This window comes from Prionailurus bengalensis, chromosome B3 (genome assembly GCF_016509475.1).
Source record: "Prionailurus bengalensis isolate Pbe53 chromosome B3, Fcat_Pben_1.1_paternal_pri, whole genome shotgun sequence".
Lineage (NCBI taxonomy): Eukaryota > Metazoa > Chordata > Mammalia > Carnivora > Felidae > Prionailurus > Prionailurus bengalensis.
Genome location: NC_057355.1, coordinates 147,109,597 through 147,178,841, shown reverse-complemented (window position 1 = coordinate 147,178,841; position 69,245 = coordinate 147,109,597). Strand labels below are relative to the sequence as shown.

Genomic DNA, 69,245 nt, shown 5'->3' with positions numbered 1-69,245 from the left:
TGCCGCAAGTCCCGGTGCCGCCAGGGCAGCCCCGGCGGCTTCAGACACGACAGCAGAGCACAAGCCGTAGAGGAGAGGACGGATAAATAGGGCTTCATCAAAATGAAACACTTTGGGGTTTCAAAGGACGCCCTCAACACGGTGAAAAGACAAACCCGGGAATGGGATAAAACAGTTGCAAACCGTATGTTTGCTGAGGGGCTCGGACTAGAATATATAAAGAACTCTTGCGATTCAATAATGAAGAGACAAAGCGCGGCTGAAAAATGGGCATCTGAGCCGACGTTTCCCCACCGAAGACGCACAGCTGGTGGCAAGCACGTGACAGGCTCCTCGTCACATCCCTCACCCTCAGGAAATGCAAATCCCGACCACGACGGGACCGGGCTCACACGCATCAGGACGCCTGGGACAGACAGACAGACAGTAAGTGTTGATGAGGAAGTAGACAGGCGGAACCCTACTTTGTCGCTGGAAGGAGCAAGAAACGGAGCAGCCACTTGGGAAAACAGTCCGGCGCCTCTAAGGCTGAACACGGAGATACCATGTGACCTGGCGGTCCCAACCCTGGGCGTCTACGCAGGAGAGATAAAAACGTGGGTGCGAACCAAAAGCTTGTCGATAAATGCTTATGGCAGCGCTGCGCGTAATCGCCCGACCCTGAAAACCATCCAAACACCCGTCAGCTGATGATGTGGTCTCGGGACACGGGGGAGCCCCAACGAGGTGCCCAGTGCAGGAAAGTCCGGACAAAGGCAGCGTGTCCTACGGTTCTCTTCACATGATGCGTCCACACGAGGCCGGTCCCCAGAGACAGGACGCAGAGCGGTGGCCTCCGGGGGCCGGAGGAGGGGGAGACGGGGTGTGACTGCGGACGGACGCGGGATTTCTTTTCGGGGTGAAGAAGGTGACTGACACCGGTTGTGGAGATGGCCGCACAGCTCTGTGTCTACCAAAAGCCCATCCGTTGTGCAGTTTATTTATTTATTCGCTGTCTTTTTAAATTTTGTTTACATTTTAATTTATTTATTTTGAGAGAGAGGGAGAGAATCGCAAGCCGGCTCCAAACACAACTCGCGAACCGTGAGACTGTGAGCTGGGCCGAAATCAGGAGTCGGAGGCTTAACCGACGGAGCCCCCAGGCGCCCTCACACCGCCCCCTCCCAACCAAGTGGTTCGGTGTGTTTTTCACACAGGAGCCCCTGGGCGCTCTTGCACCGGACGCGCTCGCAGAGGGAAGTGGAAGACTTTGGGATTCCTTGTGGAGACATCTGGAAGGCCGCGTCTCTCCGGTGCTGAGCGGACTCTTCTGCCTGGATGGCCGGAGGATAGTTGGGATGGTGTCTCGGGGTGGGACGCGGGCCCCCGGCCCCTATTGCGGTCCCCTGTGGCACAGGGACTAGAGGCCGCCGTGCAGGCAGGCCCTGGCTGGGCTCTCTCAGTGGCCGCTGCGGTCCCCCCTGGTCGTGTGCACATCCTCCGTACGAAATCCTTCCTGTCTGAAACGCACGGAGCACAGCAGAGGGCTCACAGTGGACGCACCAGGAGTCCTTCCAAGAGAGGACTCCCAGCGCCGGCTCAGCGGTGGGGGCTGAGGATGCACGCACCCCCCGAGGGGTGCGGGGAGGGGAGGAGGCAGTGCGGGTCCCGATGGCTTGAGCGAAGGTGGTGCTGGCAGCTTTGTTGATTATCGGGGTTGGGGCAGGGACCGGGGGGGGGGGGGGGGGTGGTGCGCAGGCTGGAGCGCGCGGTTGGAAGTGGTTGCTGGCGCCTAGGGATGGAGCACTCGGGGTTTGCTCAGATGCAGGGCCGGTGGGGGGGGGGGGGGGAGGGGACGGCCGGAAGCCACCAAACACCGAAGATGGAGTGAGCGACTCTTGTGAACCCGATCGGTTCTCCCGCCCGCCTGGGGCCTGGGTGCCGCCCTAGGAACGACCTCGTGCCAGGGGCAACTGGGGTGGGACAGGCCTGCCCGCAGCACGGTTACCAGACCCGTCACCTGCGGCTGTCGGCGAGAAAGCGCCGCGAGCAGAGGTCACGGCGGTGTGCGGCCAGCGACGGCGTGTAACCAAGCGCCGCCCACGGTGGCCTCAACCGTCGAGTGTGTGTTACTGCTCGCGAAGGCAGCAGCCACCTGAAGGGCCCCCAAGGGGGGCTGGCTGGGATGGTCCCACACACATCTGGGAGGGGCCCCCCGTCGGCCGAGGCATTGGGCCCACTGGGCCCGGTCCGGCCAGCCAGCAGGCGACCTCGGGTGAGTGGGCGGAACAGAGCAGAAATTCTTTCTGGTCCTTCCTGTTTAACAGCTTCGTTGAGGTATGTTTTCTATGCTGCAAAATCCACTTGCTTGAAGTGTGCGGTTCAATCATCTTTCACAGATTTAGAGGCTTGCAGGGGTCCCCCCAGTCTCATTTTAGAACATCTCCATCTCCCCAGAAAGAGCAGGGCGGCCGGGGCAGGGCCCGGCCGAGTCCCGGAGGCCATGACCTCCCTCGACGGCAGACCCGCCTCCTCTGCACCACCTGTGGTCTTTCTCCCGCGTGTCGGGACCTAGTTCTTTCTTGTCGCCAAGCTGTATTCCGTGGCCCGGACACGTCACGTCTCGTGTGTCCAGGCACCGTGGGTAGGTGTTTGGGTCGTTTCCAGCCGTGGGAGTCAGGCTGCCGTGAACACTCACGCTCGAGGTTCTGTGCGGACACGTTTTCCTTTCTCTTGGGTGGATTCCTGGGAGCGGAATTTCTGGGCCATATGGTAAATTTGAGTTTAATATTTTAAGAAACAGCCAAACTGCACCATTTTTCATCCCTCTAGCAACGTGCAAGGAGCCCAGTTTCCCACGTCCTTGCCCACCCCTCGCCCTTCCCCCTTGCAGGCACAGAAGTCCCCGAAGCACCAGTCAGAGCCCCGGCCGGTTGCACACGTGCACGCCAGCCTGGGCCGGGGGTTGGGTGGGAGCATTCGCTGGGCTTGAATGAATCTGACCACCCTGAGCCCGGCCCCCTCCAGGCTCCTGGCCAGGCCATGCGGCCCCCACCCCTGCCCGCGTGGACCCGCCTTCCTTCCCCTGACAGGCGCGTAGTGTAGGACTCTGCGTGGCCCAAGGGGTGGGGGGGGGGGTCTGGCCTCGCCCTCGGCCCCTGGTCTCTAGGTCCTTGGAATGTGCTGCCTGACGAGATGGTCTCTGTTTACCCGGGGGTCTGGGCCACACCGGCTCGTCCCGCAGCGGGATCAGGGTGGGGGCCCTGGGTCAGGCGGTACCAGTTTGACCTCCAGAGGTTCGGTCGACCGCGGAACGCCAGCAGGGACCCTGGACGCCAGCGCTGGGTGGGCGCCCCCGGCTGGCAGTCCTGTGTGCGAGCGCTCCCACCTCCCAGTCGGGAAAGTCGTGCTGTTCTGACTGCAGGGGAGAGGATGGCAGAGGCCTGGCATGCGGACCCAGGGAGCGGGGGGTGGGGGGGGTGGGGGGGTGACCGCCCTGCACCTCCTCCCCAGTCCGTTCACAGGACGAACACATTCCTGAGTGTATCGGCTCTCGTGAGTTCGGCCAGCACCTGCAGTGAGGTCCAAACCCGAGCGTGGTCTCGGGGGCCCCCGAGGGGTGTCACCGGGGGTGTCAGAGTGCGCTGGCCCTCTGCCCTCACAGCGGCCCTGTGCTGACCTCTCCTGAGGCCCCCAGCCCCCCACGGTCATCTAGACTCAGAACTAAGACCCGGCGTGCCCGGGGGACACAAGTCCCCTGGAACGCCCAGGGTGGTCATCCAAGAAGTGGGGGCACGGGCGGGTCAGGTCGCGGTCATTGACGGAGGTGGGCGGCAGCTGGGACGACCCGAGGTCGCCAGTGGAGAGGAGGGCTGGGGGACCCTTCCTGCCCCCTGGCTGCCCCCTCAGGGCCTCAGGGCCTCCTCTGGGCAGGGCCGACTCGGAGACCACCACTCGAGAAGGGGTAACAGGGCCTTGGTCCGAGTCTTCCCAGGGTAACTCGGGTCCTCGTGGCCCACCTGCACGACGGCTGCGCTGGGGGTACAGTGACCGTTCCCTTCGCGCAGTAAGAAACCAAGGCGGAGAGAGAGGTCATGGAAGCGGCCGAGGGCCCAAGGCCAGGGCAGCACTGACAGGCGTCCCCGGCCTCCCGCCTGCCTCACGGGAAGACGGCCCCAGGATGGCGCTTCTGTCCTCAGCATGGGTTTGGTCTCTGAATGCGGCGTGAGCCGGCCGCGGACAACGGGTGCACAAGCTGCCAGGAGCACACGGCGTTCTCAGGGACGCTGTGCCAGCTTGGAAGGACCCCCCCCCTTCCCGCTTGGCACCTGTGACCTTTGACCCCTTCCTGAGGGGAAGAACCTCACGAGCGGGCTTTGGGCAGGAACTCAGCTCCAGCCCCAGGTGGACGCGGGGCCCGATGGCCCTGTCCCCACGGGCTCCAGGTGGCCGTTCACGCTGTCATCCCTCCTAGCCATGCATTTTGCTACTATTTTATTCAAAAATATCTGCACTTCGGGGCACCTGGGCGGCTCAGCTGGTTGAGCGTCCAACTTCGGCTCCGGGCATGATCGCGTGGTTTGCGAGTTTGAGCCGCGCATCGTGTCCGGTGCGGACAGCTCAGAGCCTGGAGCTGCTTCGGATTCTGGGTCCCCCTCTCTCTGCCCCTCCCTGCTCGTGCTCTGTCTCTCTGTCTCTCAAAAATAAATAAACATTAAAAAAAAATGAAACATGACAGATTAACATATTATAAGACTAAATTTATATATTTAAGTGCTAATCAAAAGCATATATGTGGAATAGTTTTCTTTCCTAACTAAAGAAAGGCAATTAAAATATTTGTGGGGGGGTGGTGCCTGGGAGGCTGGGTCGGTTAAGCGTCTGATTCTTGGTTTCGGCTCAGGCCATGATCTCACGGTTCATGGGTTCGAGCCCCACATCAGACTCTGTGCTGACAGCGTGGAGCCTGCTTGGGATTCTCTCTCTCCCTCTCCCCCCGCCTCTCTGCCCTTCCTAAGCTCACGTGCTCGCTCTCTCTCAGAAACGAATCAACATTAAGAAAACTCATCGCTGCTGCGTGCTGGGGCTATAAACAGAACCCCAGCCCTTCTCGCCTGAGTGCACCCGGCGTGGCCAGTCCCCTCGGAGCAGGATGGCGCGGGCTCAGGCTGTGCCCTCGCGGTGCCCCAGCTCTGCTGCCGCTGAACCGCTTCTGAGGGCGGCTGTGTCGCCCTGGGGGCACCAGGGCAAGAGTGGGCACGTTGGAGACGTGGGCCGGGCGGAGGCCGTGCCCCGGGGAAAAGTGGCCGCGGGGCGGAGAGGTCCCAGCCGCGTGAGTGGGCGGGGCTTCGACGAAGGACAAAGCTTGTGACCTTGTTTGCTCACCGCGGCCCGCGAACTGACCGGCTCTGTCTGTCCGGGAAGCTTTGCTGTGAGGCGTTTCTCACGTGCACATGCTCAGACCTGCCCACTCTCCCACCGTGTGTGTTGCAGACATTTCCGCAAGTTCAGGGTCAACTGCGGCTTCCTCCTCTGAACGGAAGTGTTAGACGAGTGTGGTCAGACCGTTGCTTCGCTGTGTGCTGCACGCTGTTTCCCGGCTGGTGCCTGTGGCTCTTGGCTGATCCGAAGTGGTCAGGTCTGTGGCCCCTCTCTGTGGCTCCGGGGGCCATTCACTTCATGATGGTTCTTCCCCCCCCGCCCCAGCCGGGACCAAACGAGGCCCTCGAGTGAAGTCGGCAGACGGTCCAGTGCGCGTCTGGTCCCTCTCCGGTGGACGGTGGGTGTGGTTGGTACCTGGCCCCCGTGGGCACCCAGGCACTCAACCTTCGCTGGAAAGGGAAGCAAGGTGGGACAGCCCTCCCGCGGCTGCCACCGTTTCCCGCGTGAGCCCGAGCGGGGACACTCTTCTGTGGCCGCGGGAACAGGCCCGAGTCTCACCCCGACAGTCCAGGTCATGGGGCCTCCATCTAGCGGCCTTTGGTCCTGTCTCAGCAGGGTCCCGGAGCTGAACGTGGGGCTGCGTCTTCTGGTTCCCCAAATTCCCAAGTGCAGCAGAAACCGCAGCCTCCTTGAGGGGCCCCAATCACCCCGCATGTGTAATAGGCCCCCCGAAACCCGTGGGTTAAAACAACAGCCGTTCACGTGTTCATGTCCTGGGGTGATGCTTCTGGCTCCGGGAGCGGTTCTCCCCGAGTTGTGGCCAGGCCGCCCCTGCCTCTGCCGTCCGTGTCCCGGAGGGCGTCTGAGGGGACTGGGGGCCTGCCGGGGTCTGGCCCGTTCCTGGCGGCCTCACACACGGGCCGGGTGGCTGACCGGCCCGGGGCTGGAGCACGGCCGTCCTTCCCCAGGCTCCAGCCAGGGCTTGCACTCCGGGGGCAGCTCCCCAGTAATGGGAGCAACAGTGGCAGTCCCCTCGGACGCGTTCTCCTGTCAAGCGAGCCGCGAGGCTGGTCTCTATAGGAGCAGCGCGGCCTCGCCTGAGGGGGGCCTCGGGTGTCTGCGGTCACGTGAACTCCAGCACGGGGCCAAGCCGGCCGTGGGTCCTGAAAGCCACTTCTGAGACTCAGCCGAGGTCCCTCCGAGCTTCCACGGTCTGCACACTCCATGCCAGGAGAGCTCTGTCCCCGAGACTGACTCCTGGCCCCGACAGCACGGGCGGCGGAAGGGACTTGGGCCTTGGGTGGCCGCCCGTGCTCACCGGGAGCGAAGTACCCAGAAACGTGTGTTTCAGCGGTGCGAGCGGCCCGGGCCTGCACTGCGGTCTAAGACGTAATGTGATGTGATCGGGGGTTTTGGATTCTGAGCTCAAGGACCGGTCAGAGAACAGGAGTCCAGAGGCACCGCAAGGGTCTCTGGTCTCTCGTGGCCGCTGCGTCGATGCACTCCCAAGGAAGACGAGCATCATCGGGGCTGGGGGCTGCCGGTTCCCACACGCGGGATTGATGTCCCTCCCCAGGCCCCTCTGTGAAGGCTGGAGCCCTGACGGGACAGAGCAGAACCTCAGAACTGGGAGGGAAGAAGATTCGGATCGCCAGGACGGCAGGATAGTCGTGCTGAGTGGGAACAGTGCCCCGGGTCCCTCGAAGGGCCTGGTCCCGCCGTGCTGGCCGCGTCCACCCCACCTGGGGGGGGCTGCTCTGCGGGCCACCCTCTCGCTCCCTAGTCTGCAATCCGAGCCGATCCCGGCAGGCCCCGGGGGACAAGCACAAACCTAACTGGGGAAAAGATGGCTTACACATCAAAAGATTTGCAAGATCTGTCACCTAACGGTCGGGTGACTAGGGCCGAGGTTTCTGCAAGTCCCAGGCCAGTGAGCGTGTGGACCCGATGGCTTCTTTCGAGATGCGTGCGGTTACAAGGGATTTAGAATTCCACGTTTTAGCTCAGAAGCTGGGGGTGCCCTCACCTTCTAGGGTGGTTGACGGACACCTGAGCCCACGGGCACCCGCTGGCTGAGGCCGGGGGACTGGTGGGGCCGGGCACGACTCAGAGGGAGGCAGGAATCCACAGTAAGGGACGAAGGGGTCCCCGGTCTCCCGATGCTGCTCCCACGAGGACCCCCCGCGGCGTGCCTGCGGTCAGCGAGGCCCCGAGGGCCCTGGCGAGGAAGGCGCGGGGGGCTGGGGACAGCTCGGGGCGTCCTCTCCAGGTGGCGGGTGGAGGGGCGCGCTGACTGCCATGCCGACGGATGGGGGGCAAACCTTTGGGGAGGGCCAGGCGGCAAAGACAAAAGCAAATATGAATGGATCTGAAAACCAGAAGAGCTAACCCTTTGGGGGCAAAAATCACAGAGAAGCAGAGCAACAGTTAGAAGGCCTAGTCAAGAAAAGGAGAGGGGCGTCTGGGGGGCTCAGTCGGTTGATCCTCCGACTCCGGCTCAGGCCGTGATCTCCACGGTCTGTACGTTCGAGCCCCGCGTCGGGCTCTGTGCTGACAGTGGGGAGCCCACTGCAGATCCTCTCCCTCCCTCTCTCTGCCCCTTGGCTGCTCGATCGCTCTCAAAAATAAACGAATATTGAAAAAAAGTAAAGTTGTGGGCTGCAGAATCTGGTCACCTGAGACTCTGTTTCTATCAACTTTGTCCCCCTTGATCACGAGTCGCCTTCTCACACTTCTTCTCCATCTGGTCGTTGTTTACTGTGTTCCAGACACGGTGGTTGTTATGTCGAAAGGTGTCTCGACGATGGGACCATCTTTTAAAAGATGTTGTTTTGCTCTGGACGGCAGTTAAAGTCCCAGAGGACTGTCTGGTCACATCAGGCTTGGCTGGATGCTTTGAAGGGTGGGGCTGTTCCGCGTTTGTTCTTGGTCATATGTTGTGGCCTTTACTGTGGAGTGTGTTTCTTATTCCTAAACCCTGGCCTTGCTGGGGTCTCACCTGATCTCCCCAGGTGCCCAGCGGGGACGCTTCCCTCCTGCTGGGCAAGAACACAGTGTCGCCCAGCCCTGTGTCCCCGGCTCGGCCCACAGCCCTGCGCCGCCCCCCCTCCCCACCTCTCAGCCCACAGCCCTGTGTCCCCGCTTCCCTGCACGGTACAGCCTGGACCCCAGGCAGGCGGCTGAGGAGAACCCCCACGCACGCGCAGGCGCTGTGTGTTGTGATTTACAAAATGAGAAATCTGCATTTGGCTTTGTCCGCATTCCCGGCACCTGCTCCAGAAGTCCTAGAATCCCTGTGAAGGGGACCAGGGAGGTGCCTTCTGTGATGTTAATGAGGTGGCTCTGGAAACCACTTTGGGTGGGGGCTGGTTGCCTAGGGGCTGTAGGCTTCCTCCCGCCCTGATCTCTGGGGAGGGGACAGCGGCTGAATCTGTCACCCAGCGATTTAACCAGGCCAGCCTATGGAAGGAAAGCTCCAGGAAACCTAAGAGGACGGGGTTCCGAGAGCTTCCAGGTGGGTGAACCCTGCCAGCCAAGTGCCCCGGGGTGCCGCGCGCACGGGACGCTGCTGGGTCCCTACACATCTCTTCATCTGGCTGTTGCTCCATGTGCTTCGGTGCCTGTTGTAATAAACTGGTTTCCTGAGTTCTCTGAGCCACTTAGCAAGTTAACCGAACCCAAGGAAGGGGCACGAGAACCTCTGATGTACAGCCAGTCGGCCGGAAGCACAGGTGACAACCCGCACGTGGAACGGGCATAGGAAGTGAGGGCCAGGGGACGACCCTCGGGGCCTCTCCAGGTGGTCTGAACTGAGCTGGGTGCAGGACATCCAGCTACTGGGGGGGGGGCGTCGCTGGGTGTGGGGAAAAGGCCCCCCCACCGCCCCGCAAGGGAACTGGCATCAGGCTCCCACCACACGCCCTCATGGCGCGAAGCTGCCTCCTGTCCTCTGCCTGCTGCCCTGCACTCTGATGTCGCTTCCTCAGCCCGTGAGGCTGCCGGCCTGTGGTTTGGTTCCAACCCTCTGTACCTTGGAAGGAACTCAAGACAAAAAACAGGGAAGGGGTGCCCGGGTGGCTCAGCGTGTTAAGCGTCCGACTTCAGCTCAGGTCATGATCTCGCCATTCGTGGGGCTGAGCCCCACGTCGTCGGGCTCTGTGCCGACAGCTCGGAGCCTGGAGCCTGCTTCGGATTCTGTGTCTCCCTCTCTCTGCCCCTCCCCCACTCATGCTCCCACTCTGTTTCTGTCAAAAATAAATAAACTTTTAAATAAATAAATAAATAAATAAATAAAATAATCTTTAAAAAAATAAAAAATAAAATCCTTTTAAAAACTGCAAAGAAGGAAATACAATATTAGTTTTTGCAGACGATACGATTAAATATCTGGAAAATCCAGAAGGATCGATTTAGATTTTTTTTTTTTTTTTTTAGTGTTTATTTATTTTTGAGAGAGAGAGAGACAGAGCATGAGCGGGGGAGAGGCAGAGAGAGAGGGAGACACAGAATCCAAAGCAGGCTCCGGGCCCCGAGCTGTCAGCCCAGAGCCCGACGTGGGGCTAGAACTCGGGACCAGCGATATCCTGACCCAGGCCGAAGTCGGACGCCCAGCCGACCGAGCCACCCAGGCGCCCCTCGACTTAGATTCTATCACCAACTCTATTTCGGTGCTGTGGCTGCGACAAAAGCAACGTGATTATTGGCCTGGTCTCTACAAAACCAGCTTGTTTGCAGGAAGGGTCCTGAGAGGGAAGATCCCGGTGGCCAGAGTGCTACCTGGTGACAGTGCCCAGGAATAAGGTTAACAAGAAACTCCCAAGATCCAAAGTAAGAGGACTCATGCCGCACTGAGGGACACACACGGGGATGTAGCACGGTCCGGGTCAGGAGACCGGGCGTCCTAAAGATAACCGTCTCCATGCCCGGGAATGTATCTCACGGATGTGACTTCACAGGTGTGGAATGAAGCACGTGTGCGATCCATTCGGTGGAGGCTTGTCTGCAATCGCAGAAGGCCGGACACGTCTCCGAAGGCCAGCGGGCCGGCTCAGCGAACCGTGGTGCACGTATAGCGGCTGATGTCGCCACCGCGAACAAGGCTGCCTTCTAGGGACTGATAGAGGGCCGTCTCCCAGACTGACGGACACGTGAAGGAAACCAGTGTGCTGAAGGTACGATACGCGATCATCTGTGAGGTGTGTGTGTGTTGGAAATTTATAAATGGTTTGGCTTCAAGCAAAAGAAAACCGAACTTAGCGTGATGTCAACAAATAGCGGTTTATTTCCCCCCAAGAGGCCCAGAGGAAGTGGTCTCCCGGCAGCCCGGCGTTTCCCCTCGGCCTTGTTGCCTCGTTGTCACAAGACGGCTGCCTCTTCTCCCCAAGTCGTGGCCGTGCTCAAGGAGGGAAAGGAGAAGGGAAAGGCAGTTTCAGTCACACCTGTCCCACGCGTTACGGAAAAGCGAATGTTTTCTCTGTCCTCTCCCGGGCCCAGCAGCAGCTCCTGGCTGCAGGGAAGCCTGGGCGGTACAGCCACCAACCAAGGCTGGGGACTGTGTGACAGACAAGGGCAGGGAGACAAGGCAGAGAAAGTGTTGCCGTGTTGGTCATACCGAGGGTGTCTTCTGAAGAAGGCATTAGAGGTTGTGGGGTTGGTCGGCTCTGGGAGGGGACAAGTTGTCTGGAGCAGGGCAGCGGGGGCCGGCTCTATCCCATGGATCTAACACCGGGCGCATTTACTACCTAGGCAAGAACCCAAGAACAATATAATTTTCAAAACAAGAGACCAGTAACCAAACCATGGCTTTCAAAACGGCACATTCAAGGGGCGCTCGGGTGGCTCCGTCAGTTAAGTGTCTGACTTCGGCTCAGCTCATGATCTCACGGTTCATGGGTTCAAGCCCTGCGTCGGGCTCTGTGCTGACAGCTCAGACCCTGGAGCCTGCTTTAGACTCTGCGTCTCCCTCTCTCTCTGCCCCTCCCCTGCTCACGCTCTGTCTCTGTCTCTGAACTATTAATAAACCTTAAAAAATTTTTTTAAAAAGCCACATTCAGAAACTTTTTTTTAAAGTACTCGGTAGTGATTGGGTTGAAGAGAAATTCATAAAGTAAATCCCCGAATGCATAGAATTTAAGAATAAAGGAGCTTCAATGTAAAATTTGTGAGACACGTTTAAATAGTATTAGAGACAACTGTATAGCTTTGTTAGAAATAAAGAAGAAAGGAAATAATAAAGGTACAGACTACGATGGAACAAAGACAAAAACAGAAAAGAAATCGTGAGGAAGTCAAAGCTGGCTTCAAGACTGATGGCAAATAACAAAAGAAACAACAAAACGTAGGACAAAAGGGAGAATTAACTATAGCTGTATGAGAGTTATTGTTTTTTATTTTTTTTAACATTTATTTATTTTTTGAGAGACAGAGACAGGGTGTGAGTGGATGAGTGTAGAGAGAGAGGGAGACACAGAATGTGAAGCAGGCTCCAGACTCTGACCTGTCCACACAGAGCCCGACGTGGACACGATCCCATGAACCGTGAGACCATGACCTGTGCCAAAATCAGGAGTCAGTCCCCCAGGCACCCCCGTAAGAATCATTTTGTAAAAAGTACGCACCAATAAATCTGAAAACCCGGAGTTATAGAAAATTTAAAATACTGAAATTGGGACCAGAAGAAATAGAAAGCCACAAGAGTCTAATAATCATTTGACAATCACAATAATAGCCAAACCTCCCCACCAGCACGCACACGCCTCCCAAAGCCCCCACCCTGCGGGTGACACAGATGAAATCCACCAAATCCTTGGGGACAGATAACCCATATGACATATAAGTGTTCCAGAAAAAGAGAAAGAGAGAAGAGTGGTCCAACCTATGTTATGAAGCTAGTATAGAGATAGTCTAGGAAGCACCCGATCAGTGAATTCTACACCAGTTTTAAAAATCCTAAAGTATTGGGGCACCTGGGTGGCTCAGTCGGTTAAGGGTCTGTCTTTGGCCCAAGTCGTGATCTTGCCATTTGTGAGTTGGACCCTTGCATTGAACTCTCTGCTGTCGGTGCAGAGCCCACTTTGGATCCTCTGTCTCCCTCTCTTTGTCCCTCCCCTACTCGTGCGTGCTCTCTCTCTCTCAAAGTAAACATTTAAAAAATCTCAAAGAAACCCTTAAAGTATTAGCTAACTAAAATCCAACGGTGTGTTACGGTCACACAAACTTTATATCAGGAATGTAGGTGTAGTTCAAATGAGAAGACTTAACACAGCAATTCACCAGGTTAAAGATGGAAAGTCAGATCATTCTTACATTGATGCAGATTAAAGTATTTGACAAAGTTTAATGCATACTCATTATTAAAAAACAACAACAACAACAAGAAACTCAGAAAATAAGAACCAGAGGGAATTTCCCTAATGTAAGTGCTGTCACAGCCAAACCTGGCAAATGTAACAGAAACACATAACATAAGAGCGTTTATTCTTACAATTTCTGTTCAGTGTTATTCTGTATGTCCAACGTGATAAGACAAGAAAAAGAAATCAGCAATTTAGGGACTAGATGGAGGGAGACCAAATTATAACATCATGTATTTTCAGATAACGTGATAACTCACACTGAAATGCCAAAATAATCAACAGATTAACTACTAGTATTATTCTGAGTTCAACAGGGCTGCTTTGATAAAAAACAACAAGCAGTGTTCCCCTAAGTCACTGGAAAAAAAGAAACAGGAAAAATGTTACTTAAAAAATATATGTATCGGGGTACCTGGCTGGCTCGGTCAGTAGAGCACGAGACTCTTGATCTCGGGGTTATGAGTTCAAGCCCTGAGTTGGATGTGGAGATTACTTAAAATAAAATCTAAAAAAAACCCATACATACATATATATATATATATATATATATATATATATATGATATTCCGGAATTAATTGGGAACCCACGAGTCCTTTATGGAGGAAATCCCCCTAAAAGCCCCCAAAACTTGAACCATCCTTCAAGGCCTTAACAGGAGACTGGAATAAACGCCATTTTTCTGCCACGTGTGTGGGTGGGGCCAGGCTGTGAGGCCCATGCTTGCCAGGTCTAGCACCCGCACTCTTGTGGGTCTGGAGGCCTGCGGAGGCTCTGAGCAGTGGAGCAGGTCTCTGCTCTGCTAGCGTCATGGTCCCTCTGGGTCTGTCTTTGATCCCCGCTGGCCCACGGCTGGATTGAATTGCCCTGGACCCCAGCACCAGCCTCCATGGGTGCTGGGACCTGGCCTTTCCTAAGGATGCCACTCCCATACTGGCCTCTCCAGGAACGAGAGGCCCTGGCCCCTCTACCCCACATGGCTGGTCACGGGTCAGGGGGCTGTGTTGGCATTCTCTGCTCAGCTCTTCATGGCTTGAACTCCTGAGAGAGACATCCGGGTGGTGACCAGGCCTGCCTGGGTTCTTCTCAGCCTGTGAGGAATGCCAGGGCGTGCTGGAGCATGCCCACCCACGGCCTGGCTCAGCCGAGCTTCTGTGTGTGTGTGTGTGTGTGTGTGTGTGTGTGTGCGGTGGGTTTGGGGGACCTGAGGCTGACCCTGCAGAAGAACCGGAGTCAGCTCCTCCCTGAGCCTAAAGAGCGGGGGTGGGGTGGGGGCTTGAACTCCCAGGGGCATTTGGAGCAGGCAGGCCAGGGGGTGGTCCCTTCTGCTCAGCAACGTGGACCCTGGAGTTGCTGCATGACACCCAGCCAGTCACGAAAACTCTCTGGGGTGCTGCGCCCAGCCAAGGGCCCGGCCCTGGCCAAGGGTCCCGTTCTGTGGACTTTGGTGAAGGCTCTCCCTCTGCCCTGGGCTCAGACATGGGACGTGCAGACGCGGCAGGCCCTGGGGCAGCCAGAGGGTTTCTCAGTGATTCGGATGCAGCCTGGGCCCCGGGGCAGGGAGAAGGTGTGGGGCTGTGGGGGGAGCATGCCAGGGATGTGTGAGCATGGAAGGAGGCAGAGGAGGGCAGCGGCAGGACGGGCTTTGCACAAGAGGCCACGCCTGAGCTCTGGCAGGGGAAGGGAAGGGTGGGCACCGGAGGGGGCGCTGCTGAGCAGGGGCTCCATGGGAACTCGAGTTTGATCCGGGGGCTCTGGGGATCTACTGCCAGCTTTAAAGCAGACTGTCAGATGTCTCTTGGCGGGTAGCCAAAATGGAGGCGGTTTCGGGGAGCAGAAAGGGGAGGGGGCAGGTGAGGAGGTGGACTGGAGTGCAGGAGGTTGAGGTCAGAGGACGGAGTGAAGGGGGTGCTGAGTGATGGGGCCTGTGGGTAGGATCCTGAGAGAGTCCCGAGGCTGGCTGGTGCTCTCATTGGGGGTCAGGAGTCCCGGCACATACTGGGGGCTCCACGAGGTCACCCAGGAGGGTGCCAGGTCCCAGCGACAGAAGAGGCTGGGGAGAGGCCAGAGGAAGCTGTGTGCCTCCAGGGGTCCTGTTAGTAGGGTGTCAGGCTGGCACAGCTTTGTCAGCCGCTGCGGAAGATCACTGAGTCCTCACTCACCTCTAGAAATCTGTCTTGATGACTCAAAATTCAAACAGTGATGGACAGTGCTTTTCACTGCAGAATTATCTGGAAGCCACCTTAATACCCAACAATAGGAGATTTATTCAGTAAAAACTGGTCCAACCTGAAAGATGGATTATTGTACGACCCTGTACACCACACCCTCTCCATGTCTGTTGGGCTGGTCTTCCTAAAACTCACACTTGAGGATGTCAGTCCCCCCTGCTCAAACACCTCTGTGGCTCTCCACCTCCCTCAGGACCGTGTTGGAGCCCAGCCTCCTCCATGCTGACGTCCACAGTTACATTCTGCGGGGGGGGGGGGGGGGGGGGGGGGAGCACCTTTCCTGCTGATCTGTTTGCTCCTGGGAGCCCTGTCCTGTGCCTTTTAAGACCCACCGGACTCCCCCTGCCCTCGGAGCACTTCCTGCCCAGGTGAGCCGGGCCTAGGAGTGAGGGCCCGCCTGGGGCCGGGAGGACGCGGCCTGCGGCCCAGCCGGCCCTCCAGCCCACCCCCAGGCCCAGCCATCCCTGGGGGGCCCCTCACTTTCCCCCAGGGCCCCGATCCGTCCCGGTCTCCCCAGTCCTCCACGACCTCCGCGAGAGTCACGGCCCTCGAAGGCAGGAGGGGTGCGGCTCCCAGCGGATGGGGCGCCGGCAGCTAGGTGTTATATGAATTAACAGGGGCCCGAAGGCGGGGCTGAGCGGTGAAGGTCAGCCGGTCCGTCACAGCGTCTCGAGCCCCCGGCCCCGCTCTCACCTCCCGCCCCAGGCCCCGCGGCGCCCCGCGCCAACCTGCTGCCCTGACCACGCGGGCCGCCTCACCCCCGCCTCCGCGCTCCGGCCCTCCCCGCTCACCCCACCTCCTCCCTCCTCGAGCCCGCCCCCGCAGGTCCCACCCCCCAGCGCGCCCGGGCCACTGCCCTGGGGGGGTGTGTGTGCCAGGGGGAGGGGGGGGGGGTTGGGTTGGGGACGTGCTCCGGGACGGCTTCCGTCTGTCGGCCCGCCCCCGGCCCGCAGACCCCTCCCGCAGCTCCCTGCCCCGCCAGGAATGCAGGAATGCGCGCGGGGCCGGGGCGGGGCGCGGGCCGGGGGTGGCCGCCGGGCCCGCAGCGACACGCTCGGGAAGCCGGGCACGGAGGCGCGTCAGGCCGCCCGCCCCGCCCCGGGCGCGTGGAAGGCTCCGGACACCTCGTGGGTCCTGCCACACTCCATTCTTCCACTTGGGCGGAGGCTTTGCCAAGAACGCGCGCCTGCACCCAGGGGACCGTGCCTTGCCCCCTCCTCCAGGCAGCACTCCCCGTTTGTAGACCTGAGGACCTGGCCCGGCTCCGCCCCTCTCCCACATCCCCAGGGGAAGGCACCCCGTTGGGAAAGGACACCCCAGGTCTCTGGCAGGGCCTGGGAGCCAGACCTGACCAGGTGGGCAGTAGAACAGAGCCTGAGTCCCGCTGAGACACACGCAGGGCCCAGACGTGGGCGGGAAGGTTCCCCAAGGGCCAGGCTGCTCCGGCTCAGGGCGCCTGGGCGCCCCCCTTTCTGCAGGTGGTGCCCTGCTGGGGTCCCTTCTCCCGGCAGCAAGGGGTGGATGGAGCAGGTCCCAGACAGGCCTCTGGGGGAGGGGGGATGACAGCTGGCGACGTCCATCCGGCAGGTGAGCAGACCTAGGACGGAGCCTGGCCATCCTGCTGGGGCCTCTGCCCCTCAGGAGCCCCTGATGAGACCTGACCTGCTTGGGGCTTTGAGCCTCCACTCTCTCACCCGGGCTCAGAGGGCGGCCCCTCGTTCCAGAGTCAGGGGTGCTCAGTGGCAGTGACGCGGGATGCACGGAGTGAATGGGCCGTTGTCACAGGCTCAGGGAGGCTATTCCAGTCAGGAAGCAAGCACAGCAGAGGGGAGGCCTGTGGTCTCCTGCGGGGCTGGCTCCCCTGCCATCAGGGATGAGGCCCCTCCTGGTACTGGGTGGTCCAAAGCCCTGACCAACACGAGGCGCCCCAAGGGTCTCAAGAGGGGACGTGGACGTGGGAGGTGATCAGAGGGCGGCCTGGAAGATAGGGAAGAGTCAAGGCCAGGTTCCCCCCCCCCCCCCGGGGTGGGGGCAGGCTGGGGGAGGGGCAGAGCGCTGCGGCACTGACAGGCTGCAGGTGGGGAACAGATCCGGGCCCACAGGTGAGGGGCCAGGACCGCCACCCAGCTGGGAAGAGGGGAGTCAGGAAAGTCCCGGGGCACCCGCCTGCCCCCCCCCCCCCCCGCTTCCCCTGTGGCCTGGCTGGCAAGGCCTGGCGCGCCCGGCTCCCTGGAGCTGGCAGGGATCAAAGGGCGGAAAGCCGTCCTCCGCCCTCGCCCACTGAGACAGGAATCCGTGGCCCCAGGGGACGGAATCCACAGCCACATGCCAGGTGCCCTGGTGGCCACGAGGCAAGGGCGGGGCAGGGCAAGAGCGCCAAGACTGGCACCACAGAGCGTGGGAACCAGGCCTCCGCCGGCTCCCAGGTAGGCGGCGCCCTCCGCCGCCTGGCTGTGGCCTTTGCCCCTTGCGCCCTCCCTCGAGGGCCCCAGCAGGACCGGAGAGGGGTCCACCTTGCCAGGAGGTGGGGGTTCCTGGGGAGGGTGGGGACTCTCCGCTGCCGGGCAGCGGGAGGGGCGGGGGGCGGTCGCCGTCGCTACCTGGGGGAGACCCAGCCCTGACCCCCACCGAGCCCTCTGGGCCCACAGGGGCGGGGAGAGCATCTCGGGGGAGGGGGCCATCCCCGGCAGGCGTCATCACGCGGAGCACAGGATGCTGGCACACTCACACGTGCACACACACGTCCACACACAGCCTGCGGCAACTTGCTCTCTGGCAGGAAGGCGGCCTTGCCTGTCTGGCTGCAGCCCCAGAGCTCCCTGGTGGGGTGGGGAGGGGTCAGTGCGCGTCTGGCCAGAGCTGAAGCGCCTGTGGACCCCACAGGGCAAGGCCGCGGCCGCAGAGACATGCTGTGCCCGGTGGGGGTGGAGCCCTGACCCCCAGGGGCACAGACCAGCCAGGCGTCACCCTCTGCCCGGGGGGTTGGGGGTCGGGGGTCGGCCCTTCCCACCTCCCACCGCCACCTCACAGGTGAAGAAATAGGCCCAGAGAGGTCAGGCGACTTTCCCAGAGTCACACAGCAAGGTAGTGGCGACGCGGCAGATCCAAGGCGGGCTCGGTGAAACCTTGAAGATGCAGACCTTAGGCTCCCGAGAGCCAGGTGGGTCGCGCCCCTTCTCTGGCCTCAGTCTCCTCGCCTGGGAAGTAGGCTCGCAGTGACCACCTGGCAGAACTCTCCAGGAGCCTCTCCTCTGCTCCCAGGCCCAGCCCAGCCCCCAGCTCAGGGGTCCTGATGCGCTCTAACGCTGCACCTGAAGCAAGCGCCCCCTGGTGGCCACTGATGGTATGAAGCCACCCGTCCTCTGTCCTTGGTGATGATGGCACAGGTTGAGAAGGCACCTGAGGAGGGAGGGGAAGGAGTGGGCCTGGCGGAGAGGGGCTGTGGGGGGGCCACAGGGCACAGGGGCTCCTGGGCTGGAGCAGCGTCCCTGGGGGCTCACGCATGCTACAGACGGAGGGCTTGGGGACAGTGTCACTCCCCCTGGGGCGTCCGCAGGGCAGGCTGCAAACACCAGGTCAGGAGCTTGGAGCAGATCCTGTGGGCAGCTGCAGGCCTCTGGGCCCGACGGACTCATCCCAGGGTGGTTGCAGGGGAAACAGGGCCTGGGGCAGGGTCCGAACTCGAGAGGAGGGCAGCCCCAGCTATGGGAGCTGGCGAGGCTCCCGGCAGATGACCCAAGGGCCCCAGGGGCGCTCAGATGTGGGGTGTGGTCAGTCTGAGGCCTCCAGGCCACCAGGCTAGGGGAGGTGGAGGCCAGCCCTCGGGGCCTTCAGGAGATCGGGATATTGACCCCTCTTCAGACCTTAGTACCAGGTGGCCTTGGGAGGCCTCCCCCTGCCCCTCCTCCCTCCAAGGCCCACCCTTTCCCGTCCTCCGTGGCATCTACCCAAGCACTGGCCTGGGAGGCCCACGGTCCGTGAGTGTGTGGATGGGACTTTGCTAAATGAATGGATGAATGGGGAGCCTCGTGTGGGGCTCCCAGTCTACCCTTGCGCCCTGCTCGTCCCAGCCTGGGGTCCAGCCACCGGCCCTGCGCTGCCCCTCCTGGTCAGAGCCAGTGGGTTAGGGTTAGGGTTAGCACTGAGGAATCTGGGGCAAGAAGGACGAGGCTAGGGTGGGTGGGAGGCAGGGTCATCGGCCCAGCACCCCCAGCGTAGGGGTAGGGAGGCAGAGGAGCCATGCGGGGTGGAGGTCAAACGGGCACAGGGTGGGCGAGGCAAGTCCATGGGGCCTCTCTGGCTCTGGGCAGGGGGCTGAGCTCGGGTTCAGGCTGGGGGAGGGAGCAATTCCTGCCCAGTCTCTGGGCCCAGGGCAAAGGGACAAGTCTTGGCTCATATCTTGCCTTGTGGCCCTTGCTCCTTAAGCTACCGTCACCGTGAGGGTGGTGAGGCACCGGCCGGGGTGGGGGCAGGTGTCATGGCAGGGACAGGAGGAGGCTGAGAAGCAGCTCTGGGGAGGGGCTCCCGACTTTCCAGCATCCCCTGGGGAAGGGGCTCTGGGCACCCTTCTGGCCTCGGCAGTGAGCGTCCCCCCCCCCCCGTACACCCCCACATCCCCAGCTCCCAAGCGTGGGACTTCCTCCCCGGACCCTCAATCCTGAGTGCCCCCACCTGTCCTGTGGCCAGTAAGCTTCCTGGGGACAATGCGGGGCTGGCCCTCCTTCCTGGGCCCTGTTGTCAGCTGGGACCCCTTGGGTGAACATCTGTGCTTGGGGCTCAAGCCTGCCTCCCCCTGGAACCGGGTGCCTCCTACTTCCCTGGACCCAGGATGAGAATGTGCTCCTGGTGAGGGTGTGTGTGTGGGGAGGCTGGGCAAGCCCGAGGGGCCAGCGCCTCCAGGGGCTGGCGCATGAGAAACGCTTACGCAACTCCCCTCCTAAGGAGTGGGCTTGGCAGAAGTGCCCGTGTGCGTGTGCACGCGTACGTACACGCACACACACCCGAGGGCAGACACGTGCACGGAGGTGAGCACGCGTTCACACCAGCACCTTCACACTCACGAGAACGCGCGTGCATGACACACGCGCACCCCACGCACGCGTGTGAGCCTACCCAAGCCTGAACCCGGGGGTGGGGGAGGGGTGGGGAGGGTTGGGGGGGAGGGGAAGGCAGGCGCTCGGTGGCTTTGGACGCTGAGTGCTTCCTTTCTCTCCGTAACTGTAACAAGAACTCGCTTCCTGAGCGGGCACCAGGCACCTCTCCCCAGCTCCAGCGGGGTACCCCCCGCCCCCGCAAGGCTTTGGTGGAAGTAGCGCCCTTTGCACAATGGGGAAACAGAGGCACAGACTTTTCGGCCAGGTGTCTGGGCTGCAGGGCCCTGGGGGGAGGGGTGGGGGCCGCCGGCTCCCCCCGGGACTTCCAGGCGCGTGTGTCAGCGCGCTCGGCTTCGCCCCCACGGCCCCAGACGGCGGTTTGGCGCGGAGCGCTGGATTCCGAGGGGGCGGCGTGGCCCCAGGGCTTAGGGCGGGGTTGGGGGCCCGCCCCTGCACCCCCAGAGCGGCCCGGCAGGAGCGGGTCTCCGCCCGAGCCGGAGCGCTCGCCGTTTTCCCCGGGAGGGAGGCCCGGGTGTCCGCAGGGGTGCCACGAATTCTCACCACCTTCGGGGCAGGCCCTGCCCTGCGGGTCGCGGGAGGAGACCCTGGGGCTCGGTGGCGATCCCCGGGGTCGCAAACGCCCGCCCGCTTGGGCGAATCCCCGCGTGCGTTGGGGGGCGGCGTCTGGAGCGTGAGAGCGAACCCAGTTGTGCCTCGATTTCCGCATCTGGAAAACGGAACAGCGGCCGCTCTACCCGAGCTACTGTGCCAATAAGATACGGCGGCGGGCGCCGTGCGTGCCCCCAGGGGTGCCGCCTGGGAACCAGGGCGCGGCCAGCCCTCCCGGGCCAGTCCTCGAGCCCCCCTTCCCCCCGCCCTTCCCCGCCCCGGCAGAGCTCAGCCAGCGGCCACGACAGGCCCCGGCGCGCTCAGGCCGGCTTGGGTGGGGGGAGGGTGGGGGGAGGGCGGGGGGTGGGCACCAGGAAGCCCCCGGCCAAGCCAGGAGTCTGGTTAGCTTCGGGCAGGAGGGCTGGGGCGGTTGGGGCAGGGGTGTGGGGTGTGGGGGCTGCAGCGAGGGGGAGCAGTCCGGGAGGGGTGAGCGGAGGGAGCGCGGAATCTCAATGCGCAGGGCGCGGGGAGCTCCGGGACCCCTCCGCTCCCCTAGGGCAGATGCCCCCTCCTGACCACCCCCACTCCCCGTACCTCTGGGTTCTGCACGCTCCTTTCCTGCGGGGGAAACCGAGGCCCCGGGTGTGCAGTGCATCTGGCGGGAGCAGGGGCTGGAGGCGAGGGAGTCGGAGCAGCGCAGGGGTCCCGAGGAGCCCCCAGGAGCCGGTGGGGGGACGCGGGCGGCCCTGGCCGGAGAAGCAAGCCCTGAGCGCGGGCGCCGGGCCGGGGGTCGGGGTGAGCCCGCGCGCGGCCGGGAGCGACCCCGGAGCCGTGCCCGGAGGCGCAGTGCGGGCAGCCGCCAGCAAGCGGCGGGGCAGAGCCGGTTGTGGCTGCAGCTGGGCCCAGGAGGGGGCCGGGGAAGTCCCAGGCGGCTGTTCCTCCCGGTTCCTAGGAGAAAGGGGGTCCCTGCAGCCGGGAGGGCTGAGCCCGGCCGAGCTGGAGGAGGGGCAGGTGAACCCTGGGCTTAGCTGGGGAGTGGCTGAGCCAGGAGAGTGTCGTCTGGGACTAGAGGCTCCTGACCTGAGCCTGGGGGTCTTTTGATCGGGGCTGGGCCGTGGCGAGGGCACATCTCCCACCAGGGCCTGGCCACTCACAGATGGGGGTGCCACTGAGCGTGCCCAGACCGGCCGGCCCCAGGCCGGCTGCACGTTGTGTCTCCCTTCCCAGGCACTGTGGCTGGGCAGGAATGTGGGCCAGGCTCCCCATAGACTAAGCACTTAGCCAGGAGGTGGGGTGGAGGGATCTGGGGGTCAGAGGCGCTGCACAGGTCAGAGAGAGCACAGGAGGGGCACTGAGGGCCAGACCTCTGTGCCTCGCCCGCTGACCCTGACCTCAGCACCCCTCCCTGGTCTATGGTTTGGGGAAATGTCAATCACAGGGGAGAAGGATCTGGTAGACTTTCTATCTGAAGGTAACCGAAAGCGGGGGATTCCCTGAATCACGAAAAAAAACCTTTCCAGCTGACTTCCCAGCAGGTGGCAGGGCCTGAGTCATTAGTGGTTCGCGGTGGGCAGCCTGGGTGGGGGTGAGGCAGCCTGGGTGGGGGTGAGGCAGCCTGGGTGGGGGTGAGGGAGCCCGGCTGTCAGCAGTAACCCCCTCACCCCATACCAAAGCTCAGCCACAGAGCCAGCCCGGATGTTGCCAGCCTTGTGCGGGGAGATCCCCACCCCCCAGACGCCTGCCCGACCAGGCCAGCTCCGTGGAGGGAGGAGGGGTGGGGTTGGACTCCCCTCTTCCAGCCACGGCACTGCCTGGGCTCCTGCCACCACTCAGAAGGAGCATGAGGTCATGACGGGAGTCAGGGGGCTTTCCAGCTTCAGGCTGCCAGCAGCGTCCCTCCTCTGGACGTGGGGGCAGAATTAGGGGTCAAAGGAGAGGGGAAAGGGGGCACCCGGGTGGCTCAGTCGGTTAAGCGTCCGACTTCAGCTCAGGTCATGATCTCGCGGTCCGTGGGTTCGAGCCCCGCGTCGGGCTCTGTGCTGACAGCTCGGAGCCAGATTCTGTCTCCCTCTCTGTCTGCCCCTCCCCCGCTCATGCTCTGTTTCTCTCTCTCTCTCTCCCCGTCAAAAATAAATAAGCATAAAAAATTTGAAAAAAAAAAAGGGAGAAGGGAAAGGCCAGGGGGGTCCTAGATACTAGCCACTGCCGGCCCCTCTTCTCCTCTTCTGCTGGTGTTCAGGGCCAGGTGGGGTGCAGGGATGTGGGCCCTCACTGTCTCACGGCAAAGTGTGGCAGCTGTGGGGATGTGGGGAGCGAGGGACGGGGCAGATCTGTGTCCCCAGGGAGCCCCAGGCTGCCCCTGGCCCCTCTGTGCCCTGCTTGCCAGCCCAGACTTTGGGCTCAAGTGATTGCTGTGGCCCCTGGAAGCCGCACGGTGTGGTTGCCGCTCACGGTTTAATGAGCGTGATCAGGAAGCAGGTGACCCGTCACCCCAAGTCGAGCCACGAGGACCCAGGCCCTGGGCTCACAGGGCAAGGTGCCCACGGTAACATCCTCTCCGTCCTGAGAAATGTACAACCGCTTGATGGCGGGAAAAGTTGCCAGAGACCCCTGGGTCGCGGTTGGAATGATACTTACATGGAGCAGCTGAGGCAGGTGTATCCAAACCTGAATCTACACTTTCACAGAACACACTCTCCCTTCAGTGGCCAGGACCCGCCCGCCCGCCCCTCTCCTGCCCACCTCACTCGCGCCCCGTGTCCGTCGACACCTCTTTTTCCTAAGCTCTTCCCTCCACTCACCCCACAGGGCTCGGCTTCGGTGTCCAAGAACCCTTTCCTGAGCCTGTGCAGTGAAGGGTCTGGGTGGTCCACACCCTGCACGTCCCAGAGAAGGGTCTGGCCCGGCACCTAGAAAGCAACCTCTGAGCCTTTGGAACGTCGGAGACCCCTGTCCCTTTTCTGGTGTGGAATTTGTACCCCAGAAGAGGGAATGCAGGCCCTGGGGGGGGGGTGCGGGGAGGAGGTGGCCATGGGCAACAGCCATCTGTAGCAGCCCCAAGGATCCAACCGCAGGACCTTTCTCTCGGTTTCCCGGTCACCGGGGCACCAGAGGTTCTAAGACAGAAGGGAAAAGAGGCGTCAACGCCGTCTGGAGCTAAGCAATGGGACAGGGGCCTGGGTTTCTAAGAGGAGGAGGGCAGTTCCCAGGGTGACAAGGAGAGCGGACAGTTGCCAATTCGATGCCCGCCCTGCCACGCGGATGGGTCACGTAAACTTTCCCTCTGATGACCACTCTTGTTCTGGGAAGGGCTCCCAATTTAGATTCTTCGGCTCAAAACAGTTCTCATACCAAAATGGCGCAGGCTGGGGACGCTTGGCCTGAACGCCTTCGGGTGCAACCATCCCTCCCTCCCTCCATCCAACCATCTCCCTTGGATTCCCCCCTCCATCTAACCATCTATCTGGCAACCACCCACCCATCCCCTCGTCCTTCCACCCGGCCATCTCTCTATCCGTTCACTCCAGCTCTCCCTTCTCCCGTGACCCCCACTTCTTATCTTATCGTGGGGGACTGGCTTCAACTGAGAGCACCTTCCAGGCCCTGTGCCCCAGTGACCGGGAAGCCGAGGGAAAGATCCTGCGGTTGGATCCTTGGGGCTGCTACAGATGGCTGTTGCCCATGGCCACCTCCTCCCCGCACCCCCCCCGCCAGGGCCTGCATTGCCTCTTCTGGGGTACAAATTCCAGACCAGAAAAGAGAGGGTGGTTCCTGTACATACAAAATTAATTTGTTTTTCTTCTGTCTTTTTAATCTGTCTCAGGTCAATTTTATTTGTAGACCAGCTGGAAGAAACTTTGAAGGGTAAAGGACACTTTTTCCTCCCCAACAGGTGGATGGAGGAAGTGTGGACGGAGGGATGTGTGAAGGAACAGGTGTAGAGCAGGTGCGAACTACAGGGTGTTAAGAGTGAGCATAGGGGCTCTCAGTGTGTGATCCTTTTAACTGTGCTGAGTGTTTGAAAGTACAGTCCAGCGTTGGGGAAAGTTTTATAGATGTGCACTGTAACACATACACTCGGACTGGTGCATAGCCCACAAGCTGAAGAAGAGATTATAATGAGAGATTTAAAAGACCCAGAACCGCATGGTAAGGACAGTGCGTCTGCGGAGGGGAGAGCGCTAGGGCGGCCCCTCTGAGGAGCCAGCACAAAGCCTACATTGGGGGGGGGGGGGAGGAAGCCTCAGGATTTGCAAGCTGGGCCCCCACCTCGGGAAGCCAAGCAGACGGCCCGGGGGAGGCGGCGGCTGCAAAGGGGCTTGAGGCAATTCGGGGCATGATGGAGACGTTTTAATCTGTGGGGCCAGCACTTACCCAAACGCATGCACTTGTCAAAAGTTGGAACCACATCCTGGACAGGGTGAACCATACTGTGTGTAAGCTATCCCCAATTTGTAAATGAAATAAAAAAAATGTTGGGGGGAAAAACAGAAGAAGCCCAAAGAAAGTTGAAAACCAAAGATAAAGGCGTGCCTGGGTGGCTCAGTCAGTTGAGTGTCCAACTCTTGATTTTGGCTCAGGTCGTGATCCCGGGGTTGCGGGGTGGGGCCCCCACGTCAGTCTCTGCACTAGTCAAGGTTCTGCACTAAGCACGGAGTCTGCTTGGGATTCTCTCTCTCTCTTCCCTCTCCCCAGCTTGTGCAGTCTCTCTCAAAGTGTGTGTGTGTGTGTGTGTGTGTGAGAGAGAGAGAGAGAGAGAGAACCAGAGATAAAAGTAAGATTGGAGGGGTGCTTGGGTGGCTTAGGCGGTTGAGTGTCCGACTTCGGCTCAGGTCACGATCTCGTGGTTCGTGGGTTTGAGCCCCACATCAGGCTCTGTGCTGACAGCTCGGAGCCTGGAACCTGCTTCGGATTCTGTGTCTCCCTCTCTCTCTGCCCCTCCCCTGCCCTGTCTCTCTTAAAAATAAAAAGTAAACGTTAAAAACATTATTTAAAAAAAGTTAAGACTGGAGGTCCGTGAAATAGCGAACAAAGCTGCAATAGAGGTCAATGAAGACAAAAGTTAGTTATTTGAAAAGTCAAACAACCAATGGAAGAGGCCAGCGACAGAAGCAACCAGAAGGGTCAGGAAAGGCACCAATGAATGAGATGCAGTATTAAAACATGGTAAGCCACAGACGGGCAGGAAGTGTCTGCAAACGTAAATCAGGTAAAGGACACGTATGCAGAATGTGTGAAGAGCTCTCAGGGCTCAACAGTGAAGAGATGACCCAATTTAAAAATGGGCCGCAGACGTGAGCGCGATGCCGAGGAAGGTGCGCGGCAGGAAGGAGGCCCGTGAGCACAGGAGCCGTTCCCCATCGCGGGTCATTAGGCAAATGCAAATGAAAGCCACTGAGCGGTCCCAGGGCCGCCAGCTAGGACCTAGGACGCCCCCGCGCATAGTGGCCGCCGCGAGGGCTGAAGATGTGCGGGGCTGTGGGTGGTGCAGCCGCCGTGGTCCCCGTGGGACGACTCCGGAACCCCGTGCCCAGCGCTCGCTCGAGAGAAATGAAAACTCACGACCACGCATCCTCTACAGCAGCTTCCTTTATAACCACGAAAGACGGGAAAAACCACGGGCAAATGGATAACACACTGGTCCGTCCATGAGATAAATGCCATCCAGGCCCGAGAAGGAGGGGGCTACTCACCTGCAAACCACGGACGGATCTTCATGCGTTTTCGGTGGGAAACACGCCGGATTCACAGGCTGTACAATTCTGTTCGTGATATTCTGGAAAAGGCAGGAGCAGAGAGAGGGGGAAATAGACCAGCGGTTGCCAGGGGTTGGGAGCGGGGGGTAAGCACCGACCCACAAGGGGCTGCAGGCCGAGGGGGTTTGGGGGTGCCCCTGTTCCGTGTGGTTCCCCTGTGGCGGGGACACAGCAGTGTGCCTCTCTTAAGGCCCGTGGGACCGAATACCGGTGTGACTTCTACTGTTCGTAAATTAAACATTTTTTAAATGCAAAAAAAAAAAAATCAATTCCAAAAAAGGGTGAACAGGAGAATACTGTAAACAGGCGTATGTCAGCATTTCTGGAAACATAGATGAGACAGACAAATTATTAGAAAAATAGAAAGACAAAGCTTGACTAGTCCTATGGTCAGCAGGTCCATGGAAGTGATGGTTCAAAGTCGTCCGTGTGGACGCTTGGGTCTGGCAAGTGCGGATGTGGAGGTGGCAGAGAGCGTCGCAGCACAGCAGCCCCGAAGCCAGCGTGGGGCCTGCGGTCCTGCCCGCGGGTGACAGGACACGCTCTGGTCCCGCAGGCAGAAGAGCCAAGGAGAGCCCCGCCCCCGCCGTGGCCGCAGCCTGGACGGAGGCCTGTTCCCCTGTCCCCACCCCCACCCCCACCACACTGACCGGGCTCTGAGGTGCGGCCTGGGGCCGCGGACAATGTGCCATCACCTCTGCTGCAGGAAAACCTCGGGGCTGGACGGCGGGGGGACCCCGAGGCACCCAGGGTGGCGTGCAACCTCCAGCAAGAAAGGAACATTTTCGGTGGCGCTGGGGCGGCTTCTCGCGGGCTGAGGCCGGGATGTTAGTTTGCCGAGCGGGGGTCACACAGGTAAAGCAGGACGAGGGGGCTCTCGGTGCAGACACAAGCCGCGTGGGCGTCCCAGCGAACCGACCCGAGAGGCATCCAACCTGGCAGGAGGAAGGAAGACCCCTTGCCGATGACGGGGTCCCGCGTGTAGCAAACCCTCCCGGTGTCACGAGAAGCCTGTTCCAACAAGCGCAGCCGGCGAAGGAGCCCGACACAAAGGCGGCGCGGGGCTCCCGCTGCGTTTCCGGCCCTCGTGGCGAACTCCCGGAAGGGAAGTTGCGAAATCAATTTCCTCTTCGATAACATCAAAAAGAATGAAATACCTTGGAGTTAAGGTATCCAAGGAGACCACAGATTTGCACAGTGAAAAGAAATTATGGACGACGTGAGCATGTCCCAAGTTCACGGACAGGGAAATGCCCGTGGAGTCTCGAGGGACCCCCAGTGGCGGAAAAAATTGACAGGGAGGGGGGGCAGGCCCGGGAGCAGACAGGTGAGGCTGGAGGCCAGCCTCCCAGCTTGCAGCCCCCAGCCCTGCTTCTGGGCTCAGGGGCTCCAGACGTCCCCCTCCCCCGGGGGCTGCTGAGGGCTTCGCAGGTGACCCCTCACCCCCATCCCCCCCCCCCGGGCCCCACCCTCACCCCCCCCCCCCCCCGTCTGACCCTCCCCCCAAGGAGCCGGTTCCTGCACACGTGATGGTGTGCAGGTGGGTGTGTGGTGTGTTTGTGTGTGCACACGTGTGCAGCCACGCATGCGTGTGAAGGTGAGCAAGGCCTGGTCTCCGGGTGGGTGCTGGCGGGGCTGGGGTGGAAGGCTTGACCGAGGCCTCGTCCCCCTCCCCGCTGGGCGGCAGGTGAGGGGCAGGAAGTGGACACCGCGCCTGCCTCTGGCCTGGATTTTCTATGAGGGGGGGAAGCGGCCCCTGCTGCCCCCGGGGAGCCCGTCAGAGCTTCACGCCTTCCCCCCGCCCCCCCCCAGCATAACCTCTGCAGTGGGCCAGCCGCACCCCTGCACCCCCGCCCTCTGGCCTGGCCCCACCTCACCACAGGCAGCTGACCTGTAGTGCCCTGAGGCCCCGGGTCTCCTCTGGGCAGCCCTCTGCGCCCCCCGGCCTAGCCGTCCCCTGGGCAATGCCCAGCTCCTGCCTCCGCCTCCCCTCCTGCCCGTATCCAGTGGGTCCCGGCCCCTGCTCTTCTGTCTCTTGGTGCTGGGGCCGCAGGCCTGGACGCCGCCCTCTGGCTCTGCCCTCGCCCTGACGAGGCAGGGCAGCGCGTGACGGAGCGCTCGGCCCCTCACAGAAAGGATCTACTCGCCACCACCCCCCCCCCCCCCGGAGACCCTGCAGGCCCAGGGGGCACTCACGCCTCCCAGCCTCACTGTCCCTGTCCCTCTGCCCCGACGCCCTTCCAGGCCCCAAGTCCTTCTGCAATGCTTCTGGTCGCACTCCCGGGGTGGCCACAGCGGCCTCTCTCTGGCGCCCGCTGAGGTGAGGGGGCCCCCTCCGCGGTCTGTGGGCTCCCAGAGGACCCCCCTGGTCTCCAGAAGCTGCGCAGGGTGGTGCACAGGGCAGGGGCTCCGTAAGCACCCCGGCCTGGCATCCTGGGCCCCCTCCCCGCCATCCCACCACCTCCAAGCTGGGCGTTACCAGACTGCTGAGACCTGAGGCTGGCTAGAGGCCCTGCAGAGGAAACCAAATTGCTTCCTGTGTGAGTCGTAGTGTCAGATGTCAGCAGTGTGTTTGCAGGGGCTGCTCTCTAGGAGGTGTCAGCCAGCTGCAGGGGCGGGGGGGGGTGGCTAGCCGCAGCCCCCACCCCACCCCACCCCTGGCATTCCCCGTCCGAGGGCACTTCTGCTTTTCTCTGTATTGCAGAGGGTGCAGGCAGGAGGAAGGCTCCGGGTCCCAGATGCCACGGGCCGGGGGGGGGGGGGGGGGGGAGGCAGGAAGGTGGGGGAGGGGGGTGGCTGGGGACAGGGTCTCATCCAGGCTCCCAGGCAAGCCGCCCTGGCTGAGGGGGGGGGGCAGGTGGTTCGGCGGGGGGCGGCGCTGAGGGCCAGGGGCCTCCTCTCTGCAGCAGGCGGCCTGTGTGCCCGGCCCGCTCTCCTCATGGGGACGGGGGCAGAGCGGTTCCCAGCCCTCCCCTGGTGCCCACAGGCCGGCAGGCTCTCTGGAAGCACCATCACTGCCAACGTTTGGGGCCAGATAATTCTTTGTGGTGGGGGAGGGGTGTTCTGTGCATTAGGGCACGTGTAGCGTCACCCGTGGCCCCCAGCCCCAGACGTTAGGAGCGTCCCGCCCCAGTTGTGAAACCAAGAATGTCCCCTTGGGTGAGACATTGTCCTGCCTGGGGACCACCGGGGAGGCCCTGGCCTGGACGTGCTGCAAGGGGGCGATGGTGGCCGGGGGTCTCCAGAGGCAGGAGGAATCCGGTGGGAAGGACCAGGTTTTTGTCTCCCGTCTGGGGCCGACCTCGGCAGCGTGGGGACTGGAGAACGAGTCGGAAAAGAAGGCGGACGCTGACGCACGGTGCTCCGTGAGCCTCACCACCTGGCCGCCTGGACAGCGCTTCCTGAAGTGGCCAGGGGAGGGACAGCAGGCGGGGGCCTCCTGGTGCACTGGGGGGATTCTTAGGTCCTTTTGTGTCCCGGGGCGGCGCGGCGCTCTCTGGCACAGTCCTCCCCAAACGGCCTGGTTCTGCACCTTCACGCGCAGCTCGCGGGTGCGCCGGTCGCCTCTGTGCCGCCAAGTGGGTGGCCGTCCTGCAGCGAGGGCCCACGGTCCCCTGCCGTGCCCCGCCCCCGACAGCACCCAGGACGTGAAGACCTCCGCTTTCTTCTGACGCTTATTGTTCTGTTTGCCACTTGGTCCACGACCCCCTGGAACAGGTTTTCTTGGGCGCAAGGGACCCTTTGTGGTGCCCCAAACGCCCCATAATCCGAGGGTGGGCGTCCTCCTCCACCCACCCGGCAGCAGCTCTGACGTCAGGAGGCTGCACCCACGCGTAATCTTTTGAGACTGGTTCCCTCTGACGGGGAGGACGCTCAGGGCACGGTGGGCTCGGGGGCACCAAAGTGGATGGGGTGCCGACCCGCAGCCCATGGGGCTCGCGGACTGAAGAGACAGGCGGACAGACGGGCCGACGGCTGGTCACAAGAGCAGGGTCCGGTGTGGCTGTGACCCCCTCTGCAGGGCTCCGGGATCCTCTGCGTCCCCAGCAGGTAGAGGCGACACTGTGTGCACCCCCAAAACATCACCCGAAGTGACACTGGATACTTCCTGCTGAATAGCTGGTTGCCCTCGGAGACTCCGGGCTGCGCTACGAGGCTATTCGGCATCACGACCTCCCCCCGGAAGGGCGGACCTCTGTCGGTGCGCACAGAGGCCAGGAGCCACGCCCATCCTGCTTCTGGAGGCTGGACCGCGGAGGGGTCGCGGGGGCCTCCCCGTGTCCATCACACCCCGGGGGCCTCCCCCGGACGCCCCTCTCCCCAGCTCATCTGGTCCCTGGGCTCCTCCGTGCTTTTCCCAGCTCGGCCCCTTCTGGTCCACTTTCATCCCAGAGCCTGCTGAGTGCACACGCCCCGACCCTGCCGGGTCGAAGAGAAGCTGGTGACCGCGTATGCCCGAGGCAGCGTCTGTCCCCCTCTCTCTTAGGCATCGGCAGACACAGCAGAGATCACGCCTTCCAGTCTCCCCTGCAGCCAGGCGTGGCCACAGCACCGCATTCCCCAGGACGCAGGGCTGGAAGGACTGGGCCGGAAGTCTGGGACGCCTCCTTACAGGCCGGGGGCTCCACCATCCTCCACTGTTCTCCTTCCTGATGCGTGAAATACAGCTGTGAAGGCCGGAGCTCAAGCAGCCACCTTTGACCACGAGATCAGGCACCAGCTTCCCAAGGCTGTGGACGCTTCCGTGTCAGCTCCGAGACAGAAGACCCCTGTGTGTTGAGCGTGTTTATCCGTGGGGGTGGGGGCAGCGTGTCCTGGGCTGAAGGAGGGTTTATGGTTCACACTCAGCGTGTGGCCCGGTGGCAACGAGGGTTTCCAAATCACTGAGCTCTTGAGATGGCCCCTCTCGGAAGCCCCGTTGCTCCCCCGCCTCCTCCCTCTCAGGGCCACTCTCTTCAGAGCCGCATCTGGGGGAACTCCTGTCCTTTTAGGAGGAAGCCCCCCGCAGCCCCCTGCCTTCCCCTCCTCCGTCATGACGGCCGAAGGCGGCAGAGCCACAGGAGGGTGGGGAGACGCGAGGAGTCAGGGAGGCTGGAAGGACCATTCGGAGCAGCAGAAACTGAGCATCCCAGCAAACAGGACCAGGCGTCCGCGGACAGACCGACGCCCACGACAAGGGAGGGTTTGTGCCAGGCACGTGGCGTGGGCAACCGACGGAGAAAGTGCACCTCGAGGGCAGGTCTAGGGAGACAAACCGTACGATCAACCCCACAGAGGCAGCGTGGGCAACTGCTCAGATTCGGGGCAAGTTTGGCATCTTTCAGAACGATGACCGTGCCTCACGGAGACACGCTGGAGATCCGGAGACCCGTGAGCCTCGTCCCCCAGGCCCCGGCAGCCGGCGGGCGACAGCAGCCCAGCGTTTTTCGACACGGGGATGGACACGCGGGGTGCGGTCCACCCGCACGCTGGGCGTCCCGACACCTGCTCCGGCACGGGTGAGCCCTGAGGACGCTACGCCGAGTGACACACACCCGTCACAGGGGGACAAAGCCTGTCTGAGCCACAAATAGACGGTCCCCAGACTGGCCAGCCTCGCGGACACGGACAGCAGAGTGATGCTGGCCGGGGAAGGGCTGTTTGTGTTTCACGGGGACAGGGCTTCAGCCTGGGACCTTGGACGTGTCCTGGAGGCGGTGGTGGCAGTGGCCAGGGTGGACGTACTTAATGCCACTGAGGCATACACGGAGAAGCGGTCAGAACTGTAGGTTTTGTGCTACCTATGATTTCCCACATTCGAACAGACCGATGAGTCCTTGATGAGAGAGAGAGAGAGACTCTGAGTGCTCAGCCACCTCTGGAGAGCTTCGCCAGAGGAACGTGCTGGGTGACGGTGCCTCCCACACACGCTGGCCAGCGGATAGGCGTGGAAGCGTCACAGAAGTGCAAACTTGGCACTTAGCGAAGCAGGTGAAATGTTGCCTTGGCAGGACTCCGAGTGACGCTAAGGCTCCCAGGGTGAGTGAGGAGGGGAGGGGAGGCGGTGAGCCTCTTGTGTTACCACACGCTCTCCAGAGGTGCGGCCGCCAGAAATGCCAAACTGCCCCAAACCAGGCGGGAGAACCCCCCTGCCTAGTTTGGGAAACAGGTGACAGAAGAACACGTTAAATGACACCAGAAGGACCCAAGCGAGCAGATCCAACCGGCCGGGTCACTTTAAACCGTCGACCCTATGGGCGGCAGGGGCGGGGGCGGGGAGGGGCCCAACAGACACGGGCGGGGGTGCTCCACCCTCGCTCGGACCCTGGCTCGAGGGACCCTCTGTCAGACCACGTGGGGGCAACCGGGGAGGCACAGAGCGCGGGTGAGAGGCGGGGTGGCCGAGTGCGCTGGGGGAGGCCGGAGGTGGACACGCCAGTGTCCCGGGGGCTGAGTCGGGGGCCTGCGTTCCACTCAGACACGTGGACGCTTCTAGACGAAGCCCGTCCGAGGTCTTCACATCTGTTGAATCCAGGTGGTGGTTCCTCGAGGGCTCGTCAGCCTGCCTCCTTTTCGTTATCAAGACTTGAGGACCCGGGAGAATAGACACCCTTGAGTCCCTCGGCTGGGGGTGCAGACCGCCCTGGGCAGACACCCCGAGAGCCGGAGCAGGTGGGACAGAGTCGTCCCGCCCACCCTTCCCTACCTTCTGAGATTCAATCTGTGACAATAGGACCTGCTCGAAATGGCGAATGACTTCCGCTTCTGGTGAGACGGTGTGAACGAGGTGGCCCCGATGCGATGCGTGCAGAGTCCTTCCGGGTTCCGTGGGGGACCTTCCCAGCAGGAGTCAGGAGCCAGTGACCCCCGGGGGCACTGTCAGGTGGCTACGGCCCCCTTCCCCCCACCTGGAAGGCAGTCGGCCCTCGGGAATAGGCCCCCGGCCCCTCGGCCAGGTGAGCTCACCCCTGCCTCTCGGCAGCCCCGTCCTCCGCTGAGACCTTCGTCCCACACACGCACGCCCTTCGCTGGGCTGGAGTCCGTGCCCCGGAAGAGGCTCTACCAGCGGTGGGGGTGGAGGGCTCAGCAGACCTAACTTGAACCGGCCGCCGTCCCTGACCCGGCCACCAGGGCACAGAGCCGATGGTGGTGCAGGTTGGAGCTGTGTCAGACCTGGACCCATCAGTGGGGCCGCAGGGGAGCCCCGGAAGACACGGACCCCTCCGCGGAGGCCCGGCCCGGACCCCGCCATCCCCGGCACACCCGGCCCGGTGGGGGCTGCGGCCCTGCTGAGGCCCGACCTCCCAGGCCACCCCGAGCCACAGCCGCACCCGCCGGGGGCCGAGACCCGGGAGGCGCGTGGTGCTCGTGGGCAGTGGCCAGGCCCCAGGCGGGTGTTCCCGGGAGGCTGAGGTGCGCCCTGCGCCCAGACCTGTGCAGACTCTAGGCCCAGCGTTCTAGATGCTCAGCAGCCACTCACGCCGAATCGCTGTTCGGGCCGGGTCTGAGCAGACTCCCGCCCGGAGCCACGAGAGCCTGCAGGGTGGCAGGCTGAGTCCCGAGAGTCCCTTAGAGAAAGGGCGGCCCGGGGGACACCCCCCACAGGGGCCCTCCCGGCCCCGAACACGCCTGGGGGTGTGGCTGCCTTAGATCCGCCCCCACGTACTGTCCCTGCCGCAGGGCTGGGCACGGCCACCCGAGAAGTGCGGGGGGCCCATCCCTGCGCCCCCTGGGCTGACAGAGTCAGGACCGGGTCAGGCCTTGGCAGTGGGGGAAGTCAGCGGACCACCTGCAGCCCCCTAGCGTTTCCCGAGGAAAGTGGGGTGGGGGTTTGGATTGCGGGTGCCTCAGCCTGGGGTCCTGTAAGCCGGACGGGGGACCGGCAGCTGGGCCCGCCAGGGCGGGGCGGCGCCTCGGTGCAGGACGCTGTGTCCCAGGGAACCCGTGTGGCCCCTCACAGAGAATCCCACCGGCGAAGTCCGCTGCGCCCAGCCGGGATGAGCTCTGGGGCCAGACGCAGAGCCGAGGACAGGGCGCGCAGGCCCCTTCCCTCCAGCGGGAGCCCCGCCCCGGGCAAGGGAAGTGAGGAGGGAGGTCACCCTGTGAACCACCGCCAGGGGAGGGCGCACGGGGGGCCAGGGCAGGAGCCGTGTGTCTGGGTCGGCCGCGCACCAGCGGTCTCTCCAGCTGCTCCCGCCTGTGGGCCGAGCCAGCTGGGAAGGTCCTGAGCGAATGCGGAGCGTGTGGCCTGTGTCTGAGTTGTCACCGCCACGAGCCACAAGGAGAAGTAGGTCTGGGCTGCTTCCCTGCATCTGCCTCCAGGGGAGTTCGAGGCGCCAGGCGGATGACGGACGCCCCAACCCCGCCGGCCATCCTGGGCCCGCCCGTTTGCGGTTAGGAGAGTTTGAGAGAGATCTCTGGACCCCTGCTACTTCCTGAAAGTTCACAGCTGAGCATGAGGTCTGCCTCCCTGAGTAAGTCGTGGGCTCCATGTGCTGGGGAGCGGTCGGCAGGGGGGGCGCCCGGACAGGTGTGGGGCTGGGGTGATTTGTTGGCACGAAGGTGGGCGCTTGGTCGAGGGTCTTAACCTGGGGTCCTTCGCTCGGCCTCTTCCGAGTTCTCGTGGTGGTCGCTGCTCCAGGGGGCCCGCGAGTCAGAGCTCAGAGGCAGGTTCCTCTCCGGGGCGGGGAGTGGCACTTCCTGGCCGCTGTGGGACCGCGGCTGATTCTCAGGGTGTTTGGTGGGTGATATACAAAGCGCCTGGCTCCCTGGCCTCCAGGCCTGCTGGGGCCACGTGGGCATGAGGAGGACAGGCGGGACAGCGGGGTCTCTGCTGGGGCGACAGTCAGCCTGGCCGCAGGGCCTGGTCCTGGGGCCCCTCAGGACGCCGTCCGGTGTGGGGCCAAGGCCAGCGGGGTGTTCCGTATCTGCCGAGAGCCGGGACGAAGAGTGAGACCCCACAGTCTCCCAGGTACGTGTGTGCCCAGGAAGGTGACAGGATGGTTTCAGGGGACCTGCCAGGAGGAGGGGGGAGGCAGCCACCTGGGGCGGAAGGGGACACGACAATACAGATGGATGGGCTGGGGGGGGGCATCAAGCTTGTTGCCAAAGACATGAAATGAATTAAGACAATTCTTTTTAAGGACACTCAAACCCCAAGGCCGGGAGACCTGTGCTCTATTCGCTGAGCCAGCCGCACGCCCTCGCAAATGAATTTTTAAGACTTGCACTTAAAATCTATACGAGGAGGGGGTGCCTGGCCGGCTCAGTCGGCGGAGTACGTGACCCCTGATCTCGGGGTCGTGAGTTCGAGCCCCACGCTGGGCTGTAAAGCCTACTCAAAAAGAGTCTATCAAAAGGGGAACAGTAGTGGCCTGGCCACCGGGCGTGGGAAACACACGTGGTCTGTGTGCCATGAGGGCCGGGGGCACAGAAACTCCCGGCTGGGACACAGAAACGAAGTCAGGGCTGGGTGTGAGAATGTGGGGAACGTGGAAGAACCCGAAATGTCCAGCAGTGTTCGTGAAACGGCCCCAGAAACCACAGACGATCCCCGGGGCTTTCAGCAACGTGTCGGGACGGGGGCGACGGTCAGGGCAGGGTAAAGACGGTGTGTGTCCCGTGGCTGTGCCTTGGGGTCTGTTTGCAAGTCCTGTCTGTCATCAGAGCTGAGGAATATATTTGAGAAGCTGGGGGGACGGGCTGCAGGTGCAGCACGTGGTGGGAGATGCGCTGGTTCAGCGGGTTGTGTTTGAACAGCGGCCGGTGAGGGCGCTCGCTGGGAGCCGAGCCGGGGGACCAGAAGGAGCCGCGAGGGGACTGGAGCCAGCTGTCACCGGAGCCCCGGTCAGGCTGGGGGGAGGTGGGGCCTGTGGGCCCCTGGGGATGTGGAGGAGCAGGGTCATGCCCGGGGCTGTGTGGCTGTCGTAGCTCCCCGAGAGAATAGACCGAGGACAGAGACCCTCCCACCCCTGGCCACCAGGCCCAGGCTGGCATTCCAGGCATGGCGGGCTTGTCCCTTCCCTGCGTCCCCGGGCTGGGAGCAGCCAGCTGGGTGAGGCCTGGCACCTGCAGTGGGCCGTCCCGCGGGATCTGTCTCTCCGCCTGCCCCACAGCTGACACCCGCCTCTGTGGGTCCCCACGGCCGCCCGCACAGGCGGTGGCTCTCGGAAAGAACTGGCCACCGTGCGTGACCACGAGCTGCTGTGGAGGGACACGGGGAGCCACCCCCGCCGCTCTTGGCCCCCTCCACCTAACATCCAGCCCCGCGGGAGGGCCAGGGTGCTCTGCGGCGGGTGGGGTGGGGACGCCGAGAGGGCACGGCCACTGCCACCCTGGCCGTGCCGGGTGCTGCGGCCAGCGCCCCCAACCCCCACGCAGGCCTGGGCTGCCCCGTGTCCCGGCCACCGGGATGATGCAGGGACCCGCCGAGGTTGGGCGGGAGCAAGGCGCTGGCCGGCTCCGGGACTTGCTCGCCTTCAGGGGCGGGGGGAGCACAGGAAAGCAGCAGAAAGCAGTGGCAGTAAGGGTGGCGGGCGGGGGACGACGGAAAACGGGGTCACCAGGTCCAGGGAGGCCCTGGGACGCCCGTGGGCTGAGATCCGGAGCCAAGGAGCACGACAGGCTGTGGGGGAGAAGGCGGGCCGCCAGGGCGCTGGCCGGGGGCGGGCCGCACTGCCGGTGCCTGACGGGGTCAGGGAGGTGGCCCGGACCTGGACACGAGCACCGGGCCCCCACGGGCCGCGTGAGCACGCTGCCCCAGGACCCCCCTCGCCCCGCACCGGTCTGCTCTCCACGCGGCCCCCACAGGCCTCAGCTCAGAGGAGCGCGCTGTTTTGCTCGGGCACCACTTCCTCCGGCGTTTGCAGAAGCGGCTGCGAGAGACCCCACCCCTCCCCGCTCCTGTGTGCGCGGGGGGAGACCGGGCAGTGCGGCCCCCCGGGGACGGGCTCAGCCTCGCAGCTTCCAGAATACTCGAGAGTTAGCGTGAGGGCGGCCGGGCCCGGAGCCCCTGCTGCAGGCAGCTCACCGTCGTGACGGAGGAACTCGGGCCCCGGGCTGAGGCTGCTGGCACCCACGCTCCCGGGGCTTCCGGGTGGCCTGGCGTCCCCGCAGCTCCTCCTTTGGGGGCCCCCCTTAGTCGGGCCCACCCCCTCACCCCTGGCCGGCCGGGGCTCCGAGCTGGGGGGTGGCGCCACGCGGGCCCTGCTGGGTCACAGCCGGGAGCGCCTTAGACCATCTCCTGCGGGGGCAGGGCCTTCTAGAACAGGCCACAGACCTGTCAGGGAACTCCCGGGGGCCGCCCCCCTTGTCGGGCCTTCCCAACTGGCAGGGGGCTGACCCGAGACCCGGGGGCGGGATGGGCAAGGCCCAGCGGCGGCCCTCTGGGCCCACGCCTGCCAGCGTGTCTGGGAACGTGGGCTCAGAAGGTCAACGTCACTTGGGAAACAACTTTCTAGACTCACCTTGTTGACTTCCAGGAGCTACTTTCTGTAGCTTCAGGCAACCCCTGGCTTCCTGTGACCTCTGACTGCTGGAAACTCGCCAAGGGGGGCCGGGCGGGTAATCTGCTGCACTCTTAGGGTGCACCTCCCCTGCCCAGGCAGCTTCGGGCGGGACTGGGGCCAGCACAGCAGCCCCTCTGGGCCCAGCCTCTGCCCCTGCAGGACAGAGAGGCCCATGGGCCTGCCTCACGGAGCACAGCAGGAGCCCACGGCCCCTTGGGGCTCCGGGCGTGCCCTGCACACTGTGGGAGCGTGGGTTTAGAGCGCCCGCCTTCTCCCAGACCCTCTCTGGCGGATAAGGGCGCCTCTGGTTAGGGAAGGAAGTATCGAGATAGGGTGCCGTGGACGCAGTCCCCCACCTGCCAGGGCCCTACAGGCACGGTGGGCGCTCTCCTGGGGGTCCTGGTCCTTTCTGTAGGGGGGAGGTGCCGTGACATGCCTGCAAGTCACACGCACTTCACGTTTCGGGTCATCGTTTCGCCAGGGGAAATTCCTAGAAAGGATTTTACATGATCAAAAGTTAAGTGCGTCCCAGACTTTTGGAAGCATGCTGCACAATCGGGCCCAAAACATTCATGCCGGTTTGCCCTCCCGTCAACGCAGTGAAGACACCCGCTTCCTCACACTTTCGCCAACACTGAGAATTAAAGTCCTTTGTTTTTGTCAGCCTGATAGGCAAGAAAAGACTGCCCTTCTGACGTTGATGTTCGCATTTCTTTGATTATAAGTAGAGTCGAGCACTTTTTGGGTTTTTAGGAGCTGTTTATTACGTCTTTTGCAAAGTATCTGCTCATGGGCTCCGAAACTTCTTATATTCATTCATTTTTAATTTTTTTTTTTTTGATGTTTGTTTACTTTTGAGAGAGACAGAGACAGAAGGCGAGTGGGTTGGGGCAGAGAGAGAGGGAGGCACAGAACCCGAAGCAGGCTCCAGGCTCCGAGCTGTGAGCACAGAGCCCGATGCAGGGCTCAAACTCACGAGCTGTGAGATCATGACCTGAGCTGAAGTCGGCCACTTAACCGACTGAGCCACCCAGGCGCCCCAAAACTTCCCATATTTATTGATTTGTAGATGTTCTTTGTATATTGAGGATCTTCTGTTATATCTATATATATCCAAACATATCTATATATCATATATAGATATATCTATATATCATGTATGTATCCTATATATCATATATCTATATATATCCTATATATGATATATATATCATATATATCATATATAGTTATATCTATATATCAAAATACAAGACTTGACACATAACAAATGCTCGCTAAGGGTTGAGTCATCTGTTGAATGACTTAATTTCTGATCGAATCTGATTTTCCTAAAGCCATTCCGTCCTACTCTTTGTCCAGGTCACTTTGAACTCTTGGAGCAAACTGCTCAGTAGGATCGAGAAGACACATGGCATGTACTAGAAACCGGAGTGCGTGTTAGAGCCTCTCTGAGATCGGAGCAACTCAAGTATGCCAGGTGAGCCCCCTTCGCGTCTCCGTCGACTTTAACCACTTAGGAGGGACTGCAAGAATTTTTCTAGAATGCACGTCACCTCAACATGGGGGTAATTACTTCAGAACTTGGCGTGAAAAATAGCCTTGTCTAAAAAAAAACCGTCTCCGAAACAATAAAGGTGTAGGCTCTCCATCAAGACACAGGGAAGCGTCTGTTTCTTTGCTCTCGAGGCGTTGGGAAACACCGGGAACAGGACCGCGAGGGACCGGGGTCTCCTATCATGCCCATCTCTGGCCAAGTGCCGAGCCCCAGAGCTGTCACCTGTCACCTGTCTCCCGCCCTTTTCCCAGGGGGTCGGGGCCCTCGTGTGCGCCTGCGGGGGAGGGGGGGCAATTGACAAGTGGGCCCGACGGCGCCCAGGCCCCGGTGCCTCGGACCCTCGCCGGTAATGGGGATGGCTGTACCTGTCCCGGGGAGGGGGCGGGGAAGCCACCTCACACCCATTAGGACCATTAGGACGGCGACCCTCACAAAACAAAACACCAAAGTGTTGGCGAGGACGCGGAGAGACCGGGTCCCCGTGCACCGTCGGTGGGAACGTTAAGCTGGCGCGGCCGCTACGGGAAACAGCCCAGCGGTTCCTCACAAAGTCGAAAACAGAACTGCCGTGTGATGAGCAATCCCACTACGGGTATTTACCCGAAAGAAGTGAAAGCCGGGTGTCGAAGGGACGTTTGCACGCCCGAGTTCTCGGCAGCATGCGTCCGAAAGGGGGGGGGGAGTGGAAACGACCCCGGCCTCCATCGACGGAGGACTGCGTGAACGCACGCGGCCCAGCCTTAGCGCCGAAGGACGTTCGGACACTGGTGGCGGCAGGGACGGGCCTTGAGGACCTGAAGCCGAGTGAGGGAAGCCAGACGTAGAAACACAAATCCTGTGTGACCCCACTCCTGCGGGGGCCTGGGGGGGGTCGGCTCCCAGGGACTGAGCAGAACGGGGCGCGGGCGCTGCGGGAGCCGAGGGGACTTCGGGTTTAACTTCCGGTTTAACGGGGACAGTGTGGCAGTGTTGCAAGCGTCCCCAGCGTCTCCTGAGGAACTGAAAGGCAGGGGCCAGGGGCAAAGGCTCTGGTAAGGGTGTGTCACCGGGAAGGACACAGACGTTCGTTTCTGTGACAGGTCCCAGAGGAGGCGGGGGAGGGAGGACGGGGTCCAGGGTGGCCCCGGACGCAGGTCGGGCGGTCAGAGGGGGCCCAGGAGAGCAGGCTGGGCAGGAGAGGGAGGTGCCCGGGACGTGGCAGATTCCTTCCCCACGGCGGGTCCCCAGAGAGTGCGTGCGTCTGCAGTGTCCCTGCCGCTTACAGCTGGTGGCTCACGCCTGACGGCATGCTTCGTCCTTGTGACTCGTCCGCCCGCCACATCGCCTGCCCCTCGGGAGCACCGGTGAGGGAGGGCAGGTGAGGACCCACCTCGGGCTCTGGCAGCTTGAGCCGGGGCTCAGAGCTGTTCTCCTCACTGGCTTCTTGCTGTTGGACGGGGTGGTGACTCAAAGGTGGCCGTCAGGTCACGCCTTCCTCCAGGGGCCTCTGTCACAAGCAGGTGCTGCAGGGGCCCCCGTGTCCGGGCATCTTCCCAGTTGTAGGTGAAGGGACACTAGGGGCACTCCCTGGGGCTCCCGCTTCCCATGCGGTGGCCCGTCGGCCAGCCTCAACGCGTTCCTGCTACGAAACACCTCAGAGCTGGGTCACGCATCGGCCGAGCCCCGTGAAAGCTTGTCTGAACTCTCGAGGGGAAGGCAAACCCTGAGCAGGGGTGGGGAATGTGGTCAGCGGCACCGGGCCGGGTGGGTGTCCGAGGCTGTTCACTGACGCGGTCCCTTCCGTCCCGGGGCATTGGGGTCCCCAGAACTCCAGAGCCCTGAGCGTCTCTGGCCCTCGGACTTTGTGTGATGCTGCACGATGGTGACTGTCCCCTGTTACTGAATCTCAGTGACAATCAGCACAGGGACATTCACGGGCCTAAGACAGCACAGAGGCCGTTCTACGTTTACGCCCTGACTCACTGCTGTCCGTTTCCTAATGGGCAGGGACAGCAGGTGAGCCGTGGCTCTGGTGCGGGAGTGGGTGTGGGGCTTGAAAGGGGTCACCTGCATACGGGACCCCAAAGGACAGCCCTGGGCAGTGACGGCTGGAGTGAATCCGAGGATCCCTGCCCGCTGGCCGCCAGAGCTCGGATGGGGGTCCCAGGCGACCGGTGACAGGAGGCGATGCCCCCTCCACTCAGGCGATGCCCGCAGGTAATGCCCAGCAAACGTGGGCTCAGAACCGCCGCCCACCTTCAAGGGAGCCGGGCTGTGGCGCATGGGCAGGGGCCAGAGGGCTAGTGCCGCGGGGTTAGAGCCCTCAGCCCTCGGTGCCAGCTGCTGGGACGGCCTCATGGGTGCGACAGGGGCACCTGGGGCGCGTCGGGGGCAGCAGGGCATGGACTGAGCCAGAGGCCATCCGGCCAGACTTGGAAAGGAGCCAGATGGAGTTTCCAGGAATGAAGGCTGTATCACTTGGACGAGTTAGACACCGATGAAGGGACTCCTACCCTATAGCTGGACACCAGCAGGCTCCTTGGATGGCACGGGACAAGGGGGCCGAGGTGGAGGAGGCCCCACAGCGAGATGAGACTCGTGTGTCCGACACAGCTGAGCAGAGCCCCGAGGGCGAAACCCGGGGTCCCTGCACACTGGTGGGATCGACACACTCTCGGATTCCCCGGCCGCCGCGTGGCTCGTCACACAGGGCGGACGACAAGGCCAACGTGCGAAGCTAGAAACGCGCGAGCCCCCACACGACTGGAACCCTGGGGGGAGCGGTGCGTCGGCCAGTCGGGCCCCAGAGAGATAGCGCTCGGGGCTCCCGGGCCACACGCTCAGGAGGGTGCAGACTCTGACCAGCTCCGGACACACGGAGGCACACATTTCGTTTCCAGGGTAGTCTCTGAAAACCTAAAAATAGACTTGATAATAACTTCCAAATGAGTAGAGGCGGGAAACAGAATTTAAGAAGTAAACAAATCCAGAAGATGCGTTGGCTCGCTTGGCGGGAAGGGAGAGTCTGTCCTAGCCGCTCTCCTTGGCTGGTGGAGGGCTGCCGTCTCCCTGTGTCCCCACACCGTCTTCCCCACCCGCGTCCCTGTGTGCGAATGTGCCCACGTAATAAGAACACGGTCCGAAGGGATTAGGGCCCACCCAAATGGCCTCATCTGAACCCGGCCGCCTCTGCAAAGACCGGCCCCAAATACGGTCATGTTCTAAGGTGCTGGGGTCAGGGGTCCCCCACATCTTTTGGGGGGGGGCACAATTCAACCCATAACAAAAGACAAAAGGGGAATAAAAGCAAACAGAAAAGCAGACAAAGGAGCACAAAGTAAGGTGGAGAAAAGCAACAAAACCATATCAGTGATGTCAAGAGTATAAACGGATCGCAATCGGTAACTGAGAGGCAGCGAGCGTCAGATTTCTAACTCCAGTCGGAAGCGTCACATCCAAACCATAAGGATGCGGACAGGCTGGAAGTAGAAGGTGGGGAAAAAAATACCAACGGCTACTCCTCGAGAGAGAGCCGCTCTTTTTATATTAAGTACTAAACAAAGACTTAGTATTAAAAGCATTATTAGAAATTACACTGCCTTCCTGTGGTTGTGTTACAAATGACTACAAACATAGAGGCTTATAGATGCCCATCTTCATTGTTCGGGGGATGAGAGGGGAGAAATGGGCTAAAATCAGGGTGTCACAGCCGCGTTCCTCCTGGAGACTCAGGGAGAAGCCGTTTCCCTGCGTGTCCGGCTCCCAGAAGCTGCCCGCATCCCTGGGCCGGCAGCCCCTTCCTCCCTCTTCAGAAGGGCCAGTGGCCCCCACGTGCCCACATTCCGGGACCCTGTGACAGCACCGAGCCTGCCCCGGCAATCTACGGCAGCCTCCCTCTTTTCCTAGTGCCAGGCAATTCACAAACCCAATTCCATTTGCAACTCCTTCTGCCACGGAACCAGAGTTGCACGTGAGCCAATCAAGCTGCTAGACTCACAGGTTCTGGGATCGGGACGTGCACGTCTTTGGGGGGCGGGGGCGTTACTCCGCCGACCCCAGAGATGAAGAGACCATGACATAATAGTACTGAGGTCGATTCATCAGGAAATCAGAACCGTTTTTAACTCACACGCACCAATTAACAACGGCTTAAAACACATAAAGCAAACCTTGAGAGAACTACAAGAAGTACACAAATCCCCCATCACGACAGGGGGGGTTAATCACTTTTCTCCATAACTGACGGTTGAAGCAGGCAAGATGGTGCTGTGCACGAGCCGGGGTCAGGGGTGGGGGTCAAAGCATGAAAGCTGCTAGAGAAGGGCGGTGGGGGGGGCACCCCGACTCTATTGAAAATGTGCACAGAAGAACACTCACTCAATAATTAAAGAATACACTCTGGGGGTGCCTAGGTGGCTCAGTTGGTTAAGCGCCCGACTTTGCTCGGGTCATGATCTAGCGGTTCGTGAGTTCAAGTCCCGCGTCGGGCCGTGCTGACGGCTCGGAGCCTGGAGCTGCTTCGGATTCTGTGTCTCCCTCTCTCTCTGCCCCTGCCCTGCTCACATTCTGTCTCTCTCCGTCTCAAAAATAAACACTAAAAAAAAAAAAGAATACACTCTGTTTTCCGGCACACAAGCAACCCTTTGAGAAATGACCTCCGTGAGTTACGAGGACTCGGCGTCGCACAGCCCACGGGCTGTGACGCCGCCAGGCTGGAGCCCAAAAATCTGACAGGTGTTTGGAGAACCCTTAAACGCCTGGTGCCTCTGGTCTGGAGCGAGCACGAGTCGTATGTTCTCTTGGTTCCCAGGCGCTCCCGTCCTCACGCTTGTCTCTGTCCCACAGGGAACGACACCCTAGTAAGTGGCCCTGTCTCGGCGACCCCGTTTCCCGGCACGGGCCCCTGTAACGTGTCCTTCGAGGACAGCAGAGTGGTCCTGGTGGCGGCGTACAGCCTCGTGTGCCTGCTGGGCTTCCCGGCCAACTGCCTGACGGCGTGGCTGACGCTGCTGCAGGCGCGGCAGGGCAACGTGCTGGCGGTCTACCTGTTCTGCCTGGCGCTGTGCGAGCTGCTCTACATCGGCACCCTGCCCCTCTGGGTCATCTACATCCAGAACCAGCACCGCTGGACCCTGGGCCCGTGGGCCTGCAAGGTGACGGCCTACATCTTCTTCTGCAACCTCTACGTCAGCATCCTCTTCCTGTGCTGCGTCTCCTGCGACCGCTTCGCGGCGGTGGTGTATGCCCTGGAGACCCGAGGCCGCCGCCACCAGAGGACTGCCTTCCTCATCTCGGCGTCCGTCTTCCTCGTCGTCGGCCTCATCCACTACCCGGTGTTTGAGATGGAAGACCGGGACACCTGCTTCGAGACGCTGCCCACCAACACCAGGGTCGCCAGCTACTGCTACTCCCGCTTCGCCGTGGGGTTCGCCGTCCCTCTCTCCGTCATCGCGTTCACCAACCAGCGGATCTTCAGGAGCATCAAGCTGAGCACGGGCCTGAGCGCCGCCCAGAAGGCCAAGGCGAAGCGCCTGGCCATCGCGGTGGTGCTCATCTTCCTGGTCTGCTTCGCGCCCTACCACCTGGCGCTCCTCGTCAAGGCCGTCGCCTTTTCCTACTACAAGGGAGACCCGGGCTCCATGTGCGCCTTCGAAGCCAACCTGTACACGACCTCCGCGGTGTTCCTGTGCCTGTCCACGGCCAACGGCGTGGCCGACCCCATCATCTACGTGCTGGCCACGGGCCACTCGTGGCAAGAGGTGTCCAGGATCCACAGGGAATGGAGGAAGTGCTCCGTGAGGACAGAGGTTGTCAAGCTCACGTGTTCCAAGGACTCAGAGGAGGCGCCCCTGCCCACGACGCTCACTAACGGCCACACGATCCCCAGGATCGTCGAGCCCCTGGAGCCACAGCCGCGTGCGTGGGGCTCACCGTGCACCTTGGAGAGGCCGGGCGAAGAGTCCTGTTGAGCCCGCGTGGGAGCCCAGGAGCGGTGGTGTGGCTTCCCCGTCCGCTGAGCTTGCCAATGAGTGCCCGCGGCGCTGGCCGAGAAGCCCCCCTCTGGGAAACCTGCCAGGATCTCTCGTTCCTGGAGCCACGCTCTCCGTCGGCCCATCAGGGTCCCGGCACCCCCGGCTCCCACTGCCCGGGCCGACGCAGGAGGCGGCTCGCCCAGGCAGCGTGCGGCTGGCAGGCCGGCCTCTTCGTCCACACACATCCCGGCCGGCTCACCCGGCCACTAGCAAACAGCAGGGCTGTGGTCAGGGGCCGCGTGCCTGCCCGGTGCGGCCCTGCACGGTGCCGGTCACGCGCAGTGATGACTTTATTTCCCGTGCTTTTATGCAAGCAGTGCTTGGATGACCGGAGAGTACGGCAGGGGATCTTTGTGCTCCGTCTCAGGATGCCCTTCCCGCAGGGCCAGCTCGCTGTGGGACAGCCAAGGCCGACGAGGGGGCAGGAGCCGGCTCTGTGCCACGCAGGTGTGAGGTCGCGGGCTGCCGGGCAATCCTCGGGGGAGCCGTGGGCTGGGGCACCAACTGCTCTGACTTCAGCAGGGCAGCCGACGGGCCTCCTGTAGGGTGGCCCAGGTCGAGGGTGCCGGTGGACACTCAGCTAAAGGGTCAGACGCTCAGCTAAAGAGGCCCGGAGAACGGCTGGGATTCATTCCTTCACGTCAGGGCTTCCCGGCCTCAATGCCAGGGGAGAGGCCGCCGAGGGCTTGCAACGGGGGGGGGCTCAGGAGTGAGCAGGTGACTGCCCCAGGCCTCCAGCGCCTCCACCAGGTGCGGATGGAGTGTGGGTGGAGCATGGAACCTGGTCTGCCATGGGGCCCGAAAGTGGGCTCCCTGAAGACGCACAGCGTCGGGTCACGTCCGGGCTCGTCTAGGCCAGGTCACATTGCTGCCTCGGTTTCCCTATCTGTAACAAGGCCAACGACACCTACCGCACGCTGACCCACTACCTGTCCTTCGGGCACTTCACACACACCTGCAGCTCACACCTCAAACAGGAGCCCGGCGGGCTGTGCGCCCAGCGTGGGGGCCTGGGCACCCCGGGTTCCCCCGGGCTGTGCCGGGATGTCGTGTTACATTGTGCTCTCCTTTCTGTAAGGCAGCGGTCGCTGTCCGTGGTGGTTCTTTGTAGTGAGAGCCATCGAAAAGACACACTTGGAAATAAAAATGCGAAAATACACGCCAGTCTCAGGTGCCTTCCTAACGAAATAATGCCACCTTCCCCTTTTCAGGGACGTGTTTTCCTCTAGGGCTGTCTGGGGGCACCAAGCCCGTGGGAGGGGTATGTGCCCAGGCTCTGGGGTGACGGCTGTGGCTTCAGGGCACAGTCCGGAACGCTCAGCGCTGGGGACGGAGCCCGGTGTCCCTGGACGGGGCGCTGGGGACGGAGCCCGGAGCCCGCGGACAGGCCCACAAGGCGTCCATGCTGAGCCCGCGCCGTCCTGCCGGGGCCATAACCACTCAGCACAGACTGAGCAGCTTAGCACCAAACTTGTTCTCTCCGGCCGCCGTCGCGAGGGCTGGCCGTCCAAGATCAAGGTGTCTGCAGGGTGGGCTCCTTCTGGGGGCTCTGGGGGGGATCCCTTCCAGACTCTTCTCTCAGCTGTGGGCGGTGCCCGCCATCCCCGGCCCGACTCCCGCGTCGGCCTCCGTGTCCGCGCCCTTCTCCTCTGGGACTCTCCGCCTCTCCTCCCTGTCCCAGGGCCACGTGCTGGGCTCCGGTGGCCGCAGGGCACGGGCGCAGGGGCGCTGGGTTCACAGCTGTCCCGGCCCAGCGTGCTCTGCTTCCTGTCCTTTGTCCTCGGAGAGCTCAGAGCCTGCACGCCCTCCCCGTGGGCACCAGGGTGACCAGGCTGCCCCAGGGCCCCCGGCCGGTGCTGCTTTGGCGGGGGGCGGGGGGCGGGGGGGGGCTTCCGGGTCTTTCCACACCTCAGCATGAGAGGCAGCGTGGTCCCGGTGCCTCAGTACCACCCCAGGAGCGCGTTCCGGACAGGAGAGAAGGAACAGACGGTTGGCTTTCGCCGGCACGTGGGTCTGAGCTCTGTGCTAGGGGCTCTGTGGGGGGTGTCTCCTGTTGTCACCATAGGTCGCTGACGGGCGGGGGGGGGGGGGACTGACGCCTGGTGGGGCGGCTGGAGCCGGGGTGGGCCGGGGTCTCGGGCTGGGGGTGTGACCTGCAGGGTCCCCTTCCCTGGGGGTCTCAGAGGGTGTCTGCAGTGACAGCATGGGGACCCATGAGATTAGAAAATGAATATGGGGAGAGACGGTGACCACTGGGGACAAGGAGAAGCTCTGTGCTGAAGGCCCGACCAGCTCGGTGTCCACACTAAGACACTACGCAATCCACACCCCGCAGTGTTAGCTGAGGGGCTGCTGGGGGGGCCCAGGTGGGAGGGGCTGGGCTCTGGCCACGTGCCAGCTCCGGTGTGGGCGCAGGAGCACCCGGGGAGCAAGGCCGGCCCTGCCCTTGAGTGTGAGATCTTGGGGGCAAGAGGCAGAGGGCACCAGGCCCGAATCCCAGCCGGACAGGGACAGCTGGGGACGTGGTGGGCACGGGCTGGCCTGGTCCGTCCCGTCTGCCTGGCTGTGCTACCCTCCTTGAAGATTAGTGATAGTGTCGTCCTCACTCGCTGACCGCAGTCCTCTCGTGTTTTCATCTGACATGTGCTGCTTCCAGAAACTTCTCTGGTGAGCAGTGGGGCTGTGCTGGTGAGCAGACCAGATACCCAAACATGAGACCTTCACTCACCCCCCACCATGCCCCCTCATCTTCCCGACTCACCCTACCCCCCACTCCCCTCCACCCTCCACCTTCTCATCCCCCCACTTACTCCCCCACTCACTCCCCCAGTCCCTAACCCCCTCTCCCTCTCCCTCCCACCTCCCACTGCCTCACCCATTCACTCTGGGTCCCCCTCTCCCCTCTTCCATCTGTTCCCTCCACGAAATGCTCCCTTGGGCGCCGGAGGGAGGAGGGACGCCGGCAGTGAGGTCCACCCTCACAGTCCCGAGGCCAGCGCCCCAGGTAGGAGCCCTGAGACCCCTGCAGGGTGGCGCCCCCCTCACCTGGAGCCCACCACCCTCACTCCTAGGCTTTTTCCCTCAAGCGTGTCCCCAGATGGGGCCGCCCGCTGTTTGCTCACTACGGCCTTCCCAGCTCCCTGGACACGGCCTGTGCCTGAGTGGTCCCCTCTTGTTCCTCGAGGGACAACGGGGGCCAGATGGCCACGTGTGTGGGCGAGCTCCGTGCCAGCTGGGGAGCCCACACAGAACCCTCACGTAGGACCAACCTACCGGGCACCCTCTGTTCCCGCCCTGACAGATACACCAGCACGTCAGGTGCAGGTGGGGCCCCTCCTCAGCCCACCCCACCCTCCGGGCACTGCTGGTGGCTGTGGTCCACAGGTGCACACCCCGGGTGGACCCCGCAGGAGAGGCCAGAAAGGCGCAGCCGGGAGTTCTGGGCCCCTCGGTCCTCAGTCGGTCTAGAAGGGGTGGCATGTCCCCGACCCCAAAGCCTCTTGCCCCTGGGAGGGGTGCGTGCAGGCTCTCCTGAGTGGTGCACAGGGAGTAGGCGGGGCTGGCGGTGGGACGTGGGCTCATGAGGACAGCTCGCTTTGGCCAGGTCACTCCACCCTGTGTCTTCACTGGGGAAATGCCTGCAGGGCCGCTGGGGACATTAACTGAGATCATGTATGTCCCTGGCTTAAGCTGGCCTGACACAGGGTGTATGCTCTAAGTAGGTTAGACACTGTTCTTGGGGTCCTGGGAGGTGCCAAGTTCGCGGCGGCCCCTGCAGGTGCCGCGTGCGGGCACCAGGGGGCAGCACGGCCCCGTTGGCCCCGCTCTTGTTCTAAGGGAGGAAGGCGCAGGAGGCCACGGACGGGCCCGCGGAGCCCACCGCCTGGGCGGAGGGGGGTTGGTGACCCCGAATGCCTCCTGCGCGCAGAGCTGGGTCTAAGGAGAGAAACGACCAGTGGCCTTGAGCCCTGACGACGAACGACAGCCACGCCATCACTGACAGTGCCATCAGTCCCCAAGCCAGGGGCAGGGGTGGGGCTCAGGACTGGGGTCCGGGAGGGGCGCCCTCGCGGATCCGGGAGGGGGTGGAGGCCAGCGGGGCAGAGACTCGGCGCCAGGGCAGCACGCGGCGGCAGCAAGTCCCCCCGGGAGGCACCGCCGCCCGCCCTGCGCCCCCTCCGCAAATTCCACCGGGACCACGGAGGCACACGGTAACGAGTGTTGGTGCACACGCGCAGAGGTCACAGCCCTGGCACACGGCCGGCAGGACGGAGAGGGGGCGGCTGCTCCCGGAAACAGCCTGGCGGCCCCCCCCCCCCCCCCCGAACGGCTACTCAGGCGTCGCCCCCTGCCGGGCAGAACCACGTCTGGGGCCTCCCGAGGCTGACGGCACCGTCCACACGGGGACGCGCACCCGGAGCTCCACGGGGCACACTCGCGATGGCCGGAGGGTGGAAACAGGCCGGCAAAATGCGGTCTATCCCCCGGTGGGACGTGGCTGAGCCCAGAAGAGTGAAATACTGACACGCTGCATGCACCGCGGACGGACCGGAGGGCAGCTGGGCCACGGACGGACCCCGACGGCAGCTGGGCCACCGACGGACCTCAAGAGCAGCACGGAGAGACAGGAGCAGACACGAAAGGCCACGGGGAGTAGGATTCCACTTCTCTGACATGTGCAGAATGGGAAAATCTGTGAGGACAGAGCAGGTTCAGAGTTGGGAGGGGCGGTGGGGGGTACAGCTGAAGGGCACAGGCTTCTTCCTGGGGGGCCGGTGGCACATACCTGTGACTGTGGCGAAACCACTGACCCCTACCCTCAGAGAGGTATGTTGTATGCTATGCGATTATGTCTCGATAAAGCAGTTTAAAAAAACAAAGACACATCAGACTGTGGCCCCGAAGCCCCTGAAGGGACAGTCTGGGGCCACCATGGCTCAGAGGGGGGCGGGGGGAGGCTGAGATCCTCCGCTGCCGTGGCAGGGAGAAACCCAGATGCACCCCCCCCCCGCCCCCAGTCCGGTGTGGTTTGAGGCAACCGGGCGGCAGAGGGGGCCTGGCAGCTCAGGACCTGCCTCCCAGCAGCCTCAGCCCCGAGCCGTCAGGTGGGAGGTCAGCAGGGCACCCGTTGTCCGTGCTGCTCAGGAGACAGTCCCCTCCCTGCGTCATGATCATTCCTGACCAGCCTGGGGGTGAGCAGCCCTGCCCTGTCTGTCCTTTTGCCCCTGGGTTTGGGCCCAGGGTGGGCTCTGATTTCTTAAATGTCAGCCTACATCCAAGTCACTGAGGGGCCCTGTTAAACACAGAGGGGACCCAAGGGCGCCTGGGTAGCTCAGTCGGTTGAGCATCTGACTTCGGCTCAGGTCATGATCTCGCGGTCCATGAGTTCGAGCCCCGCATCAGGCTCTGTGCTGACAGCTCAGAGTCTGGACCCTGCTTCGGACTCTTTGTCCCCCTCCTTCTCTGTTCCACCCCACTTGCACTCTGTCTCTCTCTCAAAAATAAATAAAGATTAAGAAAAAAATTTTTTTTAATACAGAAGGGACTCAGCCCCATGGCTCCTGAGTCAGAGCGTTTGCATCTGGGAGACCCTGGCTCATGTCCACACCTAGAGAGCCTTTGAGTCTCAGCCCGATGCCATCAGAACGGCGCATATCCAATTTCGACCCGTGAGAGGTGGGCCTGGAACTCAGTTTGCCTCCTGGAGGAAAGGCTCTTTCCCTGGACCCGCTTCAAGGCCAGGTGCAAGGTCTGGAGCTGCTGCAGTCACTCTATGACCGTGGGCAAAGACATGGAACCAGAAAGCCCGTACCAAGGGGAGGGCCTCCGTGTCCCGCACCTGCCATCCCACTCCTTGGCCGCGTCAGGGCCCGTGACGTCGTCCTGCAACGCCCCCCTGCTCTGTGCCCGGGGCCTGCCCCCCTCAGAGGGCATGGCAGCCGCCCCACCCAAACCTCCTCTCCTTCTGCTCTCTCACACTGGCACCCGCCTCGGCTTCTCTGCGATTTCACAGGGATGCTGTTTTCTTTCCTGTACTCTCACACCCACGTTTGCTCTTACAAATTGCCTGTGACACCTCCGTGCAGACAGCTGGGGTGTCACGGGCCCTGCTGACGCTGGTCCGCCCCCTCCCCCACCTCCAGTCCTGTTCTCCTCCCTTGAGATCATCGCGGGCTGTGCACCTTTGCAGACTCCTCCAGACTATTCCTGAACATTGACTTGCCTACATGGGCACCCGTGGAAACTACGTGGGATTGTTTTTGCTTTTATCCAATTCTCCATTTTGAAATAACTTCCAATCTGCAGAAAAGTGGTACACTTAGTACTAAGAAATTCTGGATATTCTCTCTCTTTACCTAGATTCCCCAACTGTCAACATTTTATGGCATTTTCCTTATTATTCAGTCTCTCCTTCCATACAACTATTTACTTCTGCACCGTCTGAGAACAAGGAGTCTCTCCCGCATAAGCGCAGTGCAGTCTGAAAAATCAGGAAATCACCACTGATCTAACATCCCCCCCATCTTGACGTGCTGCACGTGTCTCTGCAGAGTGCCCCCTTCCTTAGCTGTGCCTGTGTCCTGTGCTTTCTGTATTTCTGTGGGGCCCCCTGGGAGGCGAGGCTGTGTCCTTCTCCTCACGTCCCGCCTGCCGGAGGCCCTGAGTGCCCAGCCAGCCAGCCAGCCAGCACCGCTCGCGTGAGGTCTCGCCACTTGGGTGAGATAACACCTGCCAAGACCCCTCCCTGTGAAGATAACCGCTGAGCACCTTGCACTCATTAGTAAGCAACTAATTAGTAAGTAGTTACGAAGCAGTTCATGGGGACAGCGCTTGTGATTTCTTTGACGAGGCTGGGGTTCCCTTCCCTCTTGGGGGTGTGCCTTCTTACATCTGGACTGATGCCAGCACGGATTCTGGGCCGCCGTCCTACTCGAGGGCCTACCGTCCGCAACTCTCAGTGGGATCCTGCGTCCTTCGGACACGTCGTTTTGTTTAGGCACTTCCTTACCTTCTGGTACAAGATGCCGAGCCCACTCGGCTCAGCCTTTTCCCGGAGGGGCCCCAGCTCCCCTCAGCGGAGAGCGGTGCGAGTGAGAGCCGGGCCCAGGGACGCCTGCTGTCACCAGGCGGCACCATTTCCAGAGCGGGAAGATCTGTGCGTGTGTCCACAAACCCGCGTGCAGACCCGTATGTTAAGCTGAGTGTCCTCTGCTCCCTCCACCTTCCCGACACCCCAGCGCTGGGCTGAGCTGCATTGGCGCCCTTCTCCATTCGTTCGGGGATTTTCCTGTGCGGTCCCCAACAGCCAAAGGCTGGTCCCCACGGCGGGAAAGGGAAGGAGGAAAAAGGGAGCGGAGTGCGAAGACACGGCTGATTCGTGGGAGTGGGCTCTCCAGGGTGGTTGGAGGGTCCTGGCACGGGTCCGAGCCAGGCGGCGGCCGTGGGCAGACCGAGGGCTGCAGATTGGAGGCAGAGATGAGCAAAAGAGAGGCGTCGGGAGGACCCCAAGGTCTTTGGCGGAGTGGTGAGCAGCTGATTGAACCAGTAAAGGGAACAGGATGCTTTGGGTGGGGGAGGCAGACTTCCATTTCAGATGTGTAGGGTGTAGACAGAAGTGGTTTGAGGACTGGGCCCTGGGACACTGCAACGTCTGGAGCGGGGAGAAGAGGAGGAACCAGAGATGGGGTTCTGCAGGGGGGGCCCAGGGAGGCCCAGAGGAAAAGCAGGCAGGTGGGCCAACAGGCCTCTAGGGGTCCCCGAGATGGGGCCACCCAGTGGCTGACACGGATGATGACGGGGGCACGTGGGCATAGCTAGCAGTTACCCCTGTAAGGAGACGGAGGGCCCCTTCAACAAAATCAAGTCCCAGCCCTCCAAGGATGCCCACCTCCAGGGCTCACCTTTGGAGGTCATGCGTGGAGAGGCAAGCCTCAGAGGTGGGGGAGGGGAGCGGGTGGGCAGAGGGGACCCCGAGGGTCTGGTGGCATCTGTGAGTTCAGGCGCCGTGTGGCCTGTGTGCACCCCAAGGTTATGCTGGGGGGACGGGCTGCCAGGGGCATTTTCAGGGTGCCGGTCCATGACCCTCTGCCTGCCCCTGAGGCCTGGGCCCACACAGAGGGGAGGGTCCCCCCGCTCGGCTGGTGCCGGTGGCCTCAAGGGAGATGCCCGGCCCCCGCCGACCGTCTCCCTGGGCACCGAGGGGGTCTGGGCTGTTCGCCTGGTCGGGAACACAGAGGCTGGGGAGCTGGGGGTGGGGTCTGCGCGGGCAGAGAACAGCACGGTCCCCGGCCAGAGACCCGGGCAGAGGAGTGGCGCTGGCCGGGGCTGGGCGTGCGGGGAGGAGACGAGGGGCCCAAGGCAGACGCGCTTCCTGTCCACCTGGGCTCCCTGGGCCCGGCTCACCTGCCCCCCCTTCCCGTGCAGCCCCAGAGAGTTGGGCAGATTTCTGTCCCTGCGGCACATCCAGCCCGTCTGTGATGAGGGCGGCTCTGAGCAGCACAAAACCAAAGGACATAAAGGAAAGCATTTCTTAATGTCATCCGTTTCCTTTGTTCTCATTTTCGTAAACAACAGAGTACAACAAGGAAACTTCCAGGATTCTGCCCACCTGAGGACGCCTCGTAGGAAAGGTTCACAAGTGACACACTGACGCCGGCAGCAGTGTTCCCGATGTCGACATCCAGCTGACTCCTCAAAGTGTGAGTGGAAGCGTGGCCACGTCCAGAGGGCTGGGCGATGAGGCCGGGCTGGTGAGGTAAACCCCCTGACCTACTTTAGCTGGCAGCATTTGTGTCCCCTGCCCTGTCCCCACCCCCTCCAGCAGCAGACAAGAGATTCTGGGAAAGGGGGTGGGGGGTCAGGGTTGGGGTCCAGCGAGGGTCCACACCGGCAGGTGGGCCTGGAGCATCTCTGGGGCAGGGCCACACGGCTCACAGCCTCGGAGTCCCCTCTGTGCCCGGGCCCGTCACCCCCCCCCCCAACTGTGCCCGGGCCCGTCACGCCCCCACCCCACCTCTATCTACCTGCCAGACAGGAGCCGACAAGTGGACCCCCCCCAGAGCGTGGTCCCAGGCGAGCCCAGGTGTCCCAGAGTGCGAGGGGACGGGCAGGGGCTGTGGCTCCTCTCTTGCTGCCTGGACGTGGCCGGGACATATGCAGGGCTGGCTCTGTAGAGGGGGCTCTGCAAGAGGCCAGAGAGCCACATGCACGGTTTTCTTTAGTACAGAAGAGACCGGATTCTTTGACCGGCTCAGACACACATGTGGTAAGGAGTCCCCAGGATTAAAGGTAGACATGAGGCTCGAAGCCGACCTGGGCCCGTGGCCAGTGCATCGCCTGGGTTGGCCGCTGGGGCCCGCCTCTGTGGACCCTGCCCTAGACGTCTTAATCGGCTTATTTATTGGAGCACGAGTAGAGAATGTCCCCAACGGGACCGTATCAAACAAACGTTAGCCACCTTCACTCAGACCAAGTATGGACAGTCTCGGGGTCCCAGAAATCTCCCCGGGGCCTCCCCCAAGCCCACTGTCCCCTTCCTCAGAATACCTCCACTTGATCTGAACTTTCCATCTGCGGAATGGGCGTGCGCTCTGCAGTCTGGCTTCTTTCTCTCAATGTTCTGTGCTGAGACCCATCCATGCGGCCCTGGGCAGTGACGGCTTAGCTGGCGGTGTGGCCTGGTGGTGCGGGCCCCGCCCCTCATGCCCATTCTCCTGCTGGGGGCGCTTGGGTTGTTTTCCCTTTGGGGCTGTAATGGAGAGTCCCTTCCATGGGCATTCGGGTACAAGTGTTTTTGTGAACAGGTGTCTGTCCCACGGTTCTCCGGAGCGGCCGTCCCAGCTCACGGTGTGGCCGCCCTTCTCCACGACCTCCTGGCTGTCTGTCCCTGGCCCTTTGCCTTTCCATACAGATTTTAGAATCAACTTGTCAGTGTCCACGAAACCAAGTGAGGGCTGGGATTCGGAGGCCACTGAACTGAAGGTAGGTTTGAGAGAACTGGTATCTTTACGGAGGTGAGTTTCCAGCGGGGGCCCCAGCACTTTCCCCAACTTGAACAGCCACTGGCCTCCCAGCAGGGCTTTGCGCTTTCCAGGGGCGGTCCTTACACATCTGTAGTTAGATTTAGCTGGTGCCGATGTTATTGGTGCTCTGCAACGGTATCATTAACACATTAAAGACTCCACACTCAGCACGGAGCCCAATACGGGTCTCGATCCCACCACCCTGGGATCATGACCTGAGCCGAAATCAAGAGTCCGACGCTCCACTGACCGAGCTACCCAGGCGCCCCTAAAGAATGTTACAGTGGCCTGTTACTTGCATATATAAATATGATTATCTGATGGTCATGCTTAAATCTTTGTTCATTTGGTCCATTCACCTGGAGATTCGCTATGGACGGAAATGTGTCTCCCTCAAATTCCTCTGTCCAAGTCCTGGCCCCCAGTGTGACGGTCTTTGGAGGCAGGGCTTTTAGGAGGTAACTAAGGTTAAAAGAGCTGGGAAGGCAGGGCTGCTGGCTTCAGCACAGGAAAAGCTCTCCCTCTCTTCCTTCCTGTCCCCTTCCGGGCACTCCTGTCCCGTTGTGGACACCAGAAACCAAACCTGGATGGCCGAACGCTCCCCTTGGCCTTCCAAACTCCAGAACTGTGAGAACGCGAATCACGAGGGTCTCAGTCCCCAGTCTGGGGTCTCTGGTTTCGGCAGCGCTCCAGGCTAAGATGAGGTTCTGTGGATTTTCTACATTCGAAAACCGATCTTCTGGGAATAATGACTCCAGTTCTTTGCAAATCCTTTTCCTCGCCTCTTTGCCACCCCCAGCCCCCTCCCCGCACAATGTCCGGTATAAGTGTGGGAGCAGAAATCCGCCCCTAACTCCTGATCCCAGGAGGAAGCTTTCACTGTTTCACTAGTCACCGCGGCACTGCCTGTAGGTTCTTGTAAATGCACTTCACTTCGATGGAGTGAGCCCCCTCGTTGTGTAGCAGAAATATGGGCCTTGCCCAAGGAGGGGTCTGTTCTTTGCCCCGGGTCCTGGGAGGTGATCCCGAACCCCCTGGGCTGTCCTGCCTGCGGTGGCGAGTGTTGGAGGGGGGTGCAGGGAGCACACCGCAGAGAGGAATACAGGGAGCGGGCCTCGGGTCACTTGGTGTGGAAGCCCCAGGCGTGGGGCCCTCCTGGTCCCTGCCCCATGAACTTCTTCCCCTGCGGGAGTTTAATGGGCACACTTTCAGTAATAGACCACGACTGTAAGCTTTCAACCGGTTCGGTGAGTCTTTGTACCGAATTATTGAACTGGGGGTGGTCCTGGCGGCCCCCAACTTGCAGCGCATGCCGGAAGTGAGGGTGGCATTGTGCACTGCTCCTAACCTTGCACTTGTATATTTAGTTTGCTACGTGTCTTATCACGGATGCGGGCTCACGTCATCAGGTGATTCTTCTCCACCTGTGGAGATTTTCAGCTATTCTTCTTCCTGCGTTTTATTAACGTCGGGAATTGTTTTGGTTGGTTTGGAACGTTAACCTTCTGTCCGCCGGAATGACCCTAACGTGGCTGTGATGGTCGTCCTCTCACGGGGCTGGAGTTGCTGACATTTTGGTTGGAAGTTGACGAGGGCTCGGCCTGTGCTTCCTCCCTCTTGCCACCCCCCCCCCTTCAAGCTTTAGCATCGGGGCGATGTCGGCCCTCTCGGTGGGAAGACTTCCTTCCTGATTCTCCAGAACGCTCCGTGTAAGATTGCTGCTACGTCTTCCATTGGGGTCCTCTTAACACATCCTAGCTCTCCTTGTCATTAATTCTCATGGAGAAGATGAGTGCTGTTTTTAAACCTCTGATAATTCCAGTATCAGGATCACCCGTGAGTCTGTTAGTATTATGTGGGCGGGGTGTTTTGTTTGTTTTCCCCTCGTTTTTTGGTTTTGTGTCTAGCTCTGCCTGTTTTCATTTAATGCCCAACATGCTGGGTGAAAAAGAGTGGTGGGTCCGGATACCCTTCCTCCAGAGATGTTGGGTTTTTGCCCATCTGATAGCACGACCGGCATCTAGGGTAGTCGCATATGCTCGGCTGGTATTCTGAGGCCCGGCACCGGCCTCTTCACCAGTTAGGCACTGAACCGTGCCCACTTTCTATCGGTCCGTCCACCTTGCTTTCACGTGTGTTAAGGGGCGCGTGGCATATGGCTAGGAGCAAAATCTCCCCCTAGCTTTTCCACTGTCTGACAAACGGACATTTTAAATTTGCGCAGTCACACTGGTCACAGCCCATAGTCCCCCCACCCCAGGGCTGCCGTACCCTAAGTGGCCTCCCTACATCTCCCCTCTCCCCCTCCCAGATGCCTTCTCCACAGCGATGCTCTCCCGGCCCCCCTCAGAACCTGCCCCTCCAGTGATCTCCAGCTCACCCCCTCCCTTCAACTCCCTTCCTCTCCAGCCCGGAATTCTCTCCCTCTTGCATGCCCCCTTTTTCCCGGAGGCCCGTGTGCCTAGGGTGCCCACCTCACCTTGGCTTTTCCTGACAGCATGAGGGGCACCACACTCACAGCCACCCCCCCATCACGTGACACAGCAGACCCAGAAGGGCTTTTGCTGCCTGTAACTGCAGCCCTGGCCTGCACAAGAGCAATGTTGGTTGAATTAACAGTCAGGATTTGCTCCTCTAATTACCTTTTCCCCTGAGAAAAATGTTTAAAAACCTCCCCTGCTTTGGACTTTCATGGTTTCACTTCTTACGTGAAACCCGGGAAGTTCCTACAGTGACCTGGGCTGGGGGGGGGGGGGGAGCTGCTGCCCCTTGCTGCTCCCCCCTCCTCCCACAGCTCTGACTGCCCCCAGCTTCCCCTCCTTCCCCTCCCATCGCCCCCCTCCAGCCCACAGCTCTGACTCCCCCCCTTCCCTCCCCTCCCAGCCCACAGCTCTGACTCCCCCCACCCTCTCCTCCCCTCCCCTCCCCTTCCAGCCCACGGCTCTGACTCCCCCCCCTTCCCTCCCCTCCCAGCCCACAGCTGACTCCCCCCAGCTTCCACATCCTCCCTCTCCCATCCCCCCCTCCAGCCCACAGCTCTGACTCCCCCCACCCTCTCCTCCCCTCCCCTCCCAGCCCACGGCTCTGACTCCTCCCACCCAACCCTCCCGTCCCCCCCCCCCCCTCAGGCCCACTGCTCCGACTCCCCTCACCCTCCCCTCCAGTCCCAGTCTTCTCCCGCCACGCCCCGCCCCGAAGGCCCTGCGCCGGCGCGCTGGGGCCGCGCGCGGAGACCTGGGAGCGGACGGGGGCGGGGCGGCCGGGACACGGGCCCCCAACGGCCAACGCGGCCGCGCGGGAACTCGCGCGCCGGGCCCCGCCCGCGGTTTGAACGGGAGGCCCCGCCCCCGCACTCGGCCAATCGGCGGGCGGGGCGGCCGGCGCCATGGCGACCCTTTGTGGGCGCGGAGAGGCCCCGCCCGGCCCCGCCCCGCCGGCCCCGCCCCTCCCTCGGCTGCGGGCGCGAGCGCGGAAGGCGGCGGCCAGGTGAGCGTCTCGGCGCGGGCGGCGGGCTTTGTGCGGCGGCGGGCGGGCCTGGGCGCCCGGGGTGGGGGCTGCGGGCCCCCGGGGGGAGGCCGGGGTCGCGGGGGCGCGACGCGGGCCGCCGGCTCCCCCCGCCCGTCCGCCCGGAGGGCCGTCCGCCACCTGGGAATCCCCCCTCGTGCCGGCTGCCCTGCGCTACTGGCGTCGGAAAGTACTGCCTGCGGCCCCCCCCCCCCCCCCCCGGCTCTCATCACGCTGCGGGCTTTTTAAGAGGGGAAGCGCGAAGCGGGGTCGGCGGGGCCGCTGGGGCGGTGCGGCCTCCGAGGGCAGCCCCCACTGCCTTCCTGCCTTGGACTTGGGAAGGGTCCGCGCGGGGAGCCCGGCCGACTTGAGTTTGCAGCCCTGATCAGAGTCCGCGCGCTCCCCTCCTCGCCCTCGTCCGTGCTCATCTTTCGCCCCTTCCCCGGTGGTGCGGGATGCCCGCGCTCCTGGGTTTCCTCCTAGCCCGCCTTCCTCACGGAGTGAGTGGGTGGCTGGCCGCGCTGTGCTGGTGCCTCATCCCAAGTCCTCTGGGCAGCACGGGTTCCGCTAGTAATCTGATGCCCTCCCAGGATGGCCCAGCCGGGGCACCACGCTCTGGAGCCCTGGAGGGTAGCGAGGTCCGCCGCAGGACCCGGGAGGGTCCACTTTCACTTCTTTTCCTTTGTTTCTGGGTTTGACTTGCTTGAAAAAGGAACGTTGGGGATATTTCGCAATGGCTTCTGTCCCCCGTTCTGTAGCAGACCCAGCTTCTCTTAAAGCTGGCAGGGGGGTTTCAAGGAGCTGATGGCGCCTGCCCCCTGTGCTATCCAGCTCTAGCTGCGTGGGCAGTGGAGGCGGGCGTCGGGGAAGGGCGGGGTGGGATGTGGGAAGAGGAAGGTTCCCAGACCCCGGGTGGGAAACTCTTTTCAGTCGGCTCCTTGTGGCTGCCTGCGGTGGCACTCAGGTGTGTGGGGTGGTGCTGGGACTAGGAAAGGGATCAGAAACTCTTCCACTGGTCAAAGGCAAGCTTGAGTCCACCTCTCTGAAAGCCTGTTGTCTGCAAAATAGGATCGCCAGGAAAAGGTTACCAGGTTACCAGGTAACCACCGTTTGCCAGGAGATGCGCTGGTCCAAATCCAGGGTTTCCCAACTGTTTCCTCCTCTGGTGGCCTTTATGTCGCAAGCACAGGACAGCAGGACCGAGCTAACTGTTGTTTTAAAACAAGAAAGAAATTGCCTGTTTACAGAATTAAGTTTGATGTCTTATAAATTTCCTGCATGCAACTACTCTTTATTTTCAAGTTTTGGCATGTTTTACAATTGAAGTTGAAGTTCAGAATAAAAAGTCAGTTAGACTTTTTTCTAGATAGAATGGCAGGTTTTATCCTGGGAAGAGGGCTGGGAAGTTTTTTTTCAGCTTGCTAGTGGGACATACTCCATGTAGAGGGAATCTGTGTATCATTCCAAGTCGCAAAAGTCCCCGAAATTCACTTGTTAGTAATTGCTGAAGGAAAGTCTCAGACGGTGATGATGAACCCACGGCTGGACTCCCAAGCAGCGCTTCTCAAGACTTTGCCACGCTTGCTCTGTCGTCCCGTTTTCCTCTGGTGAGGTATTTCAAAGACAGTCTGATCGTGTGCCAGAAACTGAGAGTTCATGTTGGTCTGCCTGAAAACCCTGAGTGCCATGAGCTGAAGGTCGTGGTGAAGGGTCAGGTCTGAGCAGGTCTCAGCAGTCTGTCCCCTGCTGCCCCAGCTCTTCTGCTCGGAGTCTGGGGATCTGCATTTTCCACCGGCCTTGAGATTGCTGGCCACACGTTGTGAGAGCAGCTGCAGGAGAGGCCGCTGGCCAGGAAGGGTGAGGGGTCCACCACGCCGGGCTCCCCTTTGTCTTGGGGAGGGGGCCCTGATTGGGCGGACACAGCACCCCTCCCTGGCTCCACCTGCCACATGGAACCACTCAGTCTGCTGTCTTCAATTTTTTCTGTTGGTCACCCCTTGTTCTGGAGGCTGCTGTGCCTTGACCACGGGGTTGACACTGCTGGCCTGCTTGTCCATGGCTCAGGAGGGTTTGAGCAAAACACCATTGACCCTGAGGAGTTGATGGGGTGTGACTCAGCAAGACCTTCTGGCTATCTGGAGTGGACGGAGGTGTGTAATACGGAGGTTTGTTCTGGAAACATGCTTGTTATCCAAAGCACCTGCATCGCAAAGCGAATTTCCCCATAAGAAACACCAGAAACTCAGATGATTCGTTGTACAACCCAAATATATGCATATAAAGATGGTTACGGTGCTGTAATACAACATAATAAAATGCAGATTACAAAGCTGAATTAACCTGCCCTTTGAAAACCCTCCTGGCTGGTGTGAGGGGCACAAGAGAGGAGGGTTGCTGTGTAGGATGACTTTTATCACTGACGGCATCACTGCTCTCTGTCGGCTCCATGGGATCTTAACTTCCGTGCAACTTCAACAAGGAACGTGTCCGATGACCTAGAATGAAGCAAAGCATTCCTGAGCTCCCTCTTGGATGGAAAAGCAAAGGACGGTCCAGAGGTGCTTTGAAGTGACAAAAATACACCAGTGCCAGTTGTGGGCACCTTCCAACGTCCTGAAAAATCACTGATTTCTTCCAAACGCCGCGGCCTGAGACCGAGCGTCTGAGCATGGGAGGTGATCACCCACAATCCCACGGCGAGTGAGCAAGAGAGAGAGAGAGCTATTGGCTAGTTGTGATCATGTGACATCTGGCGGCACGTACTGCTCACATCTCGGGACGCCGCTCGTGTGTCCAGTTAAAATTTATTCGAAATGTTTACTGGTCTTGCAGAACAAGTTACTCGTGGTCCAAGGTTTTACTGTACTCTCTTGTTGGGAACTTAATGGTGAGTCAGGCTCTGCAGTTAGGACAGCCTGGGAAGTCTGGGGTCTCGTGTCCTGTGTTCAAAGGGTCAGGCGCCCCAGGCCATAGTCATGGGCTGCCCAAGAAGCCGGGCTTGGACCAGTCCAGCCGGGGGATCTGTGTGCTCACCTCCAACTGCCTTCAGAACCATATTGTGTGCTGTGTCCCAGACACAAACGTAGGAGGGTGAGTCTCACCGGCCACCTTCTGGGCTCGGCCTGACGCATCGCCCTGACACAGGCTCTGGTGGCAGCCCAGTGGCTCTTGTGGTTGCATGTGCTGCCCTCGAAGTCCTTCTCAAGTCGCAAGTCTGCCAGCATTTTCTTGTACGGAGTATAACAAAACCTAACAGTTGCTCAGGATTTGGCCCATTTGAAGCCGGTAATTCGAGTGACTCTGAGCACATACTGGTCCTGGCATGCTGATCCAGACACTTAGTGATACACGGGAGGCAGTGTCTAAAATGGTTTGGATTCACATTAACGTAGCCTGCCCCCGTCAACTCGTTTACGTGTTTTTCTTTATCAAGCCATCGCTGAATACGGTGAAATGCACAGTTATTACTTGTGCTGCTCAGTGAATCTGACGAATGCCATTCTCCTGTCTGGTTAGGGTGCATTTCCGTCGTCCTGGAGAGTTCTGGATGATCCCATCTCCTCCACTGGCAGCCCCGCTGCTATTTGCACCTTAGGTTAGCTTTCCCTTTGCCAGAAGTTCATATGAATGGAGTCGTATGGTACCTGTTTCTTGCTTTGTGATTGAGCATAGCGTTTGAGGCCCATCCTTGCTGTTGCATAGACGAGTGTGGATTTTGTTGCTGGGGAGCGTTCTGTTGTCAGCCACACCACAGTTTACCCATTCGACTTGCTTATTTTGAATCTGCAAATAATGTTTACGTCTGGGGTGGTGACACAGGGTAATGGCAGAGGCACGGAGGAGGAGCTGGAATAATGGGCAAGGTGAAGGGGAGCTTCCAGCGATTGTGAAAGAACCATACAGAAAAACCTGGTGGAGGGTGAACTGACTCAGCCTTCCCAGAGAGCGGCTTGATAACGTCCATCATGAGCCTTACAACTGCCCCTACCTTTTTAAGCCCTCGTAGAAACTCCGGAATCAAGTGCTACAAATACCAACATCCAGGGTTAGAGCCTAGCATCACTGTGAGCAGTGTGAATGTCAGGGAACAAGGCTCTGTTCTTCATAGCGACGCACGGCCGTCGGAGGTGATGGGGAACCTTTACACGACATGGAAAATGTGACCAGCAGGAAAGCAGAACTCGCAACGAGCTCTCAGATGCACAGAGAAGAATGTGCTTAGGACAGTGCTAAGAACCTGCGTGATAACTGGTTCAGAGGGGCGGAACCGGGGTGGTTTTTGTCTTCTACTTTCTTCTTCTTTTTTTTTTTTTTTTTTTAACGTTTGTTTATTTTTGAGAGAGAGCATGAGCCGGGGAGGGGCAGAGAGAGGGACACAGCATCCAAAGCAGGCTCCAGGCTCCGAGCTGTCAGCACACGGCCAGATGCGGGGCTTGACCCACAGATGGTGAGATCATGACCTGAGCCAAAGTCGGACACTTAACTGACTGAGCTGCCCAGGCCCCCTGTCTTGTACTTTCTGATATTCTTCTCAACTATCGACAGTGAGCTGCGGAGACAAATGGAGGCACCCGTGTGAGAAGAGCAAAAGCTGTTTACTGGACGCAGTTGCAGCCAGGGAGTGGGTCACTGCCTGGCTTGCAGCTACTCGGGTAGCTGCACTTGGCTACAGACGGCCGAGTGGCAGCACTGCCTCCTGGAACAGGGCTCCGGGGCCCCGGTGGGCCTGCAGGCTGGGGGAGCAAGGAGCCCTGGTGGTTTTATGGGGAGCACGTTTGGCCTTTCTAGGAAGTGGGGACAAGTATTAGGGAAGCCCTCAGTTATTGAAGTCCTTTCCTTGGGGCGACTGTGACAGAAGTCATTGGCTTCCTGGCCTGTCACTGGAGATAGAAGTCTGACTTCCTGGGCTGTGTTAGCCTTAAAAATAAGTCACTTATTTTACCAGCAAAAATGGGTGTATTTGGGAATAACAGAATAGCAGTTCCAGGTGTGAAAAATAGGAGGAGGAAACGCCGTTTCAAATGGCATCCGGAGGTGGGCAGGGGAGCTCTCACACTCATTGCCACTGCAGACCCAAGAGGAAGAGATGCACCTTGCACACAGGTACTACCTATTAGTGTCCCAGCAGGAGAAAAGAAGGTTTCCTCCTTCCCCGGCAACCGCCCAGCCAATGAGAGATGGTTGCAGCCCAGCCAATGAGAGGCCGTCCCAGCTCAGCCAATGAGAGATGGTCCCAGCTCAGCCAATGAGAGGCCTCTATACTTCGAATTCCCAGTTTATTCCAATAGACTTTGTTTACAATAGCCCCATTCCCTAGCCTCTTCTCCCCCCCCCCCCCTTAAAAAAAATACCAATTGAAATTTTGTTATTCCCAAATACGCCCATCTTTTGCTGGTGAAATAACTGGCAGGTTTTTTGTTGTTGTTTTTTGTTTGCTTGGTTGGTTTTGAGAAAGCGTGTGCAAGCAAGAGAAGGCAGAGGGAGGGGACTGTTAGGCTACATGGCCAGCACAGAGCCTGACCTGGGGGCTCCATCTCACGAGCGGAGCCAAGATCAAGCGTCAGAACTTTGGGACGCCCGGGTGGCTTCGTCGGTTGGGCACCTGACGTCGGGTCCGGTCATGATCTCAGGTTCGTGGGTTTGAACCTCGCATCAGGGTCTGTTGCTGACAACTCAAGAGCCTGCAGCCTGCTTCGGATTCTGTGTCTCCCTCTCTCTCTGCCCCTCCCCCGTTCATGCTCTGTCTCTCTCTGTCCCCCAGAAAACAAATAAACGTTGAAAAAAAAAAATTAAAAAAAAAAATAAGTAAACATTAAAAAAGAGAGAGAGACGCTTAACTAGTTGAGCCACCCGGGTGTCCTGGAAGTTTCGTTGTTAAAGTCAACAGGACAAGCAAGCTTTTTCAAAGCCAAAGGCAAATCCAACAAAGGAGAGTAAGGAGGTAGTTTGGAGGAAAGGAGAAGGAGGAGACGAGCGGGAGTTCAGGGTGGTGACTTTCTCGTTGCCTGAGTGGCACGGGTGCTCAGGTCCTTGTGGGGGAGGCAGTGGGCTCATTTCCCTGTGGGGCCTATAACTGGTGATTTCTTCCTGGGATCGGACAGTGAGTGGTCCTGGCTCCCCCTTGCAGCCTCTCCGTTTTAGTGAGTTTGTCTTTGTTTTCTTGGGTGGTTGCTACAGGGAAGGGTTGGGGTCCTGGATGGATCTAGCGACCGTCCTCAACATACGGTCTTTCGGAGCAGGTATGAATAAGGGCTCTCTCTGGGCGGTTCCTGCTGTGATGTGTGTCTAGCTCGGTCTGCGGCCGCTGTTGACCGTCCCGGCGAGGCTGGCCCCGAGTCCAGCCTGGGCGTGAGAGGCCCCTGCTGGACCGACAGCTCACAAACTCGCGTCTCGGGCTTGCAGAGGACCCCTGAGGAGAGGGAGGTGGGCCCCCAGGGAGCCGGGTGCTCGATGGGGCGCCTTGAGCTCTGCGAGCTGTGGGTCTCTGCTCCCGGCTGCCCCCGTGGTGGTGCTCACCCTTGCCGTGCAGGGCCAGCAGGAGAGGCAGCCCAGAGTCCTTCTGGTGGTAACTCGGGCCACTTGAGTGAGTTTTGTTGGGCCCTGAATCAAATCAGTTGTCATCCAGGTTTGGGATTTTAGAGTTGGTTGAAAAGAGAACTAAAAGTTAAACGTGGGGGGCGGGGGGCACCTGGCTGGCTCGCTTGGTTAAGCATCCGACTCTTGATTTCGGCTCAGGTCACCATCTCGCGGTTTGTGAGTTCGAGCCCCACTTCGCGCTCTGCGCTGACAGCACAGAGCCTGCTTGCGATTCTCTGTCTCCCCCCCTCTCTCTCTCTGCGTCCTCCCCTGCTCCCACTCCTCTCTTTCGAGGAAAAAAAAAAGCCAAAGAGATACAGTGGTTTGCCACAGAGGAACCCTGGACACTTAATTCTCCCCCCCCCTCCCGCTCCCTCACAGGTTATCTTGTAGTTTGACCTAATCTTGCATTCATTCTCAGTGTACTCATCCATTCTAAGTAAGTGACTTTTACAAAAGTGATGAGAGAAAAAACTTGTGTAAAAGTTGTATTTGCCGCCACAACAAAAACCTCGACTCCTGTACCACCAGCAGTGAGTGAAACCACTTTCGTGTGTTTTGGTGGTAAACGCTTTAATTCACTTGTTTACAAACCGCTGATTCAAGTAAGTGTGAGCCAGGTGCTGTGGTGGAAACGGTAGAGAGTTTCAGAGACTGTGGGTAAGTCCGACCTGTCTGCTGTTCTGGGAAAAGTAGTCTTGGGGGGGGTGGGGGGGGATAAGCTAGGGTTACTTAGTGTTCTAGGCTTTTTATTTGGGAGTAATTGTAGACACACAGGCCCTCGGGGAGAAATGATCTGGAGGGGCACCTTCTCGCTGTTTAAAGAGGGTGCCGGGCGTGGCCGTGCTGCAGGTACCTGAGGACGCTCACGGAGGGGGAAGGGGTGGCCGCGGCAGCCCCCGCCCGAACCCCCACCTTTGGCGACTGCAGACTGAGTCGGGGCGGGGGGTGTCTGGGGGGGGACTCTGGAACGTGCTAATCGGGGCCCGCCTCGCTCTCCGCAGGGCAGGATGTTCGCGCGAGGCTTGAAGAGGAAGAGCGCCGAGGACGCGGAGGACGCGGACGGGGGCGTGGCGGGCGTTCCGGCCGCCCCCTCCTACACCCTGCAGCGGCAGTCGCTCTTGGACATGTCCCTCGTCAAGCTCCAGCTGTGCCACATGCTGGTCGAGCCAAACCTCTGCCGCTCGGTCCTCATAGCCAACACGGTCCGGCAGATCCAGGAAGAGATGACCCAGGACGGGACCTGGCGGGTGGTGGCGCCCAGGCCGCAGGGCGGGCGCCCCTGGACCGCCTCGTCTCCACGGAGATCCTGTGCCGCTCGGGGCGGGAGCAGGAGGGCGAGGGAGACGGCCCCCTGCCAGACCCGGCCCCGGGACAGGCCCCGAGTCGCCCGCAGAGCAGCCCCTGGGGACTGGACGGCTCCCGGGAGGGAAGAGGGGGCTTTCAGAAGTCGCTGGATCACATATTTGAAACGCTGGAGAATAAAACCCCCGGGTCCGTGGAAGAGCTGTTTTCGGACGTGGACAGCTCCTACTACGACCTGGACGCGGTGCTGACCGGCATGGTGGGCGGCGCCCCCTCCGGCCCCGGGCTCCCCGCCTTCGCCCCCGCGGCCGCCGCGCCCCCCAGTTCCACCTGCAGGTCGGATCTGGGCGAGCTGGAGCACGCGGTGGAGATCCTGGTGGAGACCTGAGAGGGCAGCCGGCCCCCGGTGGGACTCGTGGCGGAGGGGCCCTGCGGCCTCCGGAGCGCGTGGCCTGGGCGTCTGCGGGCTCGGCCCCTGGTGTGTCTGCGACGGGGAGAACGTTCCGGAACAGCATCCCGTTGCCCTGTGCCCTCTGTCCTCCTCCAGCGGGCTGGGCGGTTTCCTTCGGGCTAGCCATCGGAGCCGGCCTGACGCCCGCCGGCGCCCCGGGTGCCGGCCCCTCTGTCCTCCGTCCCGCCACAACTCTGTGCAGGGCCCGTCCCCGGCTCAGTGTCCAGCCTTGTGTAATTTTAGATAGGTGACGTTTTTTAAATTAAGTTTTATATGTTTGGGGCAATATTTTGTCTTAAGATCTATTTTTTAAACTTTTTATACTTTTTTTAGATTTTGTCAGCCATTCAAAGTATATTTTTCCTATAAACGTTTTCTGCTGCTACATTAGGAACCTATAACCTGAACAGTTGCAGTTGGTGTATTTCGTCGTTTAAGGTTTAAATAAGGACTTTGTTTCGGGTGGAACTTCGGGCAGCTCCTTGTAGCGCACGTGTGTCATGAATTTCCACTTCACGTCGCTGCGAACCTTCTCCGCGTCCTCGCCGGGCGGAGCAGTGCCTCTTAGTCTCCAGTGTCCTTACCGGCTGCTCTGCGCCGGCTGTGTCTTCGTTAGAATCACATGCGGATTCTGGGGGGTTTATTTATGCCTATTTATATGTAAGTGTTGGAGAAGGGCCCATCCTGTCCACCGGAGATCTCGGGGCGGGGTCTGAGGCGGTGCCTTCAGAGGATCCGACCCTCGCGGCCCCTCCCGTGCCCCTGCGGTGTTCCCAGCGCCACTGGGCTTTCCCTGTGCCCCGCCGCTGTCGAGAGTCCCCCGACGGTGTGAACGTTAAACAAGGGGAACCTCGCTCAAAGGGAGTCAGGAGGCCAGAAGGGGGCTTTTGCGCCGCACCTGCGGACGTCGAGAATTGCCGGTCACAGACCCTACAGAAGACCCCTGAGTGGGAAGGAGTCAGTGCCAGCCCCCACGGGAAAAGATGCACATTTGCTCTCCCACCAGAAGCTGACGGCCCGCGACCACTCAGCCCGAGAGACGCCCTCGTCACCCTGGACCCCGCTTCTCTCCAGTGGACTTTGGTTCGGAGCAGCCCTCCTGGCTCCCTCCTTTCTCCGTAAGTGACGTTCCTCCCGTTGGTTGCTTGGGCTTGCCTGTGGTTCTCCCAGGTCGCAGTTCTGTTATCCCTGAATAAACCTAGTTTGCTGGTAAAATAACCGACGTTTATTTTAAGGTCAGCACTAGCCACACTGGTGTGCACGGAGTCTGCCGCGTGCCAGGTGACACTAGTGCTGGGACAGAACCGTAAGGTTAAGTCAGGTCAAGTCCAGAACGAAGGAAGTCTGGAGTCCTGCCATGTATGGCTTCTCAGCCCCGAGGGCAGTTGATGGTGGGGTTGGTGGGGCAGTGCCACTTAAGTGGGCTCTGGTGCACCGTGTCTGCACCCCTGAACCTGCCCTGGCCGCGGGGAGCGGCCAGACCTTCTGTATTGTTTTCACTAGTTTACAAGTCAGACTGCGCTCACCCCGTCCCACCCCTGCCCAGTTGCTGTTTCTCATGCTTTTTCCTCCTTACCCAGCCCTTAGCCAAAAAGGTTTGTTTTCTCTCATGCGTAGGACCATTCTTTAATATCAGTCGTGTATACACCACTTTATTAAAAAACTATCCGACAAACAAAATGGAAGTGTGTTTATTATCTGCTTCATTATGCCACGGCATAATCCTTGAGTGGATCTTTTTCGGCTGGATTACCTATTTCGCTTGTGTTAAATATGTGTTAAATACGAGGTGGAGCATTTTCACCTTGCTGAGCAGACAGGCTTCTGGTTTGGCACCCCTCCTCTCTCCCAGTTCCCCAAGCAGGAGCAAGGGCAGCGCCCTTGGAGGAGCCAGTGGTGGGATGCGACATCCCATGGGTTGCTGTTTCC

General features: G+C 61.0%; 2 protein-coding genes across 2 annotated transcripts; both read left to right on the top strand.

The window, feature by feature from the left end:
- Positions 1 to 32,822: 32,822 nt before the first annotated feature.
- Positions 32,823 to 46,617, top strand: GPR132 (G protein-coupled receptor 132). Its single transcript, XM_043557115.1, has 3 exons — positions 32,823 to 34,856; positions 39,252 to 39,369; positions 44,272 to 46,617. The coding sequence occupies exons 2-3, from the start codon at positions 39,363 to 39,365 to the stop codon at positions 45,393 to 45,395; spliced, it is 1,131 nt and encodes a 376-aa protein (XP_043413050.1). The 5' UTR covers positions 32,823 to 34,856; positions 39,252 to 39,362; the 3' UTR covers positions 45,396 to 46,617.
- Positions 46,618 to 58,890: 12,273 nt separating this feature from the next.
- CDCA4 (cell division cycle associated 4) lies at positions 58,891 to 68,996 on the top strand. Its single transcript, XM_043557114.1, is given in 3 exon segments — positions 58,891 to 58,966; positions 66,565 to 66,820; positions 66,823 to 68,996. Coding segments are annotated over 2 exon segments (681 nt in total). The 5' UTR covers positions 58,891 to 58,966; positions 66,565 to 66,570; the 3' UTR covers positions 67,254 to 68,996.
- The last annotated feature ends 249 nt before the right edge of the window (positions 68,997 to 69,245 follow it).